Source organism: Glycine soja, chromosome 11, assembly GCF_004193775.1.
Source record: "Glycine soja cultivar W05 chromosome 11, ASM419377v2, whole genome shotgun sequence".
Classification (NCBI taxonomy): domain Eukaryota; kingdom Viridiplantae; phylum Streptophyta; class Magnoliopsida; order Fabales; family Fabaceae; genus Glycine; species Glycine soja.
Window position 1 is genome coordinate 18311433 of NC_041012.1, and position 72089 is coordinate 18383521.

At 32.2% G+C, this 72089-nt stretch overlaps 4 protein-coding genes, 1 long non-coding RNA gene, 1 other non-coding gene and 1 pseudogene across 6 annotated transcripts; 4 read left to right on the plus strand and 3 right to left on the minus strand.

Annotated features, from left to right (window-relative positions):
- The first annotated feature begins 1488 nt into the window (after positions 1–1488).
- LOC114375366 lies at positions 1489–2130 on the plus strand. Its single transcript, XR_003658758.1, has 2 exons — positions 1489–1721; positions 1799–2130. It is a non-coding gene; the product is annotated as an uncharacterized LOC114375366 (long non-coding RNA).
- Positions 2131–10421: 8291 nt separating this feature from the next.
- On the plus strand, positions 10422–14109 carry LOC114377301 (50S ribosomal protein L27, chloroplastic-like). Its single transcript, XM_028335747.1, has 3 exons — positions 10422–10814; positions 13512–13613; positions 13705–14109. The coding sequence occupies exons 1-3, from the start codon at positions 10512–10514 to the stop codon at positions 13882–13884; spliced, it is 585 nt and encodes a 194-aa protein (XP_028191548.1). The 5' UTR covers positions 10422–10511; the 3' UTR covers positions 13885–14109.
- Positions 14110–22164: 8055 nt separating this feature from the next.
- Positions 22165–25653, minus strand: LOC114376976 (xanthoxin dehydrogenase-like). Its single transcript, XM_028335323.1, has 2 exons — positions 25565–25653; positions 22165–23247 (listed from the first exon to the last, which is right to left on the minus strand). The coding sequence occupies exons 1-2, from the start codon at positions 25606–25608 to the stop codon at positions 22449–22451; spliced, it is 843 nt and encodes a 280-aa protein (XP_028191124.1). The 5' UTR covers positions 25609–25653; the 3' UTR covers positions 22165–22448.
- A 14394-nt stretch (positions 25654–40047) lies between these two features.
- TRNAW-CCA lies at positions 40048–40119 on the minus strand. Its single transcript has one exon. It is a non-coding gene; the product is annotated as a tRNA-Trp (tRNA).
- Positions 40120–51410: 11291 nt separating this feature from the next.
- LOC114373000 lies at positions 51411–52781 on the plus strand. The gene is made up of 4 exons (XM_028330560.1): positions 51411–51755; positions 51869–51956; positions 52206–52528; positions 52632–52781. The coding sequence occupies exons 1-4, from the start codon at positions 51411–51413 to the stop codon at positions 52779–52781; spliced, it is 906 nt and encodes a 301-aa protein (XP_028186361.1).
- A 2917-nt stretch (positions 52782–55698) lies between these two features.
- On the plus strand, positions 55699–59644 carry LOC114375824 (annotated as a pseudogene).
- A 2167-nt stretch (positions 59645–61811) lies between these two features.
- LOC114374582 (xanthoxin dehydrogenase-like) lies at positions 61812–65173 on the minus strand. The gene is made up of 2 exons (XM_028332243.1): positions 65022–65173; positions 61812–62764 (listed from the first exon to the last, which is right to left on the minus strand). Exons 1-2 carry the CDS (start codon positions 65063–65065, stop codon positions 61966–61968), a joined length of 843 nt encoding a protein of 280 aa, XP_028188044.1. The 5' UTR covers positions 65066–65173; the 3' UTR covers positions 61812–61965.
- Between the last annotated feature and the right edge of the window lie 6916 nt (positions 65174–72089).

The following is a 72089-nucleotide window of genomic DNA, read 5'->3' on the forward strand; positions in this document are numbered from 1 at the left end:
TTTAACCAGTCAAAAATAAATAAACTGTTGTGATGAAAATAATAAATAGAGACACATAAATATATACTTTATTTCATGAAAAATATGGTAAAAGATCCATTTAACACATTTTTTAATCAATGATATAAAATTGATTGAAAATAATTACAAGAGCAAAAATATCAATTTAGTAATGAAAATGAAGATTTAATCAAATAATCGTGTATGATTTTTGTTGCAAGTTTAAGTTCGAAACTCAGAAACAAAAAAAAAATGGGACTAAGTCGTAAAATGACAATGTAAAATTAAACTGTAAAAGTGAACAAAAAGTGAAATGAGCTACGAAATTACACTTAATTAATATTAAATTTAAGGTTAAAATATATTTTTAGTTTTCATAAATTTGAAAATATTTAAAATTTGTCTTTATAGATTATTAGTATGTTTTTGGTTCTTACAAAATTGAAATGTATTATTATTATTATTTTTACTCAAATGTAGGTTCAGATGAATTAGAACCTATAATGATAAATTTTTACATCGGTTTAACTGTTAAAAAAGACATTTATGTCTTAAAGACGAATCAAGACTCTTAATTATTTTAATTATATGTAAATAAATATAAATTAGAACAATTGTGTTTGATATGTTATCAGATCATAATTTGTATATGTATTCTGAAGTTTCAGATGATACATTCATAAGACAATTTGATATATCATTTAATTAGTGCATTTAAGACCTTCATTAAATACTTTGTGTTTGAAATTATTTCATGTATAAAACATTCTCCTAGTATCTATCAAAGTCCTATGAAGAATAAATGAAGTCTACAAGATGTTGATCCTCATCAAAAGCTACACTCTGTTGTTATAGTACCTACTATAATGAAAGAAGTGACTTCTCTGGTGAAGTATAAGACACAGTGACCTATCATCATGGACTTTGCATGAAGAAATGACATACATTTAATTTAAATGTCCCAATGGGTTCAATACTTTAGACGAATAATAGAGTGAAAAATTCATCCATTGTGAGACAACGAATACTTGGAGATGAAGATCATATATAGAAGAGACCTTAAAGAAACAAGATACGAATAATATATGTGAATTATTCTTTCATTTTTTCTTGTAAAACTTTCTGTAAGTTTTTGTAAAGATATTTAGCTTTCAAAACATCTTGTATGCCTTAACAGAAAAGACTAAAAGTGTTGAATGATATATTCGTATGTAAGAAACAAATTTTAATATTTTTATATTTATGAGGACAAAAAATATATTTTAGCCTAAACTTAATTAATTTTAACACCATGATAGGTTGGTTTTAGTCAAATATTTAACCCAAACATTTGGCGTAGTGATGTACGACTTGTTGTGTTTACGTGAATGAGAACGAACGATCTATTTAACGGAGAATTTGTATTTGATTCCCACCGTGTGTAAAATTTTCTTAGACAACAACAATTATGAATTACAGGTGAGATTAGTCTCTCACCTAGTAGGTTGAAGGACGTCCATGATTTCTGACCTAACACAAAAAAAAAGACCATTATAGGGTGTAATTTGGCAAAACTAGGGATGAAAATAACAAAGCCCACATTACTAATATCAGTTTTCTGGTTTTTCATCTGAAAAATTTGCACTTCGTGCATTTTGCTGAACTGAACTTCATCATGCCGCGGGAACCGAAGAGCCTCGGCGTGAAGATCCTATGGATTTGGACCTTTGGAACCGCTGCTAGTAAGTACCCTCTCTTCCTATCCTTTGTCCCTCAGTTAATTAATTATATTCATTATACTCATTTTCTTTTGTGACAGTTCTTGTTACGAACGTGATGCGCACAAGAATAAGGGAAATGGAAACACTCATGAACGCCGAACAACAACAGCACGATGTCGCAACCACTGACTCGTCTTTTATTTCAGACAATAAAGATTGATTTGCATTTAGTTTTTTTTTTATTTCCGTTTCGGTCCTGGAGTTTGTGATGCTTTGTAAACTCGTGGAATGCAAAGGGCACGCAACGTGTTTGTTGAATGTCCTGACTGAAAAATAAGGCTGGGACAACCAGCGGAATATGGAAACCCATTTGCGATTATGAGATTTTTAATATTTTATCTCATCATTTTGGTGTGTTATAATTCGGATTGATTTGATTCTTGTTGTGGAATGTAGATGTCATGCGTGTATGGTACGAGGCAAAGGCAATTGTTATTTCAGAAATTAGGAGGGAATTTTTAAGATCGTTGTAATTATTATTTACTTTACAAGTTGATTGATATTCAGTACTTGAGCCTCGTTAATGTTGTGAGCTGAGCATAAGTTTGTTACTTTCCTTTGACATTTTAATGAAAAGAACACCACCTAGGTACACGTAGAAGATATCAACGAAACATGTTAGGTAAAGGTGCTCTACAGAATAATAACTCGATGTTCTGGAGGATAAATCTGACGACAAGTAAACCAGATTACTCCCCTAACTCGGTCTGCCCAGAACCAATGTCTTGTTTCCCCTTATGAGCCTACACCGAAAACATTGGTAACCGGTTTAGGGCAACAACCTTCTCAATGATTACAGGGAGTATGATAACTAACTCCATTTCATTTTCCTCACTCCACCTTGAGCTATTATTGACTTGAGCATCAGAGTATATGTAAGCACGCCAAAGCCACCGTGGAATCCATCCATCGTGCTTCGCCATTGCGGTTCGACTCTAGATCAAGAGCTCTCTTGAGCGGGATCTCCATCTCTTGAATCCAAGAGTTGAAGATGCAAATTTCTATGTTAAGGGTAAAGTCGGAGACAACTTTCATTAGAACCAATTAGTATTGGGTGCTTGGGTTTATGATCTTGTTTGGATATTTTTATTATAAGCATGTATAGATGCACAACACCTTCAAGACTATAGAGAAGAGATTGGTTTTAGTTCCATGAATATGTGATGAGTCAACATTTTATGAATGGTAAGATTAGTCCATGTCAGTTGATAACAAAAATCAATAAAAAAAAAGATATATATTTGATAGTATAAAGTAATTTACATCATAAATTGAAATTATGTATGATATGTTTATTAATTTTTATAATAAAATATATTAAAAATCATATAAGTGAATTTCTCTTTTAAGTTTTAACCACAAAAAAGAAGTTATTATAAAAAAAAAGTACGATTCACTCTTGCACCCTAAAGCCCACTAACTGTGTCTTAAACTCATTTACCGGGTAGTACATAATCATACAGAAGATGAATAAAATGTGAACATGTACTTTTCTTTTTCTTTTGTTATGTATGGGTGTAAAAAAGATAGTACATATTAACTCTTTTTAGTTCAATATATAAAATATGAATTTTAAAAATTCCAATTCGATTATATCTTTAATTAATTAATTATCAAATAAGTTCAATTAATTATCTAAAACTATCACATAAAACTGACATAATAGTATAAAATCCATTACATTCACATGTAGAGAAACGATATAAAAAATATTTGAGTATTCCAGACCTTTCAAAATACATTCTGAAAAGCATCACCTAGATATCTTTTGGGTTATCCGTTAGATGTGTCTGGAAACATATGTCTCTACAATTCAAATATAAACCCAAACATTTAGTGAAATAATTCATGTTTGATTTCTTCTATATATAAAATTTCATTAGACCAATAATAATTACGTATGAAAGATTAATTTTTAATCCAATAAGTTAAAAAATACTCAATGATGTTTCTGCATGAGGAAAAAAAATCCGTTATCTAAAAGTATGAACTAAACTATTCTGCTAATTAAACTACAAATTCCTATCACATCACGTCTGGGAATTGTTTTTGTAGTGATATGCTAGAATCCCTGTAAATTTAATGTTCAAATAAAAATATTGACGGGACATCGGGAAAAGAGTTCGCTCTCAAAATCACAATTTAGCGTATGAAATATAAGTTGAGTTGAATATACAAATACGGTTGACTTTTTATGTAAAACTTGTCATTTGAACCATTATATATTAGTGGCATATAAAATATAAATTGAGTAGAATATACAAATGCGATATAAAAAAATTATTCACTTTTCTAAACAATAAACACTCCTCCTGTGTCTATTACTGAGTTTGGATGTCAGGTGGCTAAGGAAAGTTAATATATTAAGAGAATATGTTTTTTATGTTTGATAGCTTAAGGGCAGAAATCAGCTTAATATCACTTTATGTTTACCAAAATGATCTTCACCCACCCCCAAAATTGGGATGAAACGGGGAAAAAACTTCAGAGGTTGTATTCGGGTATTTTTCTTTCATTTTGCTGCTTTATGATTTATCAAACAAGATAAAAATAAATAAATAGTTCTGTGAGGTTACTAGTCCTACAAAGTGAAAACACAGCTTTAGTCCTTCCTCTCTTTATCACACACACCAGGAATGCATAAAAAACTTAAATAAGTTATAAATTCTCCATCGGTAATTATTTCTTCAGCTTTGGAAAGAGTAGAGAAAGATATGACAAGTATGACAAATTTTCACTGAAGATCCAAAGCCTCATTTTATAATATAGGTTTGATTATGGTGATCTACATTCAGTGGTTGTCATTGGTATAGAGTGAGCAACACTTTTTAAACTTCTAAATTCATATTTTCATTTCACACGATTTTTTTTTTTACCTAAAGTATTTTGTTTTCTAAACTTCAAAACTTTAAAGGCTTAAACGCAATATTCAATAAAATTAGCTGAAAAGTTAAAAAGTTAGCCAAAAATTAACAAATTAGAAAACTAGTTAGAAGTTGAAAAGTTAACCGTTAAAAACTAAAAAATTAGTTTATAAAATTAGTTTATTAATTTAGAAGTGTTCAGTAAAATTAACTATTGAAGTAACTGAAAAATATAAAATGACATAAAAATAATAAAATTATAATTTATTTTAAAAAGATAACAAGAAAAATAAATATATATATCAAGGATAAAAACAAAAGAAAATACAAAAAGTTAAAAGATAATGTTTTAAAAAAATTAAAAAAACACTACTTGAAGCAGTATTTTAAAAAACGCTAAAAATTATTGGTAAGTTACTAAAAAAAATTTATTTATCAGATCATCAAATAAATTTTTTAAGTAATAAAAAAATTATAAACTAACCGAAATATCTTACCAATCATAACCTTAAATTTTTTGGCTCAAAATTGAAAAAAGACAAGAAGATACGGTAAGAATCTAAAGAGCATACTGTTAGAATTTATGTCTCATGTGAAAGGCATGTAACTTATGTAAGGACTAATAAGTAAATAATTAACGATTAAGGACTAAATTGTAATTGAGCTTAATAGGAGAAGTTTCTAGGGTTGACTGCTACTTGATGGGAGTAGTGGTTATAAAAGGGGCTTAATACCCACTAACGTGAAATAAGGTCCCCTTCCTGACCAGAAAAGTGCTCTCTCTCACTCATAGCCATCACGAACGGAGAGAGACAGAAAAGAAAGGTCAAAGGAAGTGAAATCTTATTTCTCTCCTCTTTCAAGGAAATCAAAGTGCACCGGAGAGAAGTTCCTATGGAGAAAGGTACAAGTCTTCCAAAGGAGAAAGGTACACATCATTATCTATTGTTGTTTACTGATTGTTTGTGAGAACCATAGGTTTCAAGATCCTGTTGTTTCCTATCATTGATAGTCTAGGAAACCCCTTAAGAAATTTTTTACACATACGTGCTAAAAAAATTTAGATGATACTATCGTGACAATTATGCATACCTTATTATTGCTTCATAACCTAAAATATTTAGAAACAACACAGGAAAAAGACCAATTTATATAACAATTCAAAATTTTCAGAACAAATTCAAAGGAACCATGAAGAAGTAGATGAGATTTATGTGATGGTTGTCTGCAAACTTATTGATATCACATTAATGCATGGATTTGAGTTTGGATAAATCACCCCAGTTCTTACCTTATTAAATTATCAAGGCATGAATTGTCTATTATCCAAATTTTTGGCAGATTTCGTTATGACTCCATAAGGGTTTGATCATAGATTTTCTCATTATTTTTGCATAATATTATATTTTCAGCTGTTCACTTCTCCATTGTAGTTTAAAATGACTGGCAATGAAAACCAGTTATTAGCGACGGTTTTAGGTGCTAGCAAAGTTGTATATATTTGCCTCCCTCCCATCATCTAAATTCAGCTTTTAATTACTTTAGTTTATAAATTTTGAATTAGTTCATACATCTCTTATATATATAAGTTCACTATCACCATTATATAAAATAAACAAATCTATCACTTTTTTTATTATGTTAAACTATTTTCAAATAAAAAATAAATCCTATAATTTAATAAACATGAAATTGTACAAATATAAAAAGTTGTAAAAATATTTTCATTTACCAAATAAGTATTGTTAATTTTAAAAGTTATTAAAAATTGATCTATCCCTACATCATAAATTTAAATATTCACTTTAAATAAAGAGTCTCTTTACTCTTTCCATTCTTCTAATATCCAGTCTTATATTTTTCTCATTCTATTGTTACAAAGTGATTTTAACTTACAAATTATCAGAATGAGATAAATTTAATTTTTTTTTTGTAATTTTATTTAAATTTAAAGTATTGTTATTATAAATATATTTGTTGCTGCTGAAGTCAAAATTCACGGACACAGTTGAACTTTTTGTGTGGCAGTCACTGACCTACAAAGATTTATCCGCGGTGTCTCACACGCAAACCTCTATGGATACAACAAAAATATTTTAGAGAATTTAAGGTTACAAAATTCTTGCAAAGATAAAACCCACCCATGAATAAGGAGGGAGAGAGATTAATAGGAGAAAAAGGATGAAAAAAAAAAAACAATTTGCACATATTTGTTGATTGCATTAGCCAACCTTTTCATAATTGCCATGGTCTCCCCCTTGATTTCTTGACATTAATAAGAGATGTAACTTATTGTAGGAGATTTGAATTTCAAATTCTTAAAAATAAATGTCATAACTTTTCTTGTCTACCTCATGATTTCCCTTTAATTAAATATTTTTAAAAAGTTCTTTTGAAATGAAAATGAAAATTTACAACAATATTTTTATCTTTTAAATTTTTTTACAAATTATAATAATTTCTATGATTTTTTAATTTAATTAGGTTATATTAATTTTTTATAAGTATGATATCATCTTTAAATTTAAATTAAATTATATTTTATTCTAAATTTTATTAAATTCCATTGTGTTGGGTAGGAGTAGTGTTATACACATTTTTTTAACACTCATTTCATTATCTGTTGGAATTTATTGAAAACTATAAAAGTCGGAGAAATAATAATTAAATGAGTTGTGGGATCTATGCAAATTTGTAATTTTTAACTGACTTAAATATATTTTTGGTTTTTAGTATTTTTTATTTTTAGTTCCTGTAAGTTTATTTTTCTAATTTTAGTCCTTATAAGTTGATGTTTTTTCAATTTTGGTTTCCGTAAAATATTTTGTTCATTTTTAATACTTGTGAGCTTGTGTTTTTTAATACTTATAGAGACCAAAATTGAAAAAGCATAAACTCACAAGGACTAAAAATGAGCATAATATGGTGCAGTGAGCAAAATTGGAAAGACACAAACTTACAAAGGCTAAAATTAGAAATGCTTAATTATGTTTTTGGTTCCTATAAGGTTGTATTTTTTTTGTCCTTGTAATCCAATTTTAGTTCATGTAAGTTGATACTTTTTCAATTTTGGTTGCTATAAGTTTTTTTTTGTTCATTTTTAGTCCTTGAAAGTTTATATTTTTTTCAATTTTAGTCTCTTTAAGATTTTAATATTTTCACTTATAGTTCCCATAAGTTGGAGCTTGATCAAAAATGAGAAAATACAAAATTACAGGAACTAGAAATAAACAAAATATCTTACAATGACTAAAAAGATGCAGATTATAGAGATTAAAATTAGAAAATGGATTTACTGGATCAAAAATGAAAAAAAAGAGCGTTAACTTACAAGGACCATAAACATATTTAAGTCAATTAAAAAAGAACTTATAAGGACAAAAAATGAAAAAAAAAAGCACCAACTTACCTAAAACCAAAAACATATTTAAATATTTTTAATCAATTTCATCCAATAGGGAGTGAGTTAGAAAGTATATTGCGAGTATTTTTAAATTCATTAAAGAAAATAATAAAATAACCTATTGCAAGATCTATTCCTTTATTTCACTAAATCAGTCCCCATATTTTAATTGTTGACTAAATTAAAAAGTTGACCAACATTTTCTTAAATGTAAGAAATTTAAAAATGCTTGAAGAAAGACTACAAACAAATTTAAGTCAATTAAATAAATGAACTTATAAGGACAAAAAATGAAAAAAAAAAAACACCAACTTACGTGAACCAAAAATATATTTAAACATTTTTAATCAATTTCATCCAATAGGGAGTGAGTTAGAAAGTATATTGCTAGTATTTTTAAATTCATTAAAGAAAACAATAAAATAACTTATTGCAAGGTATGTTCCCCTATTTCACCAAATCAATTTTGGTTGCTATAAGTTTTTTTTGTTCATTTTTAGTCCTTGCAAGTTTATATTTTTTCAATTTTAGTCTCCTTAAGATTCTAATATTTTTATTTATAGTTCTCATAAGTTTGAGCTTGATCAAAATTGAGAAAATACAAACTTACAGAACTAGAAATGAACAAAATATCTTACAACGACCAAAAAGATGCATATTATAGAGATTAAAATTAGAAAATGAATTTACTGGATCAAAAATGAAAAAAAAAATGTTAACTTACAAGGATCATAAACATATTTAAGTCAATTAAAAAAGAACTTATAAGGACAAAAAATGAAAAAAAAACCTACTTACCTAAAATCAAAAACATATTTAAACATTTTTAATCAATTTCATCCAACACGGAGTGAGTTAGAAAGTATATTGCGAGTATTTTTGAATTCATTAAAGAAAATAATAAAATAACCTATTGCAAGATATGTTCCTCTATTTCACTAAATCAGTCCCCATATTTTAACTGTTGACTAAATTAAAAAGTTGACCAACATTTTCTTAAAAATAAGAAATTTAAAAATGCTTGAAGAAAGACTAGAAACATATTTAAGTCAATTAAAAAAAATAAACTTATAAGGACAAAAAATGAAAAAAAAAACACCAACTTACGTGAATCAAAAACATATTTAAACATTTTTAATCAATTTCATCGAATAGGGAGTGAGTTAGAAAGTATATTGCTAGTATTTTTAAATTCATTAAAGAAAACAATAAAATAACTTATTGTAAGGCATGTTCCCCTATTTCATCAAATTAGTCCCCCTATTTTAACCATTGACTAAATTAAAAAGTTGACTAACATTTTCTTAAAAAATAAAAAATGTTTAAAGAAATATTAGAATCATGGTCCTTAGAGCAAGAAGGACACTCATTTACCAATAGACACAAATGCTCATTTAAATATTTTGTGTAAAATATATTATTAATATAAGTTTTATGTAAAAGTAGTTCAAAATTCATTTTTTAAATTTATTATATTTTTATAATCTTACATATTATCTTTTAAAATATAATATATAAGATTAAGTTTTATATTTACATAAATTAGAATATATATATATATATATATATATTGATATATTTATGTTATCTATTGTAATATAGATAAAAAATAGTGTCAGTAAATCACGTACATAAATATTTTAAAAAATAGAAAATATTATTATTTTATTTAATTATGTATCTTTATTAGATAATTTAATTTTTTTTAAAAAAATACATACCTGATTAAATAAAGTTAAAAATAAATAAAAAATATTATTATAATAAATAACACAAATATCTTAATTCAGATAAAAAAATATTATCATTAAATCACATATATAAATATTTTAAAAGATAATAAAATATTATCATTTTATGAAATTATAATTTATATATAAAAAGTAAAAAATTAAAGATAAAAATTATATTATATCTTTATTGTATAAAATAAGTTTTGAATAATATAAGAAAAACACATAAAAATGTAAAAATATAATATATAAAATAAAAATAAAGTTTATATAAATTAATATATTCTAATTTATGTGAAAATAAAATTTAATCTTATATACTATATTTAAAAGATAATATATAAAATTATAAAAATATAATAAATTAAAAAAAGAATAAATTTGAATTTTAAACTATTTTTTATAAAAAATTATATTAATATTATATTTTATACCAAACATCTAAATGGATGGATAGGTGAGTGTAACTCAAAAAGAGTGTGTTACTTAATTCAAAGAATAAATTAAAAAAAATAAACAGATCCATTTGATTAAATTTGCAATTAAGTCAAATAACTTTTATTTACAGAATTAAATTTTTACTCAGAGATTAAAGTATAGTGTTTTTTTTTTATATTTTATTTTATCCAAATTGAAATATTCCAAAAAATTTCCCCTCACCCTTCTGATTTCTTATCCATCCACCTCCTTCTTATATTTCCCAGGGAACCAAACCTGTGGCTTCCATCTCTCAAAAGCTCAACCACTTGCCATGGCAGCAGCAGCGTCAATGTGTATGAGCTTCAACCTGGCAACAGCATTCAAGGGTCTCTCTTTTTCTTCTTCTTCCTCATCGTTCTTCGCTGGAAGTGGTAGTTATTCTCTCCGCGCGGGTCCCACCTCGGTGGTGTCGCTGCCCCGGCGCTGCCCGCTGACCATAGAGAACGCCCACAAGAAGGGGGCGGGCAGCACCAAGAACGGCCGCGACTCGCAGGGCAAGCGTCTCGGAGTCAAGATATACGGCGACCAGGTCGCCAAGCCCGGCTCCATCATCGTCCGCCAGCGCGGAACCAAGGTGCCTCCCTCCCTCCCTTACTCCATTTTCTTAAATGTGTTGTTTTAATTCTCGTTTTTTTTTTCTTTATCGGCAAATGTTAGTTCTTAATTTTTGTTAAGAGATTTAAACTCGCGACAAGAGACGAAACAAGAGGGGGCAGGCAATGGCCCCTTCCCACCTCCCTTGAAACTTTTCATGTGTATATATATTTTTGAAAATTAATTTTGTATGTCCTTATTATAATAAGGATTAAAATTAACCAATAAGGTGTGACATGTCTGTGGTAGATAATCTTATCCTTTAAACATCTGGTCATAGGTTTTAATTCTTGGCCCGTACTTCTGGAGAAAAACATATGTTGGGAGAGGTGAACTTCTTACATGATCTCAGCACGTGAGAGATTAGTAAAATTAGTGCAAAATTATGTAAAATTATTTTTTTTACTTGAATGTAAAATTAGTTGTATTTATTGTTTTGTAATGTTTAAAGTGATAATTAGTATAAAAGTAGTTGTGTTTGTTGTTATTATTATTTAATATAAAAATTAGTTTCAATTTTGTTAAATTTTTTTAAAAAATTATTTATTAAAAGTTAGACATTTAAATAATTACAAAGGAAGAAAAAAAAATTCAGCCCCCTTTATAAGGTTTCTGGATTTGTCACTGGATTAGTCACTGCTCGCAACTTCTCTCTCCTTTCCTTCTCCCTTCGCAACTAAGTTAACTTTATATCTCCGTGTTATAATTCACATTAGTTGATGGTGGGTTTTTTCTTTACTAAATGAAATGCTTGTAGTCGTAGTAGGCCTCCTCTTTGATTGTAATTCTCGGTAAGCACTTGTAAGAATTGAAATTAAAAAGGTAAAATCAACTTGTGCACTTAACTATGCTAGAAATGAAATGTGTGTGGTCTTACTTACCCCTTCCAAAGCACTTATAAGAGATGATAAGAAAGTAAAATGAATTGAACAGGTAAGCTAAAATCAACTTATGCCATTTACTTTGAATGAAGCTCTTGGTAAGAGTAGTTAGTTTGTTAAGAGTGTTATCAGTTTGATAGAGTTTGTTGTCTCTAATGAGCTCTATAAATAGAACTCATACTCACTGTCACTTTATGGTTCTCCTCTTCTCTACTTTGAACTCTATGATATTTGGCCTTATCAAGTTTGAGTAACTTGCATCCAATCTCAATTTTCTGATAGCTCTCTTACCTATTTTCTCTAAAACTTTAGATACATAAGTTGATTTTATCTTACCATAGAAGTTCAATTCATTTTTACTTGTGTTTTTTTTCTTCCCTCCTATAAGTGTTTATGTATAAGTTTATTCAAACAACACCTGATTGGTCTCTGTCAATTAAGTTTGATGATTTGCTATATGAATTGCCCTGTTGTGTGTAAAAGGTAAGCTTGTTTTAAGGTATATGATGATATTATCGCTTTTATTATGGCTAGGAATGAATGTCATTTTTGAAAAAGATGAAACTTAGATGCACTTAATTAGGTGTTTGTGGTGTTATCCTCTAGTCTTCTCAGAATTGAAATTTCACCTTAGAAACCTATTTAATCTTTGATGTAAACTTTTATTATTGTTGAGTTGAAATTCTGATTCTGATTAGAGAACAAAATCAAAAGTACTTAAGAAAATACATTTGAGTTTTTAGGTTACAAAGGTGAAATTCCAATTCTGATTGGAGAACAAACTCAAAAGTACTAAAGAAACTGCATCTAAGTTCTGTCCTTTTCAAAAAAACAAAACTTAGGTTCCGATTGTTAGATGCTTTTAGTGCAAATATGTGATCAAAATTGGAATTTTACCTAGGTTATGCAATAAAGGTGGATGTTAGTTATAGAGGTAAAATTCTAATTTTAATTGGAGGATAATACTGATTACTGAAAGAACTTAAGGTATTGTGCTTAGGTTTTATTTGTGGTAGAAAGAATTAGTTATGGTAGTCAATCGTTGGGTTACAGATTAACAGTTTGAGTGGCCTTCTGTTTTGAATTTTTAAATGGTGAAGGGAGCTTGATATTTTGCACATGGTGATGGATTAAGGATTTAAGGATTAGCTTTTCTTGCTTTTGTGATTTGTTTATTGTATTTTTTTTTAATTGAAATTGTCAAATAAAATATCACTACTGAATTAGTGCCTGGGAATAAAAATTTGACATGAATATGCATTGGCAATGGCAAGCACATCTGATAATCAATGTTTAGTGCCCTACGCATTGGCTAGAAAATGAATAATACAAAAAGAACAAAGAATGAATAGGGTCTTCTGACTAGCAAAGTTGCACTGTGCAATCGACAATATTGCCGTAGTTTCTTTTGATGGTTGCTTAATATGGTAGAGCTATTCCATAACTTTTATAGCACACTTTCACACTGGAAGAATTTTCTAATGTCAGTTTATATTGAGTGTTATATTGCTATTGGGAAAGTAATGGTGATCTCATAGGTGCAATCAATCTATTAAGTGACAGAGCTAGAGGAGAATATTCTTTGGGGGTAGGTCATGCTTGAGAAATGAAAAACAATAAAAATTATCTTTTATTCACTTTTAAACCTTTAAAAAAGGGGCTAAACTTTTATTATCTATTAACTATTATGCCTTTTGACACACAACAGCAAGAATAAAACACTGCCTAATCCATAATCCATAGTGTCATTCTCACTGTTCTCTATGTTCTGATCATTTTTCTCTGCCAACCTGAAGTTTCATGCAGGAAAGAATGTGGGGCTTGGCAAAGATTATACCATTTTCTCCTTGATTGATGGAGTTGTAAAATTTGAGAAATATGGACCTGACAGGAAAAAGGTTAAATGAGTTTCCTTACAACTAGATGGTGTGGCCTATAACCCTAGAAAATTCAAATTAACGAGCTATGCAAGTTGTTTATTTATTACAGGTGAGTGTTTACCCTCAAGAAGTACAGCCTGAGAACCCCAACAGCTATAGAGCAAGGAAGAGAGAGTACTTCCGAGTGAGGCGTGAACGCAAAAAAGCTAGACAAGAAGGAGCAATACTTAAATCTCAACTGGTGCTGGCTTCTGCAGATGATGCAGCAATCACTAATCCAGTGTGTTGATTCTGATTCAATCGTCTAAATGTGTAAAATACCCTGGTCCCCATTTTTTACTCTTGTTTATCCGTAAAACCTTTAGCATTGTATTGAGTTTTGTTGAAGTAGCAATGCACAATCAGTCATCATGCGCCATCTGAATCAAAACATTGCTTGATGAATTCTACAGTATGAGAATTTGTTTTGTAGTATTTGGAATAACATCTATTGAATTTTTGGTCGAGATCATTCTACTTTGCATGCATGTACAAGTATATTTTTACAATTACATGCCCTGTATAACAACAATGGTAATTAGCCATTTCTAAACAACAGAAAACAGTAAATATGATGTAAGAAATAAAGGCACATGATTGGAAATGGCTATAGAACAAAGAATCTGGATGCTATAGAACAAAAAGAAACTATTGAAAATGATCATAATGATCTCTATGATCATGAAGTGTTATTCGGATCATAATGTTCATCATGGGCATCATCTACTCTTGCTCATATAGATATAATGGATAAGACCATTAAGTCACCAATCAACTTATTTATATGTTATGTATTTTTTCTTCTAATTTCACTATGAAAACTCAACTTGTATCATGTTTCACTACTTTCATCCATTTCATGCCCGTCTTCCTATAATCCACTTCACTTTTCAACCTAATTAGTTCAGTTCTATCTTTTGTTTATTTGGTTATATAGGTAGGCATATTTCTATTGAGTATGCTATAATTTCCAAACATGGTTATCAAAATCGTGATTTAACTCGTAAAATCGTACGGGTTTACAATTTCACAGTGTCTTCACAAGTTAAATCCTGAGTAGAATTGCAAATCGAATAGAATTGATAGTAAACTCGGTAGAATTGGACCAAACTCGGAGTTAAGTTATGAACTTCAATTTTTTATGTTATTTATAAGTTCATACAAAGAGAAGTTACCGCTTGCATAAAAAAGACAAATGACTTAGTTTATGTGATGTATAATTTGAAGCTGAAAAGTGGGCAAATAAGAAAAAATGTTGTTCGATCTTCCTTTTGAAGATATGAAATCTGATGATGAGTGGATTACAAAAGAGGTAGATAATATTTTTGATAAAGACAATGTCCAAGTTGAGCAACCTTTAGGTGAAAGTGGCCGTGGAAACAATATTGACTTGGCTGGAGGAAGTTTAAGTGATCCAACTTTGGATGTATTTGATATTCACAATTTGGTTTTAAATGACAATGTTAAAGATCACTTCTCAACACTGAGGAAGAGTTTGAAGATGATGATGGTGGTGGTGATATTGAAGATGATTTAATTAGAGGATTGATGGACATTTAAACTATTTCTATGTTTTTTAAATTCTTTTATTTTAAGAATTTATGTTTTGTATTGTATGAATTTATACTTGATTGAGTGTGGACTATATTAGTTTATTGAATTATTGTTAAAATTTATTATTTTAATTTATTTTAGGGTTGAAATATTTAGTTATGATTTTATATATAAGAATATTACTATATTCTTTTTATATTGAGTAAACTCTTATGAGTTTACGAGTCGATTCTAGGAGTCGAATTTACAGGATCTCTATTTGTTTGCGTAGAATCGTGAGTATGAGAACCTTGTTTCCAAAGCTTTCTATTAATAGGAATTGCACTATTTTCGTTACATTATTTACTAATGAGTGGAAGTCATGTTTGTTTATCTTTAAACTGGAGAGTAGAAAGCCATTATGTGGATCAACGTTTTAAGTCTCGATTGATGCATATTTCAAAGCAAAATTTGATATTTGTTTATTTATTGTTATCATCTGATACCAGTTATTTCTTAAGTTTTAGCATCTCCTTTTTCTTTCTTTTTTTTTCTTTTTCTGTTTGTCTATTTGATTCTTCTTTGCCTTCTTCAATTCCTCTCTTTCTATTTTTAAGTTGTTTTTTTAGTTTCATTGTCTCCTCAAGCAAAATCTTTTTTTTTTGGGTTATTTGGCTTCAATTTTTCATCTTCAACGTTTATTAAGCCCAGTTTCAAAATTATTTGAACTTGATAATCTATGGCTCACAAAATCCAATTTTTCTGTTTTTATTTCAGCACTTGAAAGGAGATGTTGTACCCGGTTGTTTTTCAGCACTTGAACAACGGTTCCTGACCAAAGAAGCAATAAGGCTTTTATCTATCAATTTTTGGTTACTTATTCTTCAATATCTCTTTGTTTTTCTTTCTCCTATTAATCAATGAATAAGAAGGAATAATGCAATTTTCTTTCATGTCAATGCTTAATCACGTGTTATCAAATAGTTTCCTTTATGTGTTAGTTTTTCTTTTAATTAGTGTTGTATATCTACTTTATTTCAGCTCGGTTATTGTTCTTGAAGCTCATAATTTTAACTAAAACAATATTTTAAAATTCAAAAAATGGGTAGTTTTTTTTATGTAAAAAAATATTCTATAAAGACAAAATATTAGTTACTAGACCAGAAAAATATTTAAAACGAAATATAGATTTAAACTACAATGTATATTCATAACCTATCTATAACAATATATAAATGGCTATTTTTCAGTGGTGTACATAATTATTTTGTCTCATTTAGTATTTTACTAACAGATCTTTTTTTAATCTAACTGAAATTCATGTTTAATATTTTCCTAGCCAGGTAATCATTTTTTCTTAAACTTCCCATTTTTTTAACTTTTAAAATGTACCAATTAACAATAGACTATTTAAAAAAAACATTTGTTGAAACTCATGACCATTTTTAAAAAATATTAAAAATCTGAATTTTTTAATTAGGCTCCTATCTTTCCTAACAACCAAACTACCCCTTTTTCTATTCTATCTAACTCCATATTCTTGTATCATTTCATTTTTTTAACAGGTTCTTATCTCATTGTTAGGAACAATTTTAACTTATAATTTCAAATCTTTATGTTGGATAAGTGGTCTCAGAATAATTAAGAAGGGGGTTGAATTAATTATTCATAATTCTTTACTAATTAAAAAATTACTCTTCTAAGACTTTTATCAAATTGTTAAGAGAATGAGGAGTAGAAGAAGAACTTAACATAAAGTAACAGCGGAAATTAAATGCACAGCGAAAAGTAAAAGAGTAAGGAAGAATGAGACAAACACACAAGAGTTTTTATACTGGTTCGACAACAACTCGTGCCTACATCCAGTCCCCAAATGACTTGCGCTCCTTGATATTTCTTTCAACCTTGTAAAATTCCTTTACAAGCAAAGATCCACAAGGGATGTACCCTCCCTTGTTCTCTTTGAACCTAGTGGATGTACCCTCCACACTAATCCACAAGAAATGTATCATCTCTTGTTCTCAGTCAACAACCCAAGTAGATGTACCCTCTACTTGTACCACAAAGGATGTATCCTCCAATGTGTTAAGACAAAGATCTTAGGCGGTTAAACCTTTGATACTTTGTGAATGGGGATACAAAAGAATTCTCAGGCGGTTAGATGAATAACACAAGTTTTCAAGGTTTAGAAAATCAGAAAACTTTGGAAAGCTTTTGACACGAAGGAAAAGAAGAAGTTCAAAAAGATTTAGGGCTTGTAAAAGATTGATTGAATAAGTAATCAAGATGATTGAAATGCAAAACAAAACTTTGCTTTTATAGACTCTTCATGTCTGGTCAAGACAACCATTAGAAGAGTTATGACTTTTAGAAAAACTTAAAAACCAATTTGAAAATGTCAAAAACTATTTGAAGAGTTACATCTTTTTGATTGATTCAGAAACAATCACTGGTAATCGATTACCGAATCAGTGTAATCGATTACACAAAGCTTTTATGTGAAAGGATGCGACTCTTCACTTTTGAATTTGAATTTCAACGTTCAAGGCACTGGTAATCGATTACCAAAACATTGTAATCGATTGCAGCTTTTTGAAATTAATTGGAACGCTGTAAATTCAATTTGAAAACTTTTTCAAATTCATTTTGCTATTGGTAATCGATTACAACAATCTGGTAATCGATTACCAGAGAGTAAAAACTCTTTGGTAAACATGTTTTGTAAAAAATCATTTTCATACTTATCTTGATTAAGTCTTCTCTTGATTCTTGAATCTTGATCTTGATTCTTGAAGCTTGATCCTTAAATCTTGATTCTTGAATTTAACCTTCTTCTTGAATCTTGAAGTGTTCTTCAACTTTTCCTCTTGAGTCTTGAATTGTTCTTGATTCCTTCTTGAACATCTTGAACTTATCCTTTGATTGACCTTTGAGCTTTTTGTCATCACCTTTGTCATCATCTATTGTTGTCATCATTGTTATCATCAAAACATCTTTGAATCTTTTGATTCATCTTTGAAGCTTTGCTTCTACATTTATCATACTCTTTAGATTTAGATTTAGAAGATATTATTTTATCTTTAGGATTTGTTTAAATTTTAAAGATATCATTTGATTTATAAAGCATGAATTTATTTTCTTATCTACAATTAGGATGTTAGGTCTATACGCAGGAGGTCTAAGATGAGAAAAAATTATTCAGCCTAAAAATTATCCGGAAGGATCACCATTCAATACTATTTAGATTTATAAATATTATTTTATCTTTGTGATTTGATTAGATTTTAAAGATATTATTTGATTTGTAAAGTAGAAATGTTGGGTCAAGTTTTGAAGATGAAAAGAATTATTTAAAAGGGGATCATCACCTAAGTGAGAGAGGGAGTCATGTGGAAGAAAAAATTATAAATTTGTCTAGTTTGTTCCAACAAAAATTTGGAAGTTTCTTTATTTGTGGTGTTGCTCCTCTTTATTTTATGTTGTATTTTCTCATTATTATAAATAAAGAGGAGTGTTTTTTTTTTCAAAACATTTGTTCCTTTTTAAGTTAACTTACCCAAAAATATTTTCCATCCAATAAATTCAAATTATATATAATCCAATTATTTTAATTTTCAGTTTTTAATGATAAAAGGTGATGATAATATCGAATATTTTAAACAACCTATGGCAACGCAATTGTTATAGCTAATTGAGTTTTAAAAAGATTTCTGCAAGCAAATGTTCCAAATTAGACGACCCAGATCTCATCATTGCATACAAGAACAAAATAGAATTTAATTTAATTTTCCATCTATGAATATAATAAATTGATATGTTAATTGGGTTTTAAGTAGAAAGACTAATATTTTACTATAAATCAATCATTCTTTTATAAGTTTTACCCTATTTGTTTAAGTTTTTATGTACAACATTAAATCCAACAAGTACACAACAAAAAAAAGATTTATGGGGTTTTGTGTAAGATTTATAAGTTTTATGTATATGACTTATGTCCTTTAAAAAAAAGTATGACTTATGTCTTATCTCATAAAAAATGTTAAAAAATTTATCATCATAAAAATAAGTTAATGCAATAGAAAATAAGACACACATGTACAATAGTAAACTAAATTAAATATACACATCAACGGATAATAATATCACTGTTGTGTTTGTGTCAAAATATTATTGGTGTTTAGTGTGTAAGCGCATTTTTATTGTGCTGAAAATAATTAGTGTAATATATCAATCATATTGTTTATTTCTTTGTACTACTACGGTAGGATTGCATACAATGTAAAAAAAAAAAACATTGAATTACGAAAAAAGGCATAACAAGTACAAAAATCTAAATATATAACATGCATTAAGAAAGCATACTAAACTAAAATTAAGATAGATGTGACTGCATAATAAAATAAATCATGTGATATATCAATTTTAACGCAATAGAAATACATGCATACAAGCACGATAGTTGTCCCGCCTTTCCGCTAATAAAAAAAGGATAACCTTAATACATATTATTTGTTTATTATAATAGTATAGACGGTCTTTCAAATTAATATGTAAGTCATATGAATATAATATCTAATATTAATTACAACTCTGTTGGTAGATATGAGATTGGTAATTTTTTTTAAAATAAAAACTAAAAAATATTCTAGGAGGGACTCAAACCATGATACTTAAAATAAAAAAATACACTCTTTTATCACTATACCCAAATGCTCATTTGAATATTTAGTGAAAAATATAGTATTAATATATGTTTTATATGAAAATAGTTTAAAATTCAAATTTTTTTAATTTATTATATTTTGATAACCTTATATATTATATTTTAAAATATAATATATAAGATTAAATTCTATTTTTACATAAATTAAAATATGTATACTTATATAAGCTTTATTTTTTTTTTATATATTATATTTTTATAATCTTATGTATTTTTATCACACTATTTAAAACTTATTTTATAAAGTAAATATATAATATAAATTTTATCTTTAATATATATTTTTTGACATGAATTATAATTTCATAAAATGAAAATATTTTATTATCTTTTTAATATTTATATATATGATTTAATGATAATATTTTTTTTACCTATATTATGATATTATTGTTATTTATTATAATAATATTTTTATTTATCTTTAAATTTATTTAATCAGGTATGGATTTTTTTAAAGAATTAAATTATATAGAAAAGATACATTATTAAATAAAATGACAGCATTTTCTATTTTTTAAAATATTTATGTATGTATTTTATTGACATTATTTTTTATCTATATTAAAATAAATAACATGAATATCTTAATATATGTAAAAAAATATTATCCCTAAATCACAAGTATTATTTAGAAAAGATAAATATAATATATAAAATAAAAAACTTATATATATATATATATATATATATATATATATTCTAATTTATGTGAAAATAAAATTTAATAATATCTTATATTAAAATAAAATGACAGTATTTTCTATTTTTTAAATATTTATGTACGTATTTTATTGACATTATTTTTTTTTATCTATATTAAAATAAATAACATGAATATTTTAATATAAATAAAAAATATTATCACTAAATCACAAGTATTATTTGAAAAGATAAATATAATATATAAAACAAAAAAAACTTATATAAATATATATATATATATATATATATATATATATTCTAATTTATTAAAAATAGGATTTAATCATATATGTTATATTTTAAAAGATAATATATAAGATTAAAAAATATAATAAATTAAAAAATAATAAATTTTGAATTTTAAATTATTTTTACATAAAATTTATATTTTTACTATATTTTGCACTAAATATTTAAATAAACATTTGGATATAGTGATAAAAGATTGTTTTCTTTATTTCAAGGACTATGGTTCTAATCCTTTATAAAGTAATTTTTTAAATTCTTATTTTTTAAGAAAATTTTGATTAACTACTTTTAAAATTTAAGGGTCAACAATATTAGTATGTGAGAAGAAGAAATTGATTGGTTGGAACAGAAAAATGTGAAATGGGCCTAGATGTAGCTAAAAATGCTTAATTATTCATATTTAATATACTTGTTTGTAAGGTTGAAGTAGGGTAATCACATGTTAAAGTTGAGTAAATCCACTAGATCAATTGAGGAACGCAATGAAGTCATTTTTGACATTCGACCTTGCCTCACCAATCGATTTTACAAACACTATTTTGTTTATAGAAAATTAAATAAGGTTATATTTTGCTTGCGATGATTTGTATTTGATAGTGCTACTAGCCCAAGAGACAAACAAATATGTACTATGAAATTTAATATGAATAAATAGTGTAAGCAATGATACTGGGAAGGATTTTTATTATATCATTTAAAATTTATTTACTTTTTTAATAATAATTACCTTAAATTTTTTTTTATAATGATTATTTTAAAAGTTATATCAACAATTTATTAATTTTTTATTAACTGATAGTATAATTATTTTCACATAAGAGGTAAACTCACTTAGACCTTGTTGGATTAAATTTCTCCATAAACACTTATAGAAAAAGAAAATAAGAAAAAAAAAAGAAATAAACTTTTTACCTAAGCTAAAATTAGTTTATATATAAGTTAATTTGCAGCCTTCTCATATTAGCCCATCGAAAAGCTAATATGCATAATTTAATTTTAACTTATAAAAAATTGTTAAAAATACTTATAAAAAGTTTATCCATACAACCCTTCAATATTCAATAAAATTGTTGAGTTAGTTTGGATTAAATTGGGTTACTAACCAAAACTTGGTAATAATCAATTCAACCCAACACATGCTCTTGAAATCAATCTCTTACATTTCCTATAACTTGCCCCGACCTGAACCATGTTAAGCCCTAGGCTGAAGGATGAAATGTTGGCTCTTCAAATCAATTCAACCCAACATATGCTCTTCAAATCAATTTGGAATATCCCATGCACAAGCTCTTTCACATCAAAACAGTTAATTCACACAAGTTTGGACAAGACAACTATAAATTTGCATTAGCCAAGCTGAGAGTTGACCGGGTGAGAAGAATAAGACAGTTTGTTCCCTTGGTTGAAAGGAGATAAGTTTCACACGAATTTAATTTAAAGTGTAATATGATCTAACCATCTAAAATTTAAGGATAAATTAAAAAAGACTAGTTTAGAGGAGCATTTTCATTTTGTTTTGTATGTTAACTGAAAACCCTTGTACTAGACATCAGGATTGCAATGCCTCAAATTATGTAAACTAACAAACAATGAAATACCATTAATCATCTAAAAACTTGGAGTGAGTGATTTGCACTTGTGAAGCCTCCATCAACCATGAGATTCTCTCCACTTATATATTTAGCATCATCACTTGCAAGGAAGAGCACAGCATTAGCCACATCGTGAGTAGTTAATTCTACCCCCTGCAAGTTGGCCATTCTCCCAGTAAAATCACGAAAACCGACCAAGGCATCATCAGTTCTCTCATCCTCAGGCAAATGAGCCAAGGCCAAACCTGTTGCAACACCATAAGGTGACACACAGTTCACTCTTATAGCATGTTTCCCCAATTCAGCTGCAACATTCTTTGTGAGCCCCAATACAGCATACTTGGACCCTGTGTATGCATGCGGTCCTAAGCCACCTATGGCACTTGCTACACTGCATAAAGAAATGATTGAGCCCTTCTTCTTCGGGATCATAATTCGAGCAGCGTGTTTCATCCCGTGGAACACTCCCTTCGTATTTACACTAAACACCTTATCGAATTCTGATAAGTCTGCATTGCGGATATCGGAACAAGGTGATCCAGAAATTCCGGCATTGTTGACTATGATGTGAAGGGTGCCAAATTTACCCACAGTGAAGTCCACTGCATGGGAAACATCATCCTCTACTGTAACATCACAATGGACAAAAACAACATTTGCTTCATCACCAAGAGACTGACAGACCTGCTTTCCAAGGTTGTCTTGCACATCAGCTATACATATTTTAGCACCATGGATATGGAAGAGGCGCACAATGCTTTCTCCAATTCCAGACGCTCCACCAGTAACCAATGCCACTTTGCCTAATAGCCTGAAAGAAAGACAATAGAGAACTTGGAAGTCACATAATTGGAACTTGGGAGCACCGAAGATAGGGTGCGAATCACTCCTAACACTGAAAAGTACTTAAAACAGAAGCAGACAATATTTCTTGGATACTTTCTCTTGTAAAAAAGATAGTTCTTTCCCCCACAAAATTGTGCTATATGTAACATTGAAATCACTGGACCATTAGAAAACTCATGATACCATTAATGGTAGTAGTCTAAATGTAGATTTCTAAACCATTATTAAAGCAACATTGCTCGAAAATGGATAACTCCATTGCCCAAATTAAAAAATTGTAAGTTATAGGGCAAGTAATAAAATGATGCATACAACTCGTTTAATGGAACTAGCTTAAACTTCCCATAAAAAATGAACTTGGCATACAACAACAACGACAAAATCTCACCCCACTAGGTGGATAAAAATGAACAGGGCATAAAAGAATAAAAGAATGATTAATCTCTTTAAGATTCCAATATCATTGACCATTGAAATACTACACATCATATGCAGAAAAGAGAAGGATCAATTTACAAACATAACAGTTTTTATACCATGGTGTATAGAGTGACAATGACATATAGATCCTAAACATAACAATAACATTGTACCATATAAGATTATTAGAAAAATATAAACAAGGATACCATCAATTTATTTTACTATTCACTTTTGTTAACCTGTCATAATATACTTAGGCTCAGAATTAGTGGAAGAATGGTAAAACACGTGTTAATAACTTAATATACTATATCTATGGAAGATTATTTAATCAAGTTGTTCCCCTGTACAAATCATGAGGCTGAAATTGGCTTCTAGTTGTGTTTAGTCTAAATTATTTTGGAGACTAGCTGTGTATAAATAGCAAGCTGCCTCACTATACTGAAAATCAGTTTGCAAGATTAGCCTTGACAAGCCCAAACCAGATTTGACTTGAAGAATCCCCTGGGGAAACTTGCAATATTCTACAAGAAATGTTTTATCCTTTGTTGACCAAAAAGATGTTGAATGCAATTTATTTATTTATTTTTAGTTTTTTACAGGAAAATGAAACTTCATTAGACTGACCCAGACCAAAAAGTGTCTGATGAAAGTTTCATTTGGCTTTAAAATAAATTACATTTAACATCGTAATGCTTGTCTCTAAATTGAGGGGTTTGTATATCATAATCATCTGAAAAGCAGACAAGGAAACTAAATCATGGTTAATTAGTTACAAGGATTTAACCAACTCGCATAGAAGCACATAACATAACAAATCATTTAGAGCTTCCAACTCTTCTTGTTTGAAAAATGCATTAGGTAATCTTCTTCACTCTTATCCATCCTATTATGAAAGCTCAACTTATGCTTATTACTATCGATTTACTTTTACCCTCATACATAAGGTACTGTAGTTTTTCATCCTTATTAACCTCATATTTTAGGTGCTATCATTTTTCGTCCTAATTAACCCTGCACTACATGGCCACATAAGCAAAGTAACCAGAAATTAGTAAAAAAAAAGTCCTCCAGTAATAGAAAACAAAATCCAAACTCAATTAGAAATGAGTTTGAAGATTGGCTCAGAAACAGTAGATCTGAGCATCAGAGGTGTCAAACAACACTTTAAGAAAAATGGGAGAACTAACAGCATACATGAAAACAAACCTAAATCCATTTTGAACCAAATACAGATTGATATTTGATATGGATCTGATAGTTAACTAGCAGTGAAGAAAGAGGAAATTTCTTACAAAGAAAATCTCTCAAAGATTGGAAATAATCCCAAATTCAATCATTTGAATAATTGTAAGAGTAATAAAAGCAGATAACTGCAGAAAATAAGCCAAATAGGTGAAAACAATATCAATTAAATTTGTAAACAGACAGCAATAACCAGGAAGTCAACAACTTGAAAATTTGAAAAAACCTGAGCACATATCTTATTTCATTTGTTAAAATCACAAGACTCTCCCTAGTAATTTTACTAAAACAAGAGAGAGAGAGAGAGAGAGAGAGAGAGAGAGAGAGAGAGAGAGAGAGAGAGAAGTAAAGCTTGCTGCAACATAAGGGTATGATGCTCCAATAATCAAACTTATTTCCAAGCCACTATGTGACACAAAATCTGATGACATAGCAAAAGAAAAATGAAAAAAAAAAAGGACAAGTTGCATGAACTACTAGATCCAAAACTAAAAACAGAAGTTGGTCATCACAAATCAGTTCAAGACTGAGCATGCAAAGTTACACCATGAGAAACCGAATATGCTTCAATAGATTCCAAAAGGGTATTGGAGCTGACAGAAAGATTCTACTACCTTTGTGTTGGAGTGGAAGCCAGAACAGTACCAGTAGTGGACATGGCTGTGTCTACTTTCTCGTCCTACACTTTGAACTTCGAAGATAAGGAAAGAAACACACACACTATATATATATATTGTTTAAATACATTTTGACTTCTATAGTTTAGTATTTTTTATTTTTCGTTTCAATATATATTTTATTTTAATTCTTGTAAAATATAATAATAATTATTTTTATTTTTAAAGTGTTTTAGTTGATTTTTATTATTGTTTTAAGTATTTTTTTACTATTAAAACATTATTTAAAACATCTTAAAGTCAAAAAATAAAATAAAATAAAAATATAGAAAAAATGAAAAAAATATATTTAAGTTTTTTATTTTAATTTTTGCGGGCAAATACAGGGACTTGCTGATGAGAATCCTAAAACTGCCCAAATACAGGGACCTATGATCAGGAGTAGGACCAAACAGTCAGTGGATATCCTCCAACAAATGATAGTAGACATACTTAACAAGGTCCAAGTGGAGAAGGATGAAGGCCCAGAGGCAGAGGCACTACCAAGAATATTAAATTGTTGCTGAAGGCTCAGACTAATTTGAAGGTCCATGCCAAATATGTTATATTTTTTTATTTATAATTTTTTCATTGTAGTTTTGGCCCAAACTAATTTGAAGACCCATGTCTATTTCTATCTTTTTGTTCAAATACACTATATGTACTGGTTTTCGTTTTCAATAAAAGGACTTTTGGCATTTGATAAAATTTTGTGAGAGCTTCTCTCTGGGTTCCTTGTTGAACCAATCTTAGACTTATCAAGGTAATCCTTGTGGCGTCTACCCTGACTTATCTTCCCTCTCTGGAAGTGGCATCATCCAAAAATTTGTAAGGATCACATCACTTGCCGATGTAGAAGCAAGCTTCATTGCTTCTTGATGATGAATCAAGATTGATTCAAGGTGTTTTGATGATAACAAAGATGATGACAAAAAGTCCAAGAGAATGATTTTAAGATTGAGTCAAGAACAATTCAAAAATCAAGAGAAAGATTCAAGAATCAAGTTTCAAGTCAAGAATCAAGAATCAAGAATAATCAAGATCAAGATTCAAGAATCAAGAAAAGACTCATTAAAGATAAGTACTAAAAAGTTTTTCAAAAACATTGAGTAGCACATGAAGTTTTCACAAAATATTTTACCAAAGAGTTTTTACTCTCTGGTAATCGATTACCAGTGGCAATTTTTTTTATAAAAAAAAGCTTTCAACTGAATTTACAACGTTCCAATCAATTTCAAAATGGTGTAATCGATTACAAGATATTGGTAATTGATTACCAGTGTGTTTGAACGTTGAAATTCAAATTCAATTGTGAAGAGTCACATCCTTTCACAAAAATGCTTTGTGCAATCGATTACAATGATTTGGTAATCGATTACCAGTGATAAGTTTTGAATAAAAATCAAAAGATGTAACTCTTCCAATGGTTTTCAAGTTTTTCTAAAGGTTATAACTCTTCTAATGGTTTTCTTGACCAGGCATGAAAAGTCTATAAAAGCAAGACCTTGACTTGCATTTTAAGAATTCATTCATAACAATTATTACAATTCTTTACAATCTTTGAATCTCTTTGAACATCTTCTTCTTCTTCTTCTTCCTTTGCCAAAAGCTTTCTAAAGTTTTCTGGTTTTCTAAACCTTGAAAACAAAAGTGTGCTATTCATCTTTTTCATTCCCTTCTCCCTTTGCCAAAAAGAATTTGCCAAGGACTAACCGCCTGAATTCTTTTTGTGTCTCTCTTCTCCCTTTTCCAAAAGAACGAAGGACTAACCGCCTAAATTCTTTTGTCTCCCTCCTCCCTTGTCAAAGAATTCAAAACGACACAGTCTGAGAATTCTTTTGATTCTTCCATTTCGCATAAACAAAAGATTTCAAAGGAATAACCGCCTGAGAATTCTTTTGTTTCCCCATTCACAAAGTTTCAAAGGACTAATCGCCTGAGAACTTTGTCTTAACACATTGGAGGGTACATCCTCTGTGGTACAAGTAGAGGGTACATTTACTTGGGTTGTTGTAATTGAGAACAAGAGAGGGTACATCTCTTGTGGATCAATTCTAGTGGAGGGTACATCCACTAGGTTGTTCAAAGAGAACAAGGGAGGGTACATCCCTTGTGGATCTTTGCTTGTAAAGGAATTTACAAGGTTGAAAAGAAATCTCAAGGACCGCAGGTCGCTTGAGGACTGGATGTAGGCACAGGTTGTTGCCGAACCAGTATAAAACTCTTGTGTTTGTCTTCTTCTTCCTTACACTCTTTAATTTCTGTTGTACACTTTAATTATCGCTTTTACTTTTGGTTAAGTTTCTATCTCTGTTCTTTATTTTCTTAGCATTATAGTAAAAGCCTAAGAAGGGTAATTTTTAATTAGTAAAGGTCTAGTAATAATTAATTCAACCCCCCTTCTTAATTATTTCGAGGCCACTTGATCCAACAGCCGCGCATAGAAATTAAATGTCACAGTGAGCTTGCACATTGTTATCTGATAGAGGAAAAAAAGGATGTCAAAGCTTGTTATTTTGATTTCAAGAGATATATCAAAGACAGGGAGTACCCACCCGGGGTCTCTAAGAATGGTATGAGGACACTACAGAGATTGACAACTAGCTTCCTTTTGAATGGGGATGTACTATACAAAAGAAACCATGATATAGTGTTGCTTTGGTGCGTGGATGCAAGCGAAACTGAGCAGATACTAAGGGAGGAGGTGCATGAAGGCTCCTTTGGCACCCATGCCAATGGGCAAGCCATGGCCCGAAAGATTCTAAGGGCTGGATATTATTGTCTCACAATGGAGAATGATTGTTGTATTCATGTAAGGAAATGTTATAAGTGCCAAGCTTTTGCGGATAATGTTAACGCTCTGCCAGTGTTGTTGAATATGTTGTCGGCACCATGGTTGTTTTCAATGTGGGACATAGATGTGATTGGGGCTATTAAGCCCAAAGCTCTGAATGGGCATCGTTTCATCCTAGTCACCATTAATTACTTCACCAAATGGGTTGAAGCTGCTTCATATGCTAATGTGACTAGGAATGTGGTGGTTAGATTCATAAAAAATGAGATAATTTGTAGATATAGGTTGCCCAACAAAATCATTACTGACAATGCCACCAACCTGAATATCAAGATGATGAAGGAGTTGTGTGAGGATTTCAAGATCCAACACCATAATTCGACACCTTATCTACCCAAGATGAACAGTGTAGTTGAGGCCGCCAATAAGAATATCAAGAAGATAATTCAAAAGATGATAGTGACATACAAAGACTGGCACTAGATATTGTTGTTCGCATTGCATGGTTATCGAACTTCTATGTGCATTTCCACTGGGGCAACCCTATTTTTGTTGGTATATGGGATGGAAGTTATCCTCCCTTTTGAAGTAGATATTCCTTCTTTGAGGGTTATGTCAGAAGTATAGTTGGAGGAATCGGAATGTGTCCAGGCACATTTTGACTAGTTGAATCTTATTGAGGGGAAGAAATTGGCTACTATGAGTCATGGACAGTTGTATCAGAGAAGGATGAAGAATGCTTTCGACAAAAGGGTATGGCTGCGTAAATTCAATGAGGGAGACCTTGTTTTGAAGAAGGTTTCACATGTTCAGAAAGATCTTCGAGGGAAATGGGCCTCGAACTACAAAGGACCTTTTGTGGTGAAGAAGACTTTCTCGGGTGGAATACCAATACTCACAAACATGGATGGTGAAGAGTTACCTTCGCCTGTGAATTCTAATGTCGTCAAACAATACTATGCGTGATGCTTGGGGTAATTTGAAGGTTTTCCCATAAGGGTGACTTATTATTTATATATATGACCTCATATTGTGTTCACGTCCCTCAACATTTGCAATTTCTCTAGTTCGGTCATATCAGTAGAATACAGACTACTCCTGAAAAGGTATTTGTTCATGTCTCTCCAACCTTTTTTTCATAGCTTATTGTTCTTGTTAACATTATTTTAAAAAAATGCAACACGCGTGAACTCTTGTGATGGCTATAACAATGGTATACTCTTATTTTTTGTATTATTATTATTAATATTTTATTGATAAATTATTAATCTTATAAAGAATTTGTTGTATCCATGTTTGTTATAAATACCCTTCTATATGTCAATGAATTTGAGTCACATGCAAAGAAAACAAAAGTCATTCATAAGTTACCATCATAAATGGCTTTTGTAGGCAAAACCTCCTATGAAAACATAAGAAATTTGTCACCTACATTTGTTTACCACGATGATGAAATGGGAACTAACCACTTACTCCACCTATATCCAGCCCACCCCTTTTAGTGTTCTTCAAAATTCAAATTATGTTCAATTGAAGACAAAGATTAAAGAGGTATTAATGCTAACAAATGACAAAAACGTGACTGAGGTGGTCTATTAATGTCCTTTTGAATTTCAACATGTTGTTGTTCATTATGATTCACATGAGTTAAAATATGCCAACTATGTGGAATACATGTTATCAAAATACAACCAGTATCAAAGCAAGGGACCAATAGAGAGTTATATGCTAAATTGTCACGCCCTCCAAAGACCATTAAAGAATTAATAAAAGATTTGTGTAGCTCGAGTCCACCACCAAGGCATTATATATGACAAGACAATCATTGGTTAGTTCTTGGAGGTTGACATAGAAATACCAAAATTAGTTTTTATTCTATTTGCGTAACTCCAGTTTATTTCAAATGTTTTTATAATTTTTAGTATTAAAAAGGTGTCATATGTTTCATATCAACTTCAAATGTAGGAAAGTTTAAGAAAAGTGTTTGTTTTTTTAATTGAAAATGACACAATATCATGAAATTAACAATTTTTTAATTTCATTTCTTAGAATTGAATTAAATAAAGTTTACTAGAATTATATTGTTTAAAATCATATTTAGCATTTAAATACTTTATAAATTATATGATTCAATAAATAATTGTAAAGTTGTTATGATTCAAAGAGTTAATAACCTTAAATAATGATGCAGTGATGACAATTTACTGTCATGTGGGTGTAATAATGTTAAATTAGATAAGATGATTTTTCTAGACAAAAAAAAAAAACAAGACAAAAGGGTTTTTAAATTAAATAAATGGGTTATGCAAAATTTCAAATAAAATAGTAAAGATAAAATTGAAAATAAAAAGCTATTAGCTTATGAGTCAATTTTTTTAAACTTATTTGTTAAAAAAATAATTGAAAAAAGGTTTATTTTTAAATTACTTATTATAAGTTAAAAAAAGGCTAGAAATTACTTATTATAAGTTTAAAATTACTTATTTTAAAGGTTTATTTTCTTATTATTAAAGTTTAGGTTCTTTTCTATTTCACAACCCAAGAAAATAAAAGGTTATTATACGAGTAAGCAAGAAAATAAAAGGTTGTTCATAAGCTATGCTTCCCACGAGCCCTTAAGAATATTTTCAGGGGGTAACAAGGGATTGGGTGGCGCCACCATGGTAGCAACTAGCTGGTTGGTGCCACCAATACAAGTATGTAGGCTTACTTCTTATGAGACCCCTTAAAATAATATTTTAAGGGGTAACAAATCTTTGGGTGGCACCACCTGGGTAGTATATCTCTGAGTGGTGTCACTTGTGTTATCTTTTTCAGCGTTTATCGTTTATAAATAGGTGAATAACGTAAATGAAGAAGACAAAAATTTCAAAATGGTTAGTTGTATTCATTGCTATGATCAAATGTTACAAATTTTTGGGGTTCCTATATACAGTCGGATCCCTTACAATTTATCATTATAATTAGTATGTATTTAATTGTATTATCTCAGGTTAAGTTTGAATATAATTGTACTATGTTAGGTTACATAGAACAATTAAATTTAAGTATGATTTAACTAATTCTCCTCCCACTCACCTCTAAATTGATGGTTCTTTCTTTGTACACATTATACATTGAAAACAATAACAACGAAAGGTTTTTTCAACAAGATGTAAAAATTGATCCCAAGGAGGGGTGTACCATGGAATTGTGGAAATTGTATTTATGTCAATGTCTCCAAAAGGTTGTTGTGTTATATCAATGGAGGGGACAAAGTTGAAATAAGTGCATTTAGAAGAAAATCAAATCTATTGTATCAAGTGATCGTCAAAATCAGTATAAAATGAGCCCAAAAAAATTCTTACTTTAGAAAAAAATAGTTTCAAGTAGGTGTGTTGTGGGTAATTTATTTATGTTAAAATGCGTTGTTTTTCCATAAAATGATGATGATTCCCTTCGTTTTTACATTGGTCTATCCAATGGTACCATCCGTGCTAGAAACGGTCTCAAAATCAATATAAAATGAGCCCAAAAAAATTGTTTAAGCAATTATTATAAATACGTAATATGAGTTAGCTGATAGAAACAAAGTTCGTTCATCATAATTACATGTGCAAATAATCATAGTTGACAAACACAAATAAACATTGTTTGATAAACAAAGACAGAAATAAAAATGACTATTCATCATCAACGGAATACACACGGTTCAAGTCAATAGCATAGCCAAATCTTGTGCCCTTTCTTGATATGGTTGTGAGGGACCAACTGTGGGAAACATCAAGATTGGGGAGAAAATGTTGGGTGACTGATCCTAGTTTGTATGGAAGGGTGGTGGGGCATTAGGAGTCATCATGTTAAGATCATAAGCTAGAGGGTGAAATCCAAGAAGGGATATGTCATAGAAGCTTAAGGAACAAATGGTTGTGAAACATAAAATTCATCATGTGATTACGAACTTGACAACTGATGCTGGAAGTTGTACGTGAAATGAGTGAAATTTCAGAAGGGCTGAGATGGAGTCACAATAAAGTCCCATCAATGGGTTGAGCCAGTGGCGGAGGGAACTCCTAAGTGTGGTGCTCAACGACTCTTCCCGGACAATGTAGTCTACATCCTTCCTGTTGAAATTGCTACAAATTTCTAGAATATTCTTAAATATAATATGTATGAAAATGGTAGAATATCCTAGAACTATAGTGTGTATGAATATGGTAGAACAATCTAGAACTATAATGTGTATGAATATGGTAGAACAATCTAGAACTATAAGTGTATGTATAAGATAGAAGAATCTAGAACTATCATGATACTAATCTATCATGAAAACTCTAGAAAGACCTAAAGTAATGTAGAAACATTCACCACCATTGAGAGGTTGGTGACTTGAGCCTATAAATAGGTAATTGGTATGTTGTAGTTAATCATCCAAGAAATCAATGACATAACCTTCTTTCTAAAATAATTCTCTAAAACTATCAACTATCATCTAATTAACTACCAACAGTGGTATCAGAGCTACGTTTGGTCATACATTGGGCGTAGTTATATTACCTATCTACCATTCCAAAATCCTCCCAACTACTTCAAAAATTTCCTTTGTACTATTAACCTACTCCAATAATATTTTTTTCTAAGCTATGGATAACACTACTCAATCGTCAACTATTTCTGTCCCTATCTTTAATGGTGAAAATTATGATTTCTAGCGTGTTAAAATGGAAACATATTTTCCATCTCAAGATTTATGGGACATAGTTGAAGAAGGCTTCACCGTTCCCGCGGATACTTCAGCTCTTAATGCATCTCAAGAAAAAGAGTTGAAGAAAAATAAACAGAAAAATTCAAAGGCGTTGTTCACCTTGCAACAAGCGGTGACTGATCCAATTTTCCCAAGAATTATGAGAGCTAAGACTGCCAAAGAAGCGTGGAACACATTGCAGGAGGAGTTTCAAGGAAGTGTTAAGGTACGTGCCGTTAAAATTCAATCTCTAAGAAGAGATTTTGAACTATTGAAGATGAAGGAGTCTGAGACAGTTAAAGATTACTATTCTAAAGTTAAAGAAATAGTTAATCAAATGAGAGCTTTTGGGGAAGATATTCTTGACAAGAAAATTGTTGAGAAAATTCTAATTACTATGCCCCAAAATTTTGACCCAATCGTGACAATGATTGAGGAAACCAAAGATCTATCCACTCTATCAGAGACAGAACTTGTGGGCTCTCTTGAACCATATGAGCAAAGACTGTATAGGCATAAAGAAGATACACTTGAAAATGCCTTCCAATCAAAGTTTAAATTTCAGCCCCAAAACAAAGAAAATGGAGGAAAGAAAAATTATGGAGAAACTTCCAGAAGAAAAGAAGGTTTTAGGAATTTCCTTAAGAACAAAACACATAAAAATCCTCCATGCAATATATGCAAAAGGCAAGGCCACGCAGAGAAAAATTGTTGGTTCCGTAATATGCCACAATGCAACCATTGCAAGAAGTTCAGGCACGTAGAGAAAAATTGTCGCAACAAAAATAGGCATCAAGCTAATATCGCAGAGGAGCATGATCAAGAACAATGTATGTTCTATGCCACTCAAGACTCAATAAAAAAAAAGGAGGAAGCTGGTACTTGGATAGTGGATGTAGCAATCACATGGCCAAGGATGAGACTATTTTCAAAAGCATTGACGAGTCTGTCAAAGTCAAAGTTCGACTGGGAAATAGAAGTGTGGTTGAATCAAAAGGCAAAGGCACTGTCATGGTGGAGACAGATAAAGGTACGCGACTCATCCATGATGTCTTACTAGTTCCCAGCCTAAAAGAAAATCTTCTAAGCATTGGCCAAATGATGGAGAGAGGCTACACACTTCACTTTGAAAGAGGTGTATGCAAAATTTTAGACAACAAAAATAAAATGTCTGAGATAGCCCAAGTAAAGATGAATAAGAGCAATAGAAGCTTCCCTCTAAATTTAAAATATGCAACAAACATTGCCATGAGGGTACAAGTTGATGATTCATGGTTATGGCATCGAAGATTTGGTCACTTCAACACACATGCCTTGAAGTTGTTACATAAGAAGAACATGATAAGAGATCTTCCAAGCATAAAGGAGAACAATGAAGTGTGTGAAGGATGTCTCCTTGGTAAGCAAAACCGATTTCCTTTCTCAATAAGCGAAGCATGGAGAGTGAAAGATCTATTGGAGCTGATACATACGGACGTCTGTGGACCAATGAGGATGCCATCACATGAGAACAATATGTACTTCATACTCTTCATTGATGACTTCTCTAGAATGACATGGGTATATTTTCTAAAAGAAAAATCAGAAGTCTTTGGAGTATTCAAAAAGTTCAAGGCCCTTGCTGAAAATCAAAGTGGAAAATGGATAAAGGTACTAAGAAGTGATCGCGGCAAAGAGTACACCTCTCGCGAGTTTGAAAGATTTTATGAGGATGAAGGCATTGAGCGACAACTTACAGTCACATATTTTCCTCAACAAAATGAAGTGTCCGAGAGAAAGAATCGCATAATTATGGAAATGGCTAGATCGATGCTCAAGGAGAAGGGACTACCTAACACATTCTGGACTGAAGCAGTCTACACTGTTGTTTACATACTCGACAGATGTCCAACTAAGTCTGTAAAAGACAAGACTCCAATTGAAGCTTGGAACGGGAACAAGCCATCAGCAAGGCACCTAAGGGTTTTTGGATCTATATGCTACATTCATATTCCAGACGTGAAGAGGCACAAGCTTGAAGACAAGACTATACGAGATATCTTCCTTGGGCATAGCAATATCTCTAAGGGCTACCGTGTCTACAACTTGCAAACTAAGAAACTCATCATCAGTCGAGATGTTGAAGTTGTGAGTACGCTTCTTGGAATTGGGATGAAGAAAAAGTGGAGAAGAATGTTCTTATACCCGCTCAACTACCTCAAGAAGCTGAGGAAGAAGACCCAGGTGAACCACCTTCACCTCCACCACAACAACAAGATCAAGAACTATCATCACCAGAGTCTACTCCAAGACGAGTAAGATCTTTGGTGGACATATATGAAACCTGTAACTTGGCCATACTTGAACCTGGAAGCATTGAAGAAGCGTCAAAGCAGGAAGTATGGGTCAATGCAATGGAAGAAGAGATACAAATGATCAAGAAAAACAACACATAGGAGTTAGTAAATTGTCCCCATGGAAAAGATATCATTGGGGTTAAGTGGGTCTATAAGACAAACCTCAACCCTGATGGCACCATACAGAAACACAAGGCGAGGCTAGTAGCTAAGGGTTACTCACAGCAACCCAGAATTGACTACAATGAGACATTTGCACCAGTAGCTCGTCTTGATACCATAAGAGCTCTAATAGCTTTTGCGTCACAAAAAGGATGGAGTATCCATTAACTAGATGTCAAATCTGCCTTCCTTAATGGCATACTTGAAGAAGAAATCTATGTGGAGCAACCACAAGGATTCGTGTCTGAAGGCAAAGAAAGCAAAGTGTTAAGACTAAGAAAAGCACTCTACGGTTTGAAGCAAACACCTCGAGCATGGTATAGCATAATCGATCAGTATTTCATGGATCAAGGATTCAAGAGGAGCAAGAGTGAGCCTACACTTTGCATCAAATCTCAAGCTACACGACCTGACATAATGTATGCTACAAGTCTTCTATCAAGATTCATGCAAAGCCCAAGTCAAATACACTTTGGAGCCGGAAAAAGAATTTTGAGGTATCTACAAGGAACAAAAGAGTTCGATATATGGTATACTACCGAAACCAACTCAGAATTACTTGGCTACACCGACAATGATTGGGCAGGTTCGGCAGATGACATGAAGAGTACCTTTGGCTATGCTTTCTCACTAGGATCGGGAATGTTCTCTTGGGCATTGAAGAAGCAATCTACAGTAGCACAATCAACAGCAGAAGCAGAGTATGTGGCAGCCGCTGAAGCAACGAGTCAAGCTATATGGCTTCGTAGGATACTTGAAGACATGGGAGAAAAACAAGATGAGCCTACTAAAATCAACTGCGACAACAAATCAGCAATTGCAATGGCGAAGAATCCAATTCAGCACAACAGAACAAAACACATAGCAATCAAGTATCACTTTATCAGAGAAGCTGAAGCAACTAAAGAGATCAAACTCGACTACTGCAGAACAGAAGATCAAATTGCAGACATATTCACGAAGGCGTTGCCGAGACCAAGATTTGAAGAATTACGAGCTATGCTCGGAGTCACAGAAATTTGCATCAATGAGGAGTGTTGAAATTGCTACAAATTTCTAGAATATTCTTAAATATAATATATATGAAAATGGTAGAATATCCTAGAACTATAGTGTGTATGAATATGGTAGAACAATCTAGAACTATAATGTGTATGAATATGGTAGAACAATCTAGAACTATAAGTATATGTATAAGATAGAAGAATCTAGAACTATCATGATACTAATCTATCATGAAAACTCTAGAAAGACCTAAAGTAATGTAGAAACATTCACCACCATTGAGAGGTTGGTGACTTGAGCCTATAAATAGGCAATTGGTATGTTGTAATTAATCATTCAAGAAATCAATGACATAACCTTCTTTCTAAAACAATTCTCTAAAACTATCAACTATCATCTAATTAACTACCAACACTTCCTTATGACCGATTTATGGAAAATGTTGGGTAGATGGAGGAGCTTGTTGTGTTGGCATAGTTATGTGATCCATTTCATTTAGGCCCTCGAAGACACTTGCGGCACCACTTCTTATTTCATAAGTTGCTTTTGGTTGCCAGTGTTGTAGTGTCGCCATATGATACACTCTCTTTGCCGCATCAGCCTAAAAAAACCCAAAAAATGGAAGGCTTAAACTTTAAGAAAATAACTAGTCAAAATAGTTCAAAAAATAATAGAAATAATTAACTAATTAGTATGTTACTTACTGCAAAACCTGATCTTGCTCATTCCTTTCTAATTTGTCGAGTTCTGGTCTGGTGCCATACCATGTATTCTGCATTACTTGACAAGTGTAGTGTAACACCATCAACCTCATCAGCAGAATACACTTGTTTGGTGTCTTGCATTCCAAATATCTAGCCAGACTCAGTGGACATGCGCCCAATCTTTTGTGTTCTTTCCTTTTGGAGTGACACCATGAAGGTTCTCCTGGTGAAGTGGTGGAGCCAGAATATGTTGTTGCATTTTAAATTGGCAAAGGACACGGTTTGATTGATGCCATGCACTCCACAAAAGTGCCATAAAAGGAAATCTTTCTCAAGCCCACAGTTGCACCAACAAACACGCCTCACCCATCTCCATAACTTCATAATGAGTCGCCTTACACAACTCGTGATAAAGATAACTTAGCACAACAAATCCCCAACTATACCCCCACAACGTTGAAAATCTTCAAGCAATGGGAGATACCTTAGCGATGCGTATATCCCTGAATGGTCAGAAAAAAGCCATCCTCCAAACAAATGTAATATGTAAGCACGTGTAAAGTGCTCCAATTGCAATTGGCTGTGGGCATGTTCCTTGACGTTGTTAAAATGTTTTTTGAGCCAACTCAACTTCACCCTACTCCCCTTTATGTCAGGATAAGTTGGTCTAACTTCCAAGAACTGTTCGCATAATTGCCCCCAGTTAGGACAACCACGGCCAATAACAGCTTCACCGTCTACAGGTAACCTTAACAAAATTCTCTCATCCTGCAATGTGATGGAGCACTCACCAATTGGCATGTGAAAAGTGTGTCTCTGGTCGCCAATGCTCAACCAATGCCGACATGAAGTGGTTATCATAAAGAAAAAGGGATTTGTGCAACAGAAATTAATCTAGCTTGTGACAACAAATCCCTTATTTGAACTAATAAAACCACTACATCTTCAAATTGTTGTTCAACCTGCTGCCCTTGACGACCTTGACCCTATTGGCATTGGGCTCGCTTAGATCAGAAGACTCAATCTTCTTTCTCATTCTAGACAGCCTTCGACACATGCATCTATTGGAAACGTAATAGCGACTCATCTCGTGGACCAGGATGCATTATTGGAACTTCTGCCATAATTCCCAAATATAACAAATCCTACATTTAAACATAGATAAATTCAAAAATATAAATCGTAAAGGTGCAAAAAACTAAAAATAATAATTCCTTGCATTCTACTATAATTTTTTAATTTCTAGAACATACTTAAGAAATAAAATGTAACAGAAAAAAATAAAAAAAGGCGCTAGCAAAACATAAAAAAAAAACAAATTGAAAAAATACTGAAATATAATATCAACTATATTTTTTGCTACTGGTAAATGGTTTTAAAACAAAAAAAAAATAGTTCTAAAACATAACTAAGAAATAATTTTTTTATTAAAACATAAAAAAGAGCAAATGTCCTAATAAATTAAAAAAATCAGAAATAAAAAACAAAGAAATATTTTCCTACTACATTTTTCTAATGAAATGTAAAAGACAGAAAAAATGAAAAAAGAGATTCCATAAAAAAACATAAAAAATCAACTAAATTTGTAGCTACAACATTCCATAAAAATTAACAAATAAAAACTAAACATAAAACACAATAACAATAAAAAAAAATTAACAATAAAGGTACAAATAACTAAAAAAAATCACTACATCATACTATTTTTTATTTATTTCTAAAACGTACTTCAGAACTAAAATGTAACAGAAAAAATAAAAAAAGGGTCTAGCATAACATAAAAGAAAAAACATTGAAAAAAAAATACTGAAATGTAAAATCAACTATTTTTGCTACTAGTTCATTGTTTTAAAACAAAAAAAAAAGTTCCCCAAATCTTTCTATATATAATTTTTTATTTCTAAAACATACCTAAGAACTAAAAAAAGAACAAATCTCCTAATAAATTAAAAAAGAATCTGAAATAAAAAAACAAAGAAATATATTCCTAATAAAATATCAACAAAAAACAGAAAAAAAAATAAAAGAGAGAGAGAGAGAGAGAGAGAGAGATATTTAAAAAAACATAAATAATATAAAATCAACTAAATTTGTAGCTACAACATTTTGATAAAAAAAATTAACAAATAAAAATTAAATATAAAACGAAAAACAATATAAAAAATAAATAGTAAAGATAAAAAAAGGAAAAAACATTAAATTTTACTAAGAGTTTAATGATTATGTACTCATAATGTAAAATAATTTTACACTCTCCTCTAATTACAAATCCTTGATTATATGAATTTTATAATAATTATTATAAAAATTAATAAATTTATCATACATGACATGACAAATTATAACAGGATAGAAGTATTTTAAATTATTTTATATTAGAAAAAAAATGAGAAATAAGTGTGTGGATTTTGAATCCCTTTCATTAACAAATTAACAATTAATATTAGGTACATTAATAAATTATACCTATATGTATTTTAAGAAAATTATAATTATAGTTTACTAATGTAAATAAACGTGACTATATATAATTGATTACATAATAAATTAAAAAATATATAAATTTTATATAAAAATCTCACCAAATAGTTGATATATAATTTTCGTTAAATTCGGTTTGTGTTATTTAGAATTCCTCCTAATTATTGACAACGAAAATGTTAGATAATGACAATTTAATTTCTAGAGCAAATTTTAAAAAAAGTTAAGTTGGACATTGAACCTGACGTGAATCGAACACGCAACCTTCTGATCTGGAGTCAGACGCGCTACCATTGCGCCACAGATCCAATTTTGTTAATTCTATTTTAGTTTTTGATTAGTTATAAATTAATAAATAAAAATTGGCAAAAATCACACAAAATAGTTTATATAATTTTCGTAAATTTCGTAACATGATCAGATCCTTTCGCTTCCTCGGTTCCTCCCATTGCGTAGGCAAAAGAAAGAAACATTAAGACACTGAATTTAATTCTTATATTTTTTTTGGTGAAAAACTTAATTCTTATATGATTTAGTATATTTTTTACTGTAAGAATCACGAGATAAAGAAAGAGTTTGAGCATTTTTTTATTTAGATTATATTTTTTTATTTAAATGTAAAAATGGGCTTAGATGTTTCTAAAAAAATATGATAATTTTTATTTGATTTTTTTTATGTAACTGATGTCATAATTTTATCTTAAATATATTTACTTTTATTTAATGGAATTGAATAATTGAATAATATTTATTAACAAAATATTTGAAATATACAAAAGAATTAATACAACAAGTATAATATTTAATTTATGCATAAACATACATGACAAAATTAAAGGGTTTATTTAGCTTGTGTTATTCTTAATGTGATTACTCCAACAAAATGTTTGATAGCTGGAAATTTTTTACATACCTGAAATCATGGTTCCTGAAAAACTCGATTACTCCAACAAAATGACTGCTATTTTGAAAATTTAGATATAGTGCTATAAGTTGCATCAACTATTACACCGTCATAACTTTATATAAATGTGATTTTGATCAATTTAACTGTTGAATTATAACTATAAAATACCTTGATTGTTTGTATAAATTATTTTATTAAAATTGAACAGCTATAAGTATGTCATTAAAGAGTTCCTGCTTTTATATATTTTAATAGTGTATATAATGTCAATTTTGATGCATATCAATGGAATATTAAAAAGTTTTAGATTATTAGAAGTTGAGAGAGAAGAGATAATTGAGAAATGAGAAAAGCTTTTAGTATTGAATTCTGAATTAGAGATACAAAAAAGTCCCTTTGTATAGGGTGCAAGAGATGGTTAAGTCTAACCAAATGTACAATGGAAAAGACAGATATAACCGGCATACTAACTAACTCAAAGAGACACCTAACTATACATGAACAACACACATTCTAATACATTATGTTACACTGTAACAATATAAAATTTGTAGGTATGATCTATATGATAAGATTTCAATCTAATGATAGATTTTCTGATAAAACTATCTAATAAAAAATTATTTAATGGTGTAATAGTTTGTTTAACTTATAGTGGTGTGATTTGATTCCTCTCTAATAGAGATGAAATCATAGAGCTGTGTAAGAGAAGATTACTGCAACAAAATACAAGGCAGAACAGTCTCCGAGAGAGAGCAAAGAACAGAGAGAGAGTGAACTGGCCAGAAACAGCAGCACAGAACAAGGGACACAGTGCCAGAGAACATAGCATGGCTGGAAACATCAGGAAGGTGCTGGGAAATATCAGAAATGGCTGGAGATGGTACTAGAGAATAATGGGTAAACAAAATAAACCTTAAGCGATACAGTATTGTGGGGGTAAACAAGAGGTTTTCAACCATTGATCAAAGTTGCACCCACTAGTTCTCTGAAATCACACAATTTACAGTGCTATAGTAGAGGTCATGATAGCCACAACATGAAAATGTGACACAATATGAAATTGGTTACGGCCTAGCTAGGGCTGCTATGCAATAGCAGCGTTGTAGTGTGTGATTAACAACTATGATTATAATGAATACAAATTTCATTATTTATCCATCTAGTTATTTCTGAACTATTTTCAGGAACAACTTGAACCTTTTTGTTTTTGACTAGTACTGATAGATTTAGGGCTATTCGTTTCCTATTCTTAAAAACATTAAAACTTGTTTGGTAACGGTAGTTTTTTAAAACTGTTTTCAAAAGTATTATCTCTTATTTACTTTTTAAAATTAAAAAAACCAAAACATGTTTTAGTTGTTTTGGTTCTCTATTTTTAGTTTTCTATTACTCTTAATGTGTGTTTGTGTTAGGATATAAGGATAAGAAAAAATTAGTTAACATAGTTAGACTATTGATAAGTTAGTTACTCTAGTTAGGATATTGATTAGTTAGTTAAGAGGTTACTTAGTTAGAGAGATTTACTAGATATAAATAGGGGAAGAAGGATAGAAGAAAGGGAGATCTTATCATTCGTAAATTGAGCATTAGTTTTTGTGAAGGAGAAATTCTAGGACGAGAGTTTTTCTATTCTATTTTTTGTTCTTTTTTTACTAGTCAATAAAATCATTTTTTTCTTTCTCATTTCAATTCTTGATTCCTAACAGTTTGTTTTCCCATAAAAAGTGCACATAATCAAATATTTTTTATAGAAACCGAACAAGAAACAAAGAAGAAAGAGCTCAACTGATTTATCATAGATGATAAAGAAATAAGTGAAACAATACAACCCAGGTAATTCGAGTAAAGAAATAAGAGAAACAATAATAGAAAAGATAAATTTAAGAATGGCCTAGTAACAGAAAAGATAATGATCTCCTAAAAAGGTAAAGATAATAATCTCCTAATAAGATAAAGATAATGATTGTCTAACTCTTGTTTGCCTTCCTTCTCACGTAGACTTCCTTAATAGGGAGGCACACCCTATCAAATTTTCGTGCAAATACGATTAAAAATGCAGAAGCTACGAAGGGAAGCATCAGTTTAGACATGGATTATTTTGTTTGGGCGTGTATCCAGACATGTTATTATTTTTACCTACTTTCACGTCTTCCTCTATTCCTATTCTCTACAAATTAGTTTTTGAAAACTGTTTTATGAAATAACTTTTAAAAACTGAAAAAGATAAACACAATCAAACACATCCATAATAAAGTAAAAGATTTCATTGAAGACTCTTGTATGCATTTTTCAGTTATTTATCTATGCCTAATTCTCCATTATGCTGTATGTATTGTTCTCAGGATGAACATGATCCATTTTCACCGGTTGCTGATGAACTGTCACTTCTTAGCTATGAAGCACAGATACCCCATCCCCTTGTCGTGTTCGGATGTCCAACATGTGTCCGTGTCCGTGTCCGACATGACACCGACATTGACAAGTAAATCAGCATCCCATTAACTTTTTCAAGAGGTGAGGTGTCTCCGTTCCGTGTCGTGTCCGGTGTCCGTGTCAGTGTCGGTACTTCATAACTTCTTAGTAACAAGCTGTGAGCAATGGTAGCTGTTGAGGTATCAGATTGTTCTTCATTTACTTTCTATTCTATGCATTGAATCGCTCAGTCCTGAGTCATTTGCTGCTTAAAAATCAGTTCTAATTCATGGTGAGAATAGGATATTATGTAACAGGTTCCTAAGCTTGCCTCAGCTGCAGAATACTTCTTCAAAATGGGGGTGGAAGGAAAAATATTTCGCCCTATAGTAAGTATATTCTCAATGCCATGCATGCAGATGTTCTTGTATGCTTTTGCAGCAATGTTTGCTGCAGATCTTTCATGCTCCTGTAGCAATGCTTTTCTTTGGATTGATATTTGCACATCTTATATGATCATTTGCAATTGACACATGCTTTAAGGATGTGTTTGGGTAAATCGCTTAATTAAGTGCTTATTGAATAATTGCTTATGTTATAAAAGATTATGTATAAGTTGTTTTTATAATCAAAGATAAAATAGGGTTAGGCTGTTTTCATTTAAGTTGTAAGTTGTTTTATTAAGTTATTTTATTAGAGAGTTGTTGAAATAAGCTCAAAATAGCTTATGGGCATATCATTAGAAATTCTCATAGGTTCTTATGCGTTTGAGACAGAAATGATAAAAAGCAATACTAGAACCAAGGTAAAGGAGAAATTGCCAAATATCTGCTTACTTTATTCCTTTCACTAAGGGGTACATATATAGTGCAATTGTAACAAACTCAACCAATTCGAAGATATCCCACAAACAGAATAACAAACTTGTATTACCCCACTACAGCAAGCACTAACATAATACTCTATTACTGACAGACAAGCCAACATATTGCCCTGCTAATCAAACGTAATCTCTTAAGTGCCTTAGGGTGGTGATTACTCTTTTGGGCCTTGTACTCACCTGATCATTGAACTTGGGCCCATCATTTCCTACCCCATCAAGCAACACCTTGTCCTCAAGGTGGTAAGCTTCCTTTAAATTGGCCTAGTCTTCCCAAGAAGTTTCATCTGGATGAAGACCCTCCTATTGGACAATGACCATTAAACGAGTTTCATCCCTGATAACATCCTAGCGAGTACTCAGAATTGCAAAAGGTGAAATGACAGGTTGCTGGTCTCTGGTCTGAGAAGGTAATGTATGTTGGTGGCTGAGGGAGATTGGTGAAATGGTTTAAGTACTGAGCAATGAAAAACTGGGTGGATGCGAGAGCCTTTAGGAAGTTGTAATTTGTAAGCCACTTTGCCAATATGAGAAAGGATTTGAAATGGGCCATAAAATCTTTTGGCCAATTTGGAGTACGAAGCTTGCGTCGTAGAAAGTTGACGGTGGGGTTGAAGTTGGACCATGACCCACTGTCCAACTTCAAAGTGGACCTCCCTTCTGTGGGTATCTGCTAGACTCTTCATGCGTGCTTGAGATTTCAAAAGCTTCTTCTGCAAACTAGCGAAGACTATCTCTCTGTTAATCAATAACTCATCCACCGCAATTACCTGAGCCGATCCTGTGATGTATTGAGGAATGTTGGGTGGTTTTCGGCCAAATGTTATTTCGAATGGAGAGACACCAGTTGCGGAGTGAATTGAAGTGTTGTAGGACCATTCGGCCCACATCAGGAATTTTCCCCAAGTGGTTGGTCTCGAATGAACAAAAGCGCGTAAGTACTGCTCCACTACTCTGTTGATGACCTCCATCTGGACATCCATTTGAGGATGGTAAGCTGAACTCATGCACAGTCACGTACCACTCAGATGAAAGAGCTCCTGCCAGAAGCAATTGACGAACAGTGGGTCTCTATCGGACACCAAACTGCGAGGCATGCCGTGGAGTTTCCCCACCATTTCCAGAAACAACAAGGCAACAATGTGCGCTGTATAATTGGGAGGTAACATACCCAGGTGAACCCCCTTTGAAAATTTGTCAACGACCATGAGAATGGTAGTGTGCCCCCGATAAGGTGGGAGACCCACAATGAATCTAATGATAGGTCTTCCCACTGTCGTAAGGGCACTGGCAATGGGCAAAGTAGGCACACCGGCTTCCTTACTTTATACTTTGTATGTTGACAGTCATGACATGACTCAATGAATTTTTGAACATCTTCACGCATACTCGACCAAGTAAAATTCTTCCCCAAAACGCTAGTGTCTTTTTGATACCCATGTGTCCTCCCATGGGTGTGGTGTGAAATTCCAATAATAGAGTATGGATAAAGTCGAGTCTAGAGGGAAGCCAGATACGATTGTTGTACAAAATTAAATTCTAACGACAACATAATCAGGCTTACTTGTCGGATTATCTTGCAAGGCCTGTTTGAGAGCAATGAACTCAGGATGGACCAATAAGGAAGCGTGTGTCTCCTCTGGAATTCATGATAGCGCATCGGCGACTGTACTAGTCTTGCATGTTCGGTAGTGTATAGTATAATCATACCCCATAAGTCGAGTGAGGTATGTCTGCTGCTCTGGAGTCTAAATGGTTTGGCTCATTAGTTCCTTCAAACTACAGTGGTCCGTGAGGATTACGAAAGCGTGGCCCAACAAATACTGCCTCCATTTCTTGATGGCAGTCGTGATGGCAGCTAACTCACGGACATAAGCTGAAGCTAGATGAGGCTTAGGGCAAAATTGTTTGCTAAAAAATGCGAGAGGGTGACCCAACTGAGATAGCACCGCGCCCATTCCAACGCCTGACGCATTAGTTTCCATCGTGAATGGAATAAGAAAATTAAGAAGTTGCAATACTAGCGTTGTACTCACGACACATTTGAGCTTTTGAAAGGCGGTTTCTGCTTCTGGGAACCAAACCAAGTGAGGTTGTGTCAAAGCATTAGTCAGGGGAGCCGCTAGAGTGGCATAACCTTTGATAAAGTGGCAATAAAATCCAACGAGACCAAGGAACCCGTGAAGAGTTCTAAAGCTTCGAGGTGTTGGCCATTGGTGGATTGCTCTGACCTTGTCGGGTACAGGTTCCACTCCTCGATTCGAGACCAAATGACCCAGGTACTCAATCTAGGATTGGGAAAACGAACACTTGGACCTTTTGAGGAAAAATTGACCCTCCTCCAGAGGAAAGGCCGTAAGGTTTCATTCATCATTGCTTGGAAGGAGGACAGAGCATTGCACAGTCCAAAGGGCATTACGCGAAATTCATAATGCCCATGATGAGTGTGGAATGTCGTTTTACTGATGTTAGCTTCGTTCATCAAAATTTGGTGATAGTCCTGAAGCAAGTCGAGCTTCGAGAACCATTGAGCCCCACCCAATTCGTCCAACAACTCATCCACTTTTGGAATCGGAAACATGTCCCTGATGGTGATGGCATTTAATGCACGATAGTCTACACAAAAACGCCAGGACCTGTCGCGTTTCTTCACAAGCAACACCGGAGAGGAGAAGGGGTTCATACTTGGACGGATCACTCCGTTCTTCAACATTAATTCCACCTGTGACTCAATCTCTTGTTTCTGGAAGTAAGGATAGCGATAGGGCATCACGTTAACTGGTTCAACATTGGGATGAAGGTTAATGGCATGATTTGTGGTGCACGAGGGAGGCAAGGATGTTGGGGTTTGGAATAAATGGTTAAATTTCTGAATGAAGATCTAAATTTCTGGGTTTTGGTGTGGTGTGTAAGACATTTGGGTTGAAGGAGGCTCAATACGTAAATGAAAAAATTGACTCGCCCCATCAGTTCTTATGAGACGTTGTAACTGGTGCGCTGTAATGGAATGGACTGCACCTTCCTGTTCCCCTCTTAGCTCAACAACTCTTCCATCATGCAGAAACTTCATGGTGAGGTCATTGTAGTCCGTGAGGATTGGACCTAATAACTTCAGCCATTCAACGTTGAGGATGAGGTCAACGCCACACAATGAAAGTACATGGAAATTGATGATGAAGCTTTGGTCTTGCACTTGAAGGGAAATGTCTCTGCACCACTTACTGCATTTGAGCTCATGGCTATTCCCCACCATGACCATTAGAGGTTGCGTGAACTGTGCGTTTAAGCCCAAGATAGACACTAAACATTCCTGGATAAAATTGTGGGTACTACCCACATCAATTAATATCCACACCTTGTGCCTGTTAATATGACCCAATAGACGTAATGTTTCTGGGGCCATGTGGCCCGAAAGTGCATGTAAGCTGATTTGGGCTGGTGATGGCCCATTAGCCTCGTCGTTATCGTCACTCAGATCAAAGGAAAAATCACTCGAAAGGTTATCCTCTTTGTCTGCAATCAGAAGGAACAATTTGGGAGCACACATATGACCTTGACTAAATTTTTCGTCACAATTGAAACACAAACCCTTCTCTCGGCGCGAGGCAAGCTCTTATGGTGACAATCGCTTGAAAGGGATGGCTGGGGACTTTGGAGGTGTGGGCAACAGAGCAGGTGCCGGTAACAAAGGGGTAGTGCGAGAGGAAAGAGGTCCTGGGGAAAGGGTTGGGCCAGGAGGACGTCTACGAAAAAGGTGTCGAGAGTCTTCTAATTTCTCCTCATGGAGACGCGCTAGGGTCGCGACTTGAACCATGGTCAAAGGCTGTGAAGCCTGGACTTCTCGACAAATTTTCGAAGTCAAGCCGGAGACGAAGCAATTGATCAAGAAAGTAGGAGGAAGGCCAATAATGTGATTGGCTAGTGATTCAAATTCAGCAAGGTACTCGCTGACTGTTCCACGCTGTGTAAGCTTAAAAAGTGTGTCGAAAGGGTCGTCATATTGAGACAGGGCAAAACGGGCTTCTAACGCATGCAAAAGGCCTGGCCAAGAGGAGAGTTGTCCGTTCCGGGACATCCACTAGAACCACGCCAACGCTGGCCTTTCCATATAAAAAGAAGTGATGGTAAGTTTGTCTGCTTCTAGTGTCTCATGATAAGCAAAAAATTGGTTGATCTGGAAGATCCAACCAAAGGGGTCTGAACCATCAAAGCGGGGAATGTCTAGTTTCATGCGGTGCGACGAAGAGAGGGGGTGAAGGGTGGAAGGGCTGGCCATGGACGACGTCGGCGAATGAGAGCCAGTTTCAAGGTGAGAGACTTTCTGACAAAGGTCTTCCAATTTGGTGGACAAATGGGCAATGGCATCCTCGATGCGGTCGATGTTGGTTTTAGATCGGGTGGAGTCAGCCATCTTAATGAAAACACCAAGATGATGTGTTTGAGACAGAAATGATAAAAAGCAATACCAGAACCAAGGTAAAGGAGAAATTGCCAAATATCTACTTGCTTTATTCCTTTCACTAAGGGGTACATATATAGTGCAATTGTAACAAACTCAACCAATTCAAAGATACCCCACAACTAACACAATAACAAACTTATATTACCCCACTACAGCAAAACACTAACATAATACCCTTTTGTTGACAAACAAGCCAAAATACTGCCCTGCTAATCAAATGTAATCTCTTTAGTGCCTTGGGGTGGTGATTACTCTTTTGGGCCTTGTACTCACCTGATCACTGAACTTGGGCTCATCAGGTTCTCTCAAACATTTACACAAGTGCTTGCACCCTTAGTGGACACATTGCTGCTAGGTGCACCCAGCGGTTTTGCTGGTGCACCCAGCAATTTGTGTGAAAAGACCTTTTAGCCCCTCAGTATTTTTTTAAAAAAAATAGCTCTCGCCTCTCTCTCTCTCTCCCGCGCCGCGATTCTGCTTCTTCTTCCTTCCTCGGACCGTTCTACTTCTGCTTCTTCTTCTGCTGCTTCATTCTTCTGCTTCTTCTTCGAGATTTTGCATCTTCTTCGTTCTTCTTCTTCTTCTTCTTCGCCTCCCAAGTGAAGCTCCCAAGCCGTTGCCGCCATTGTTGTCGTGATTAGGAGGAAGGTGGGGGTCTGCTTCTTCTTCGCGTTTCTTCTTCTTCTTCGAGGTAAGTTTCTCCTTCGCGTTTCTGCTTCTTCCACCATTGTTGCCGGCGATGGCGGAAATCGCTATCGGGAAGTTGCTGGGTTGTTTACGGATCACTTGATCCGTAAGCATTTTCTGGATCAAGTTGATCCGGAAGATGCTTACGGATCAAGTGATCTGTAAACTATTTGTTAGTAGTTTACGGATCAAGTGATCCATAAGCATTTTGCGGATCAACTTGATCCGGAAAATGCTTACAGATCACTTGATCTGTAAACTACTCACAGCTTCATTTTATTTGAAAAATTGCCAAATATTTGATACATTGTGAGCTTTTTTTGAAATTAGGAATTTTGGTTATTAGGATCACCTCTGAATGTATGCTAAATATTTGATAAATAGTGTCATTTTGGAGAATATCTATTGTTTCAATTTGATTTAATGCGAATATGTAATTGCCTTTGATGTAATTGCCACTTAGAACTGAATGTGGTATCGGAAAACTGATTCAAACGCCTAGACAACCTCAGCAAATTAAGTTCAAAAGTAACATGATTAGGACAAATCCCTAAAACTTGATTAAATGTTGATCCTTGAGAGAAAAAGGAAAATGGGAAATCATTGCTTCACCTAACTCACCTGCCTAATGCCTATGAATTTCTTTTGCTCCCTCTAAAGCTCAAAGGCCTGCAATCATTTCATTCTTCAAAAAGCAGCCCAACCTTCTTTGCTTTGAACAAAGACATTGAATTTTATTCATGTCTTAAAAGGAGAAAACATTCATTATCTGGTGGTCACACTACTAACTTCAATTTCAACGTTCACAACATATTTAGGACTAGCATTATTAGCTTTTTATAGAACTGGTCAACAAAAACATATTGGTCAATGCGGATTATTTCTAGATAGAATGCTATAAGGACAATCAATTAGTGTATATAGAAAACATTTAGAGAGAAAGTTTTATGAGGGTTAGGAGAACAATTAATCCAAATCCTATAATGATTGCAACTTTTACTAGTTGTTCTTATTTCTATTTCAGACTGAACATCAATATTTTTCTATATATTAATATATATTGTTCTTGGATGGAATTGTCAGAAGCAGTATAACAAGGAATGATCCTAGTTGTGGTAGCCAACAAGGGAGGGAATTGACATTGATATCATAATGAAGTGAACATGTTATGGCAATTGAATTAGTTTAAAGTAGTATCCCCCTCTCTACGTCTTTAGTGATGAGGTTGCAGTGGGTTACTTCTACTAGAGTCATCCAAATTTGTACATTTTACTAAGAATTTAAGTCTTTTTCTGCACTTGTTCAAGTTAGCTATTTTATTCCTTCACTCAATCCTCTAATTCTCTCGGATTCGTAGTTGTTTTTGTCTTTTTCTGCACTTGTTCAAGTTCTTTCCCAGAATGGATTAGTAAGAATGGACCTAAAGTCTGAATATTTTACACTAGAGACCAGTACTAATTCTCAAATAACTAAATTTCAGCATAGGACAAGGAATCATAATTGAGAATGATTTTGTTTATCATGATGTGAGAGTTCACAAAGATTTGGTGTCTATCATGATGTGGCTCTGTCTTTAGTTTTAGTTCATGGATTGAAAATGACTCAGCTTTGTTGACCCATCTTGCTAACATTTTCTTTCAAGTCTTTGTTGTTAATTTGGCAAGCCAAGAAAGTGTATGAGCTCGGGATGCACACACAACAACAAAACTAATCCTTGTACTTTGGAATAAACTCAACTTTGATGCCTCCTATGATGACATCTCCTTTTCCAACCTTAGGCACCAAAGTAACTAGCACAACATCGTCTTCTTCAGCTTCTAAAGAATCGAGCACTTTTGATATCCCTACCTTAAAACTAGTTACTTTGATATTATGGCCTTGTCCATGGAACAAATTAACAAAAGTTCCCACAAACTCTGTCTGATCTGGTTCACTCAAATTATCTTCATCATCATTAATATGAACATTAAACTTTACATATTTATCACTCCCATGTCTAGAACAATTCTTTGGTACTTGCTTATTCATGAAGGCTTCTCATGAACAATTCTTTGGTACTTGCTAGCTTATACGAAACTTGTCATGAACCACAAGTGTACATGAAGGCTAGATTATACGAAACTTGTTGATGAGAAGGCCTATCATCATTAGGGTCAAGTTTATTGTAGTTCAGATCAACCACGTGAAATTTGCGTTACTTTGAGTGAATGAAATCGGTGATTGAATTTGCGGTACTCATTTCCAGATCATGGTTAGGACTACAGGATTAGGTCGTGCCTTAGGTCAGGTTACTGGCAGAGGTATGGGCAGAGGAGATCGTGATGATTCCGATGATGCTCCGCAGCGTCGACGGCCTACTACATCCGCACAGAGGCAGCGAGTCGCTGTGACTACGGTGCACGATGAGCCAGATGTTCAGGATGACCCGATGGAGGCACCAGCTGCTATAGAGGACATTGTGGCAGACATTCCTGCGGACACAGGCGCAGAGGCTGCTGAGGATGAGCATGAGGGATTTCTGGGTGGTCCGAGCGACCCATCCGTGTTGACCCAGTATGTGGAGCACGTTGCTTGCAGCGTATGGACGGGAGAGGTATTTATACTATTTATTTTTAGTTACTTGTAAATTATACTTTATAATTGAAATTAGTTTTCCTTTAAATGATGATTTTAACGAATTTTGCGTTCCTTTATACTTCAATTCAGGAGTGTCCTAAATTGAAGCTATCCTCTCATGGGAGGAAGGTTCACAGTTTAGGCAAGTTTGTCCCTGCCATTGAGGGACTTGTTGCTGGTACAGGACTAAGTCCTCTGATCGCATGTTCGGTAGATACCGGCGATTGAGGACTTTTGTCCGCGTTTGTCGAGCGGTGGCATCGGGAGACGTTTAGTTTCCATCTCCCGGTGGGAGAGCTCACCATTACGCTGGATGACGTCTCCTCGCTTCTTCATCTTCCCGTGATTGGCGACTTACACGCTTTTGAGCCCTTGCACGTGGATGATGCAGTTCAGATGTTGCTGGACTTATTGATGGTCTCTGCAGAGTCTGCTAGGGCTGAGACAGCCCAATGTCGTGGACCGTACGTACACCTGCAATGGGTACGTGATATATATGAGCGCCAATGCCAGGCAAGTCATTGGACAGTTACGGCTCGCGTATATCTACTTCATCTTCTGGGTTGCACTCTGCTTGCTAACAAGAGTGCAACCAATGTCCATGTTGTCTACTTGGAGGCCCTTCGTGACCTCAGTATGACGGAGAGGTACGCCTGGGGAGTGGCTGCTTTGGTGCATATGTATGACCAGCTGAACAATGCATCTATGAGCCACAGCCGACAGCTTGGCAGTTACATCACACTGCTGCAGGTAACAAATATGTTTTTTATTCGTTCAGCCTCAACAATGTTCAACTTTAAATTTTGTTACACTTTCATTATTAATGTTTATAATTTTGATGTTACATATGTAGTGCTGGATTTACGAGCACTTTCTGTCAGTCGAGGACTCCACTGCTGATCAGGAGTACAACGAGGATTCTTTGTGTGCGTGTAGGTTGATTGCGACCAAGAAGACCGTGAAGAGCATTCGTACGCCGGCGTACAGGGAGCTCCTGGACTGAATCCGGATTCCGGATGTCTGTTGGATCCCTTATGGGGAGCACCGAGAGGTTCGGGACTTCCACGTCAGATCGTGCTATTCCGGTCTCTTGCATTGGGGGCCTGTTGCTGTTTATTACCGACCGAAGAGGGTCGTGCGGCAGTTTGGCTACACGCAAACCATTCCTACTCCTCCTATCGATTCATGGGTCTCGTATGATGATATACATGACAAGTGGATGCACTACGAGGATCATATCGTTCCAGCAGGTGAGGTGTGCGTTGTGCCAAGCCAGTGTTCCAGTGACTACATGGACTGGTTCTTTCACATCTCCCATCCTTTCATGACACCAGGTCATGCATTAGATCCTCTACCTCATGGTCTGTTAAACCTTGTGGCCTCAGTTATCTTAAGAGGGATAGGCTTAGAATGCAGAAGAAGCAGCAACAATCAATTTAATAATGTTCTTTAAACATGCAAGGCAAAATTGATTGCATTAACATAAATGAGATAAGGGAAGAGAGAATGCAAACACAGTTTTATACTGGTTCGGCCACAACCCGTGCCTACGTCCAGTACTCAAGCAACCCACTTGAGATTTCCACTATCTTTGTAAAATCCATTACAAAGTCTGAACCACACAGAGACAACCCATCCCTTGTGTTCAGGAATCTTTTACAACAAGAGACTCACAGTCTCTTAACCAATCTCATTGAATAAGAAGAATGGAAGAAGAATTCTCTCTTCAAGAGAAGAATATTACAATGAAGATCATGTAAAAATCCTTATAGATTTTGCAAGTGTTTGATCAAGGATTTCTTGAGAGAGCATTTGACAATGAAGTTCTTTTGGAATCTCTCTCATTGTCTTTTGAGAGGATAAGACATTTTTGCCAAGCAAAACTCTCTGCATAAAATTCGTGCCCAAGTCACCTATTTATAGGCCTTTGATGGCCATTCACAAATCTAATGAAAAGATGTGACTGTTGGCGATATTCCTTGAAAATCCTCTCTGGTAATCGATTACAGAATTAGTGTAATCGATTACACAGTTGTTTTTCTTGAACAGTTGTGACCCTTCATTTAAAATTTGAATTCCCAACGTTCAAAGTCTCTGGTAATCGATTACATATGATGTGTAATCGATTACACACTTTCAAACCATTGGTAATCGATTACATGTATTGGTAATCGATTACATGTGCCTTGAATGACTTGAAACCTTTCATTGTGAGGCAAAGCTTGATCTTGAAGAAATCTTGAATCAAGGCTTTGTTTGTTGAAACAATCTTGTATTAATCTTGAAGCAAAATGAGCCTTGTTTAATTCTTCTTTTGACATCATCAAAATCATGTATACATACATTCACATGGTCACGGCCCGCAGCCCCGAGTCGTCCCTCAGGCCCCGCAGATGGATATCCCTCACGTGACGGAGCCAAGAGCATCGTTGACATCTGCGGAGGAGCCTAGACATGCAGTGGTAAGTAATACTAATAATTTACGTCATTTACCTCAATATTTGCATAATAATTTGTGTAATCAGTTTGTTTTGTATGTAACAGAAAGTTTGTGACGACATTGCTGAGAGGTTGGAGTGCCATCTAAGTCTCTGGGTGGTCACGCCTAGCTCATCGACACATGAGGCGATCGAAGAATGCCTCAGGTTGGCCAGGAGTGTGACAAAGGACCATCTAGTATATGTTAGGTCTAGACGCAGGCGGCGCACAGATCAGGCGTAGTTTATGTACATATTTTATATTGATATTCCATGTATATACAGATATTGTACATGAACCCATTTAATGAGTATTGTTGGTTTTATTTATTTTCATTAGTAATGTTAGTTTTATTTATTTCCATTGATTGTGTATTCCATTTGTATCTATATACACGCGTGTTATTAAAATGATCTAGTTAACTTAGTTTACCAACTAATAAAAAATAATTTGAAATATAACTTTAAATATAATTGAAATAAAGAAGTTGAAAAGGGTGTAGAAAAAAATAAATTAAACAAAAAATGGACATCATGAGTAGAGGTCATACAAAAAAATAAATTAATATTTTCGTAGAAAAAAAAATTAAACAAAAAATGGACATCATTTGTTATCTAAGATCCTTATTTTATATAATGTACTAATATTTTTAAATTCTCTTATAATTACTATTTTCCCGCTTATACTAATGATCATGTAAAAAAATGTATTATAAAGTAGTTAGTATTTTAATTTTTAATATAATACTAATTATTTTTTATATTCTTTATAATATTAATGATATGATTAATTATAAAAATAAAAAATAAATTAATGATGATAATATTAATTTTATAAAATTATTATCATCTTTTATGTATTTATTGATTTTTATTAATATGTATAAAATAACCTTAAACAATAATTATAATGGGACTAAGTAAGTATTTTAATATCATCTTCTAAATAAATTTAATCTAAAAAAATATATTAAAAAATTAATTATTTATAATAAATCAATATTTATAAATATATTATAATTAATAAAATAAATAAATATATTTAATTATATTATAATTAATGAAATAAATATCTTTATAAATTATATTATAAAATAAATATCTTTTAAATATATTGTATGTTTAAATATCTTTAAATTATATTATAATTATTTTTCCTCTTATGGATCAAGTTGATCCGTAACTTCCGGATCAAGTTGATCCGGAAGTCTCTTACTGATCAAGTTGATCCGGAAGTCTCTAACGGATCAACTTGATAAACAAGGACAATTTTGTTATTTTCTTAGAATGTTGAGTGCACCAGCAATAATGCTAGGTGCACCTAGCAACACTCAAATACAAGGCATCCATAATTGTTTGTTCTATGTCAGGGACAAGGATATTTTTAACAATAGCTACTATTCAAACTTATTTTTTACTTGTTCTGATATTTCTGGGATCAGGAGGCCTTCCTAGTATTCTTAATTCTTTCATGGTGCTAATTAACTCTGATAGGTTTGACTATTTCTCCATGTTTCTTTCTATGTGAGCGTATAAGGTGATAAAATGTACTTCATAATTTATTATTCTATGTCTTTGTTTTCCTGCAAAATTCATTGTTAATCTTGTTTGATTCTTTCGCTTACAGGATTCATGTTAATGACCGGATGTTTCTGCAGGTTTTATTCTTAATGTCAACAGCATTAAATCTATCAATACACGAAGCGCCTCCTCCTATCGAGCTAGGAGGTGCTTTGACAGTTGATGTACGTTCAAGACAACAACGCATAGCTGAAATAACAGAGATGATTCATGTAAGTCCTCGAGAATTTTTCATTTATTAAATAATGTTTTCATGATTCCGCTTATAATATTAGCTTTAGAATACATGTAAATATGGCCCTCATTTAGGTGATATCTAATGTTTATACTTTGTTTCATAATATGACTGCCATTAACTTCACACAATAAAGTTCATATATGGATGTGTAAAGAGATTGTTGCAATATTGCTTTACATTTTACTTATTTCTATCTTTCGTTCGCTGCCTATTCTGCTGTCTATTAGTTTAATTTTGTTTATTCTTTTCAAGCAATATTGAAAATAGCTAAAAGATGTGCTGTTTTTCATAATTTTTTTAAAAATCAGATTGGTAGTTGAACCGGTGAAAGCCCTAGTTGATAGTATATTGGTTTAACTGTGATCGAATTGGTATATAAATTAATAAATTATAAGAAATAAATATATAAAAAATAATAAATTAATATAAATGATAAAATTATATGTAAGATACAAAACTAATAATAATTGGCAAAATAATGTATACCTATGAGTAATCCTTAAATATGTGTTTTAGATTAAATTAAAAAAATGATTTTTTTTGTAAAATACCAATTCAAATTGGTTTTGCACTGTTTTTACCGGTTCTGTATCGGTTCTAAGATGAGTCGATTTTTTGGAGTCAGCATATCAGTCATCAGATTGATTTCCAGTCAGACCAGCTAGCTCGATCTTATAACTACGGTTTTTTGTTTACTTTTCGCTATAGAATATTGCAATTGATTGTATTGGTTTCTTTCTATCTCTCGTTATACCAATACAGTTGGATTACAACCATCATTATTTACTGGTAGACTTGCTGTTAATTTTTTATGTGATTCTTTGGCTCTTGTATGATGACAATTCATAAGGGGGGTTAAAATAAACCTGAACTGTTTATTAACTGGTAGTAAAAGTTTGAAGAAAGAATTCTTTTTTTTAACACTGAAGAAAGGACTTCAGCTTGTCATAAATCTGAAGAAAGCTCTGCATTGAGTTTGTTGTCTCTATCTATTAGCTTAGAGTGGCTTGGCCATGTGAGGAGAAGACAATCAGGGGCTCCAATGAGAAGACCAACAAAATCTAGTGGCATTGTTTGACTTTGATCAATGTAGCTTACTCACCTTGTGGGATAAGGCTTAGTTGTTGTTGTTTCTCTAGAAAGGTAATATTCATTTCAGACATGCAAAACAACTAAACAAATTTGTTGCAAATATTAGCCTTTGTCTCTGTTTCCTTTTTTCTGTTTGGTCAAATATCATGTGTCTCCTAGTTTTATTTTCCTTTTATTCATTTAAAAAATATCATTTTGATAAACCCTTGTAGTCACTGTATCTGATCTTTCAGATTTTTGGAAAATGGTTTTATGACCAGATTTGTGTTTCTCTGCTTCTGCTGCCTATGAGAAAGATCCTTCTGAATCAGAGACTGATCTATAGATATCTTACTCTTACCACTTGAGTTTAGTGATATTAATATCTTCTAACTTACATTTATGTATAAATTTGTAGTTGATCACTGAAGAGACAGTTTTTTATTATTTTTGTTTGGTCATATTAACAAACTGAAATATACTGTATATGATAAATGAGAATCGTGCTGGTGTGATCTTAAATTTACTGTTCCATTTGTTCTGTCAATTAAGATTATAATTATTGTTATTATTTTTAAGACCCCAAATCAATTTAGCATATGGGAAAAATACCTGTTATAATATCTTCCTCTCTTGAGTTAGTTTTTGGAGTTGAATTAGGTCAAGTTTATTCTCAATTCCAATATTGTGATAGAGCCTATCTCCGTCCTTATTTTGGGTCACCTGCAATTATTCAATCCTGAAAACTTCACACCTCAAATTTTTAGTCCCAGGCATGAGTTGCGTGTATTAGTATCCTAATTGGGGTAGGTATATGGTCAAAATGCCACTTTATACACTTGTAAGAATATTTTTTCATTATCACTAGTACAAAATAATGTTCACATAATGTTGTCACAGGTGGCAAGCCTTCTTCACGATGATGTATTGGATGATGCAGATACCAGACGTGGTATTGGTTCGTTGAATTTTGTAATGGGCAATAAGGTATATATAAAGTTGTGAATCCTTTTGCCTGCATACTACATGCCATTTGTTCATTATTTTTAAGGTTATATTTTCTACATACATACTGTCACATGGTGGGTGTAGCTTGCTTAAGTTGTCGAGCATCTTGTAACTGGGGAGACCATGCAGATGACTACAACATCTTATCAACAGTGTAGGTATGCATGGGTCTGTTTCTGTCATTTATGTACATGTGTTTTCGTTGCTAGGAAGTTAACTTTTGTTTTATAAAATGTGTATCCTATCAGTAATTCATGTTTTCTTTATAAAAATTCATTTATTTTCCCTTGCACAAACACATAATTATAGACCACTCTTAATTCTTAAGAATGTGGAGATATATCCTATCTATGGATAGATTGACTTCTCATAATTGTTTATATTTTCAGCATGGAATATTATATGCAAAAGACTACAACTAGGCTGCGTCTTTAATGTCAAATAGTTGCAAGGCAATAGCCATCCTTGCAGGCCAAACAACAGAAGTTGCAATGCTTGCTTTTGAGTATGGAAAAAATCTGGTTTGTATTATTCAATTAGTCATGGATTTACACTATTAAGTTTTAAGTATGATGTTTTCTATTGTAAACAGTGTGTTTAATGATTAACAGTTTAATGCTTTGCATAAAGAGAATTAATGGAACCTAGTATTACTGTTAAGGATGTATCCACCATTTCATTTGGCAACATTTAGTTGATATCTATCTCCCTGTCTGTACATATTATATTCTCTGTTTTGCAGGGTTTGGCATCTCAGTTCATAGATGATGTGCTTGATTTCATAGGACATCAGCTTCCCTTGGAAAGGGTTCATTGTCAGACATTCGTCATGTAATTTCACAATTCATTATTACTTTAAATTTTATCCACTCTTGATTGTGATTTTGAGTGACGATTTAAAATATTTTGATGAAAGCCTATGAAACATGAGATGGTGAAATTTGTAAAAAAATTATACACTGGGTATGTATAGAACCATAATCCCTCATTTTTTTCATCTACTTTAGGTTTTGTCCACATTTACATGATGCATATATGATCTTATATGGACATTGTCTATGGCTAGGGGTTGAATGAAATAACAATCTTTCTTGTAATTTATAAGTTTGTAATTCAGTTATAAAAAAATATTTATCAACCTAGAAATTAGTTAAATTCTATTACAAATGAGAATCCTCCAAAAAATCCTACCAAATGAGAGAAGATTGAAAAAGTTATAAAAGACCAGTATAATACAGCCAGTCCTATGGCATGAAACGTATCATTTAATGTCTTTAAATAAATGTGTTATATATTGTGCTTCTTTCTTGATCCTGTTTTTGACATCATTTAGAAATTTATTTTTACGCTGTTATAAATTTCTATGCTAACAACCCTTTTTTGGATAGGTAATTCTTTTTTTTTTACTATTATTTTATGATTTGCTTTCCCTTTTATTATTCATCAGATCTGTTGTGTTTTGTTTTATCTACTGTCCGATTTGGTTTTGGTCCAAAAAATTATTGCAGGGAATTGTCGATGAGGGCTTTGAAAAGCGTGAACTACGCTTAGATCTCTGCCTTTGGTGAATCTGTCATTTAAGAAGTTGCAATTGGTTTTGGTTTGGTACAATTTCAACTTGAGATTTCAGTTTAATTAGATTTCAGAAGACCATCCCTGATGTCTCCTACTTCTGTATTTCAGTAGGAGGACATAAAGTGAGGTTAATTTTTCCCTCTGCTTTTTTGAAGGTTCATCTTTGATAATAGATTTTAAGGTTTATTTCACATGAATGCTGCTCTTCATGTTTTACTCCACAAATATGTTGCTTGCTTGAGCAGCTCAACTTCTAATTAGGCAATTAAGCTGCATAACGTGAATGCTGCAGTTGATTTTATGTGTTGGCACGTAAAGAGACTTATATTTATTTCATTCATATTTTGAAGTCATATATATAGTTTTAGTTCGTACCATAATCAGTTCTAAGTTTAGGAATGCAAATAATCTTTCACGAGGACCTACACTACTATGATTGAATTAAACCCTTTTGATCTGTCCATCGAATTAAACATCTGATGCAGAAAAGCCACACCAGACTAGCTTATTACACAGATCACATATATTTTTTTATTTGTAATTTTGCTTGTGTAGGCTCTGGAGTATATCTAGGAAAGAGCAGGTAGCAGCAATCGATTCCTTACCCGAGAGCAACGACGAATAAGTAAGAAAATCAAGGAAAGCCCTAATAGATCTAACTCACAGAATCATTACACGAACAAAGTAAAATGAAGGTTCTCCCCTCCCTTTTCTTTTTTGTTTTTGTGAGGTAGCTAAAGGAAAGGATCTTAGTAACATCAAGATTAACAATTGTTTTGTTGCCATCAATTTTTCTATAGTTGTTCCAAGCTGTTTCTAGGATTAATGTCTTTATTCGTTTTTCTTAATTATTTAGATTAAATCTCTTTCCCTCTGTCTGTGTGTCTCCTTGATTTTCTTACCACTTTACCTTGCAGCTTGTATTCAGAGCAATTAACAAGTGTAATAAATTTATTAAAATCGTCCTGTAAATTGTATGGTTTTCTCGTTTTTATCAATTAAACAATGAAAGTTAAAAGATTTCTCAATTTAATTGTAGAAAATAAATGGAAGATATTATCTATAAATAAATGGAAGAAAAGAAAAATAATTTAATTCATTTTGTCATATTAAATCATTTTCTCTAACGTACAAATATGTAACATGGAAATAACAATGTTTTTTTTCTTGTCCGTCGAAATTTATTGGAGGTCTTATATCTTATTTAATGAATATCTCTAAGTCTAATTTTTTTTCTTAGAAAATTTTACAAAACCTTATTGCTTAGTTTCAGAAAAACATTAACTAACCAATTAATAGTTATTGTTTGTTGTTTCTTTAGTATCTTCAGTATTTCTTATGCATGCCATGCTCTTTGGATTACAAGCAAACAGTATAAAGAATTCAAATCATGTTTTTTTAGACTAAAATGTAATTTTTATCTCCTATTTTTTTAAAATATGTTATTTTAATCTCTCTATTTTTAAATTGATACATTTTGTCTCCCATTTTTAAAAAAATCATAATTTTAGTCTTTTTATTTTTTAATTTAGACATCTTGTGTCTCACTTTTTAAGAAATATACAATTTTAGTCTTATTTTTCAATTTTAGAGTTGACTATGTACTTTTTAAATTTTTTATTTTAATAAATTAAACTTATTAGCAATTAAATAATTTTAAACAAATATATTTGTCATGTGAATAATAAATATACATGTGCCGGTCAACATTTCTAATTGACAACAAAGACTAAAATTGTAAATTTTCTTAAAAGCGTGGAATGAAATGTCTGGATTAAAAATAAGACTAAAATCACAATTTTTTAAAAGCCAGTGATGAAATATCGCAGTTAAAAAAATAAAAGAACTAAAATTACATATTTAAGAAAATAAGAATACAAAAATTATATTTTAACCCTTTTTTTATCCGCAAATGTTGGTAAAGAATATGAGAACACTAAATTTGGAATATTTGATGAATATTCCCTTTCACATCAAAATAGTTAAATCACACAAGACAATGAACATGTCCTTTCTAGGTTTCATGGAATTAAATTTCACATGAATTTAGTTTGAAGTGTTATGTGATCTTAACATACTAGAATTTAAGGATAAAAAAGCATACTTTGGACGATAATTTTCATATTATTAGTGTTTTTTTGTGAATTCATATTATTTGTATGTCTACAGAAAATCCTTGTAGTAGACTTGTTGATTGTAATGTCTCAAACTGCAAACAAACTTTGAAATACCATTAATCATTTAAAAACTTGGAGTGAGTGATTTACACTCGTGAAGCCACCATCAACCATGAGATTCTCTCCACTTATATATCTTGCTTCATCACTAGCAAGGAAGAGCACAGCATTAGCTATATCATGAGTAGTTAACTCTACCCCCTGCAAGTTGGCCATTCTCCCGGTAAAATCGCGAAAACCGGCCAAAGCATCCTCAGTTCTCTGATCCTCAGGCAAATGGGCTAAAGCCAAACCTGTTGCAACAGCATAAGGTGACACACAATTCACTCTTATACTGTGCTTCCCCAATTCAGCTGCAACACTCTTTGTGAGCCCTAAAACAGCATGTTTGGATCCTGTGTATGCATGTATTCCTATGCCACCTAAGGCACTTGCTACACTGCTTAAAGAAATGATTGAGCCCTTCTTGTTTGGGATCATAACTCGAGCGCTGTGCTTCATCCCATGAAACACTCCCTTTGCGTTTATACTAAACACCTTATCGAATTCTGATAAGTCTGCATCGCGGATATCAGGACAAGGCGATCCGGAGATTCCAGCATTGTTGACTATGATGTCAAGGGTGCCAAATTTACCCACAGTGAAGTTCACTGCATGGGAAACATCATCCTCTACTGTAACATCACAATGGACAAAAACAACATTTGCTTCGTCGCCAAGGGATTCACAGATCTGCTTTCCAAGATTGTCTTGCACATCAGCTATACAAATTTTAGCACCATGGATATGGAAGAGACGCACAATGCTTTCTCCAATTCCAGATGCTCCACCTGTGACCAATGCCACTTTGCCTAATAGCCTGAGAAGAAAAAGAGGCAATAGAGAACTTGGAAGTCACATAATTGGAACTTGGGAGCGCAGGAGAAAGGGTGTGAATCATGCATGCACTAGTTCCAAGACTATGAAAAGCAGAAAAATTGAGAAGTACTTAAAACAGTGTATGAAAAGATGGTACTAGTGCCCCACAAAACTGTGCTGAATGTAACTTTGAAATCACTGAACCATTTGAAACCTCGGATATTACCATTAATGGTAGCTGCCTAAATGCAATTCTAAAGCATTATTAGAGTAGCATTGCTTGGAAATAAATAACTCCATTGCCCAAATTAAAAAAATTAAATTATCTCCATCATTAGATTGTTTAATCTCTTTTTGCTTCCAAATTCCAATATCACAGACAATTCAAAATACTGCATCATATGCAGGAAAGGCAGAAAATGTTCCAATCACAAGCATGACAGTTTTTGTACCATGGCAGGTAACAATTTACTATATATGATTATTAGAAAAATATAAACAAGGATACCAATTTATTTCACTATTTTTCCCCTGGGCCAATTTGTAATACTCTAAAAGGAATGTTTTAGCCAGAGTTGACCAAAAAAATGTTAAAAAGATGTTAAATTCAATTTCATTTTTTTTACAGGAAATGCAACGTCATTAAACTAGACCGAACCAAAAAAATGTCTACAGAAAGTTTCATTTTACTGTAAAAGAAAATAGATTTAACATCATAATGGTTGTCTTTAAATTGAGGGGTTTGTCGTAGTTATCTTAAAAGCAGAGAAAGGGACTATATCATGGTTAATTAGTTATTAAGATTTAACCAACCAATATAGAAGCACATAACAAATAATTTGAAGTGAGCTGCCAACTCTTGGTTGAAAAATGAATCAGGAAACTCTTCTCCATTCTTACCCATCCTATTATGAAAGTTTAACACAAGTTATTATTATCTATTTACTTTTACCCCCATACGTTAGGTACTATCACTTTCCATCCTTATTAACCCTGCACAACAAGGTCACATAAGCAAAGTTACCAGAAATTAGAAAAAAATCCTCCAATAATTAGACATAATCCAAACTCAATTAGGTATGACTTTGAACATTGGCTCAGAAATAGTAGATATGGGCATTAGCGGAGTCAAACACTTACAAAAATGGGAGAACCAAGAGCATAAATGAAATAAGCCTAAATCCATTTGAACCAAATACGGATCGAAATTTGATAAATTGATTGAGATTAGATAGTTAACTAGCATAGAAGAAAGAGTAAATATCTGAAAAACTCTCTGAAAGATTGGAATCCCAAACTCAATTAGGTGAATAATAAAAACAGTAATGAAAGCAGATCACTACAGAAAATAAGCCAAATAGGTGAAAATAAGATCGATACAATTTGAAGCATGGTTTTTCACAATCACAATTGTGGTGGTAACATAAAGGTTTTTACAGTCACCACAAGTGCATCACAACCGCAATGTAAAGGATTGTAACAAAACAGGAACTGCAACCACGACCACGATATAGAATCATTCAATTTGTAAACAAACAGCTTTAACCGTGAAGTTAACAACTTGAAATTTTCAAATAACCTGAGCAGATATAATATGTTTTAGTCTCCCAAATTTTGGGAGTAAAAAACCGACACAAATTATGCATCAAAACTGCCCAAAATTAGCCACGAGGAATTAAAAAAACACATTTTGCAAATTTGAGGAACTAAAAATATAAATTTTAATTTAGGAAACTAAAAAGGACAGACCCTAAAATTGAGGAACTAAAATCATATTTAACCTAGTGTTAAAATCACAAAACTTCCCCTAGTAATTTTGCATAAACAAGAGAGATAAGTAAAGCTTGTTGCAAGAACAGGGTATGATGCTCCAACAGTCAAACTTATTTCTAATATGTGACGAAAAATCCGATGACATGGCAAAAACATAAAAAAAATGACAAGTTGCATAGACTTGATCAAAGCCAAAAACAGATGTTGGTCATCACAAATCAGTTCAAGACTGAGAATGCAAGGTTACACCATGATTGAGAAATTGGAGATATAAGATTGATTGGATGGTTAAGAAGGAAGGAAAGGAGATAAAGGTCACGGATTTGATCCTTCTGCTAACAAAAACTAACAATTTTCTTTTATCCATAGGAATTGAACACGGTTGAGAATTTTCAACACTCACAAAGACTCTGCTCAACAAACTGAATATGCTTCAATATATTCTAAACAAAGGGTGTGTTCGAATGTCTGAAAGAATATAATACCTTGGCGTTGGAGTGGAAGCCAGAACATTACCGGTAGTAGACATGGCCGAGTGTACTTTCTATCTGAAAGTAAGGAAAAACAAAGAAAAGATTAATTACGATACGATGCTAAGCACAAAGTAAGGACATACATATACTCAGCAAGACAGAAATTACACCCTTTAAAAAACTGAAGTGATGCTAAAAGCTGATGCACTGCGTTTGGTATAGGAAAAATAAAGTAAAAATAAAAAAGAAAGAATAAAAATTGAGGAAAGTAATCACATTGTATCCTTATTAGGGGATATAAATTAAATCCAATAAATAATAGACATTCATGAAATAATTATATTCATAATATTTCTTCTTTCTATATTCATTAAGAATGTCATATGTATCATACTAATATATATGCATTGAATATAGGATATAAATTTCATTTATTGTTATATATAGATTTTTTTTACTGAATATATACAATTATTATAAAATTGTATATTATGATCTTTTTTATCAGACTCAATTAGTTAATACACAAGTTTAAAAGAAATTAGTTAATTTATTTAATATTTTTAAATACACACACACACATATATATATATATATATATATATATATATATATATATATATTTCAAAATTACTCCCATTATACTCTTTTTTTAAGATAATTGTATTGACTATAATTATTTTAATCTCTCGTCATTAATATATTTATTAATTTAATTTTATGGGCCATAAATATATAGAAGCAAAATAAGTTATCCAAAACAAAATATCATTGATAAAAGCAAAATTAGGTTCGGTTCACTTAAGTAAAATATTAAATTTGAGTCTTAATAATTAAGAAAAAAATGTATTGAGAAGAAGACTTCATTAAACATGATTAATTAGGTTTCTCGACAAAGATACTATGCATATCATCCCATCCGAGCTGACTAGTGGATACTATGCATATATGTCATGCTTACTTAAAAAAATCTCCAAAATGCTTTGCACATAAAGAAAAAGAAAAAAAAAACTCTCAAAGAACATAAGAAATTAATGAATTTCACTCGCTATATATTGAACTTATGAAAAATTATTCATAATTAAGGTGAAAATGTTTGATGGGCACAAACTCAACATTAAATATTAAATACATTTAATACATTAAATATATATGTCTCTATGTCGGTTAAAAATATGCATGTGTATAACATTAGTTAAAAAATGATTATGCACTGAAAGTGACAACATAAAATTTTTTACGTAATTATTTAATCCTAACTTATTATGTACGATAAATTTATTAACTTTTAAAATAATTCTCTTAAAATAATTTAAATGATGATTTGTGATTGAATAACAATGTACAACTATTTTATCTTGTCAATAGATAAATATTGAACTCTTAATTTAGAATAAAAAAGCATTTAATGTTATTCATGTTTTTTTTTTGCTGAATTTAATGTTATTCATGTAATATTTATGTAAATAATAAATAATATTATTTATTGTATTTATTTAAATATAGTATAATTAAAATTAAGAAAATCATTAAATATAATATTTATGAATATAATATATTTTAAAAAAAACAATAAATGCTAATTAAACATATCACTTTTCATATAAAAAAGTATTATTAAAAAATATAATTATTACAAAATTATACACACGTATGCATTTTTATTTAATTATTAAAAAATTATTTATTATAATTATTAAATATAATATAATTTAATGTCTATGCATTGATTTTACACTATCATTCAATTATAAATCACTATTTAAATTACTTTAAGATAATTATTTTAAAAGTCAACAAATTTACTATACATTATGATTTATAATTAGACAATTGTCTAAAAAAATTTAGAATATTAGTGCATAACTTTTTTTCTGATATAATATATAATTAATGAGATTAATGCTCATACACTATCAAAGTAAAAATGTTTTACACAGCTAACCAATCCCCCTTTATTTTTCCACCTCATGTGATAATGCTTTAATTAAATATAAAAAATAAAATCCAAAACCCTAAACAGAACAACCAAGTGTATTAAAATGCTATCATATGAGGTGGCAAAATAGAAGAATTTGATTGGTTGTTTTTTAAAAACATTTTTATTTGATAGTATATGAGCATTAATTTCATAAATTAAAGGTTTAATTATTCTACAAATCTTTATACTTTTACCAAATTTTCAATTAAGTTCCTATTTTTTTTCTTTTAATTGAGTCTCTAATTTTTTTAATTGGCTCCTCCCTTCTAATTGTTGTTATGAAAAATAAATTGTAGACACCTAATTAGAGGTGCAGAAAGTGGATTGATGCTTCAAAAGTGTGTTGTAATTCTAAGTATAATTGAGTAAATTGTGAGAGATTTTTGTAGAATTTCAACCTTGCTAGGTCAATTCAACCAAAGTATTCTTTCACAAGCTCTCATAAAATGGCTATGCAGAAGATTGAAACTCTGTAGAAAACTCTCACAATTGACTCAGTTGTACTTACAACAACTCCAGAAGCAGCATTCTATTGTATGCACCTCTAATTAAGTATTTGTGGTTAATTTTCATAATGACAATTATGAAAAAAGAAGTCTAGCGATGAAAGTTCAGTTAAAAAATATCGGAACTGCAAATTAAAATTCTCTTTCTTAAAAACAATATAATTTATATATCTATCATCCTTCTCATTAGTTATGTAGCTTTTTTTATAGTATGTTTACAGAGTTAAGGAATGAAATAAATTAATGTTTCATCTTAATTAATTTAACAAGGACATGTCAACCTCTCATGTTAAAACTAGCCACAGCCATGGCTAGTTAATAGCCAAATGGCTAAAATTAGTGTTGTTAACAGTGTTGTTAAAGTACTAGATTTAAATTAAGAAAATGTAGATTGGACTTTTACAGAAAATTTTAAAGCTTATTAGTTGATTTGTAAGTCGATACCACGTAGTAAATAAAATGTAACATTTTAAATTTTTGAAAAGAAATGTGTAACGTTGTCTTACTTAAAACATTACATTCAAAAGCGAATAAACCAAACAACAAGAGAGATACATCCGGTTTGCATAACAATACCCATGGACACACACACACACATATTAAATAGGGTTGTAACATAGTTGTTTCCTTGAGCAGGGTAATGAGTACATTTCCAAAGTGTAATAGAAATATATATTTTTGTGATAGAATGAGATGACTAAATTTATATAGGTTAAGAGTTCTAAAGCCTAGGTTTGTTTTCATCAAAATAAATAAGAATTAATCGATCCTAGACTTAGAGCAGTCATCTTTAATCCCAATCCACCGTATCAACTAAATCTCAACTCAAAGTAATGAAAGTGAGAACGACAAGGGTGAAGGAGTCAATATCTCCATGATCTCCAAAGGTGTTTTTGTTTGAACCTGAAAAGAAAAAATGTGACGGGTGAGTCTTCTTGCTTCATCAATCAAACACAAAAGGACTTAAACAAGATGCATACACAATCTAACAACCACGACAGTGTGGTTATCTATCGGATCTCACTTGCATCCCAAAGCATTGCTTTTTACTATCTCAACAAATATTTCTCACTGGCCAGCTACCACTAGAACTCCCAGAACTTAGTGGCCTTACAAAATTTAGTATTGAATTATTGTTGGGAGTACACCTTTTACCATGGTACAATGAAAAACTCTCACCAATGGATGATGACTATATTTTTGTTGAGGTTGCCAAGTTGGTCATGTGAGTTACCCTCACAACTCAACACCACACCCCCGAGGTCAAATTGCCTTACACTTCATCTCCTAATGTACCCATTGTGGTTATCCATTACCTTAAGGACTAACTCCTCAACACATTCCTCACCAAGGATTTATATTCTTATTGCAGTGGGATTCGGTTACACAGGTACTAAATGTCAATGAATGGAGAACCGAGTCCGAGATCCAATCCTGGCTCGAACAACACACACACACGCACAAGTGAGGACCATGTCCCCCTATGAAAACTGCCAATGGACTGTCTCTTTGCAAGCTCTGACAAATTCATACACAACTCTCTTCAGCTTGTATCTCAGCATTCCATTGTGCATTTGTGTATGCTAATGGGTCTCTCAAGTACCCTATTCTTACTAGAATAGAATCATTGTTACATTAATACTTGTGCCTGAGTCCTTGTGAACTATCACACAATAACACACGTTTTTCGAGATGTTCAATGCCAAATAGAACAGGGTTCTAGTTAACATCAGGACTCATACCCGAGTCCTTGTAACTACTACACAACAACATCTAACACACATGTAATTACCAACTACGGTTGGAAACCAACTCTATCTCAAACAATAATCACATGTATATGTTTGGGCTCAATTTCTGAGATCAATGCAGTATGACCTTGAAGTTTGAGTGAGGATCTTGTTTGGACTTTTTCTGCTAGATCACCAATAATCTGACTTTTTGGATGGTTATTTCTCATGTTTCATCCAATGGGTTCTTTTACTTCTCCTTGAGGACCATCCAATGGTTTGATTGTACAAAAGAACTTCAATGTTGTTTTTCATTGGTGCTTTGTTGCTTATCCTATCTTATAGCCTCATTCTTGCAAAAGATTCATCTTTCTCTGATAAATCTTTATCAAACTTAGTGTCATTAAACTTCACATAAATAGCTTCTTCAACTACCAAGGTTCTAGAGTTGTATACTCTATGTGCCTTTGAAGTTTCATAATATCTAAGCAATATTCCACTCTCACTCTTTAAGTCAAATTTTTCCAAGTTTTCCTTAATGTTCAAAATGAAGCATTGACATCTAAAAGGATGGAAGTATGATATGTTGGGTTTTTGTCTCTTCTACAATTCATAGGAAGTCTTTTTCAACATAGGTCTTATATAAATTTTGTTTTGTAAGTAATAGGCAGTATTCGCTGCTTCATCCCATAAGTGCTTAGGAGTATAATTATCATTAAGCATGGTCTTAGACATATCCTGTAATGATTTGTTCTTCCTTTCAACCACACCATTGTGCTTAGGTGTTCTTGGAGTTGAAAAGTTGAGAAGAATACCATTTTCATTTTTAAGTTCTCCTCCATGATCACTCTTGATTGAAGTAATGCATACTTCTTTTTCATTTTGAACTCTTTTGCAAAATTTAAAGAAGACATTAAAGGACTCATCCTCGTGGGCTAAGAACATGACCCATGTCCATCTAGAGTAATTGTCCACTGTGAAAAGTTCATACCTTTTGCTACTTATAGAGGTTGTCCTAGTAGGTTCAAATAAATGAAGATGTAACATCTCTAACGGACTAGAGTGGAAATGATGTTTTTGGTGGAAAAAGTGTTTTTTAACTTGTTTCCTCTTTTGACAAGCCTCATAAAGCAAACCATCTTTATATGACATACTTGATAGACCTCTTACAAGGTTGTATTTTTACAACTTTGAGATAAATCTCAACCTTGCATGGGCAAGATACATTTTGATTTGATAGCTCACCAAGTCTAATTTTATAAAGGTTTCCTTTTCTCTTAGTAGAAAAGAGTAATGACCCATCACTGTTTTGGACGATGCACTCATCTTTGTTAAAAGAAACTTTATATCCATTGTCACATAATTGACTTATGCTCACCATATTGTGTTTTAAGCTTTCAACAAATAAAACATTATCGATAGGTGGATAAGGATGCATACCTATCTTACCTACTCCTATAATTAGCCCTTTTTTATTCCTTCCAAAAGTTACAGTTTCACCATGCATTAGGGTCAGGCATTTAAACATACACATTTCTCTTGTCCTATGTAGTGAGCAGCTATTGTCTAGGTACCATGATTGTAACATCCCATTTTTTTCATAAATAAATTTAAAAAGTTTTTTAGTAAAAATAAATAAATAAATAAATATAGAGCAAATAATAGGCTGAGTACCCTAGGTATAAATAGTTATGTTAAGTCAGCTACCTCCTTTTGGCCTCATTTTCGTTTTTTCCCTTCTCTTCTCAAAACCCTTTCTTTTTCCCGCATCCCACCAAACCTGTTTAAGAAAAACAATGATCTCGAACCCGTTCACCGTTGGATCATCGTGAAATTTGAGTATCATGTTCGCAACCCAATTCCGAACATTCTCACCGTTGGGAATTTCAAAATCATATCTGAGCTTAGAGGAAAACCCTTCGCATTGTAGTATTTTAATTTCCCGTAGAAACCCAAAACTGTCTCGGTAAAACTACGATCTCGGTTTCGTTAGCCGTTGGATTTTCATGAAATTTGGATATGTTGTTAGAAATTCATTTTCGCACACTTCCACCGTTGGTATTTGCGAGATAATATTCGTGGAGGGAGAAAATGGAATCGCATGAAGATAGTACAAGTGGAGGTTTCAATCTCTTCTCCGTCTCTCTGACGTTTGGGAATTCTATCGGAACAGTCGGAGGAATAACTGAAGGAATCTCAGGGAACCGCTAGAGATGCTGCTATCGCTGGCTGAAGACACGTGAGTCCACTCAGAGGTAAGGGATGAGTTATTCATGATTGGGGATTAGTGAGAACATGTGCAGGGATCCTTAGAGTATCAATTGGAATGAGTTTTGGGGTGTTTCTACAATTTTTACTTTATCCTTATAATTATAACTATGAGTTATATATAAATTATATATGTTTGATGAATCATTTGATGTCCCAATGAAAATTTTTTGTGAAATTAATGTGCTCTTGTATTGAGTGTGAACCGTAGTATGAATTGATGAAATTAAGTAAGAAGATATTGAGTTTGTATTTTCCCCTTTTCATGCTGTTTAGTTTTTTTTATAGTTTAAAATTGATATTATATTTGAAATTGAGAAAAGAATTCTAATAGACTATGTGTTGTATTCTTAGATAATATATATATATGAATTCATGTATACTTATATATATGAGAAAGTGTTTACATAATTATTTAAAATTGGTACATTGAAAACTTTCTTTAAATTCATGATCAAATATGATATACGTTGCTGGATTTATATATATAGATTTAGTTATATATTTATTTATATTAATATTTTATGTAAATAATGTTGTAGTGTTGTTATTGTGTGATTCCAAAAATTATTCAAATGTTGGAGTTCGAGAATAC

Coding starts and splice junctions, on each gene's coding strand:
- LOC114377301 (XM_028335747.1), top strand. CDS start 10,512: ATGGCAGCAGCAGCGTCAATGTGTATGAGCTTCAACCTGGCAACAGCA. Junction 10,815..13,511: donor TCCGCCAGCGCGGAACCAAG/GTGCCTCCCTCC, acceptor GCCAACCTGAAG/TTTCATGCAGGAAAGAATGT. Junction 13,614..13,704: donor ATGGACCTGACAGGAAAAAG/GTTAAATGAGTT, acceptor TATTTATTACAG/GTGAGTGTTTACCCTCAAGA.
- LOC114376976 (XM_028335323.1), bottom strand. CDS start 25,608: ATGTCCACTACTGGTACTGTTCTGGCTTCCACTCCAACACAAAG. Junction 23,248..25,564: donor GCTTCCACTCCAACACAAAG/GTAGTAGAATCT, acceptor TCTTTCTTTCAG/GCTATTAGGCAAAGTGGCAT.
- LOC114374582 (XM_028332243.1), bottom strand. CDS start 65,065: ATGTCTACTACCGGTAATGTTCTGGCTTCCACTCCAACGCCAAG. Junction 62,765..65,021: donor GCTTCCACTCCAACGCCAAG/GTATTATATTCT, acceptor TTTTCTTCTCAG/GCTATTAGGCAAAGTGGCAT.
- LOC114373000 (XM_028330560.1), top strand. CDS start 51,411: ATGGTTAGGACTACAGGATTAGGTCGTGCCTTAGGTCAGGTTACTGGC. Junction 51,756..51,868: donor GCAGCGTATGGACGGGAGAG/GTATTTATACTA, acceptor ACTTCAATTCAG/GAGTGTCCTAAATTGAAGCT. Junction 52,529..52,631: donor GTTACATCACACTGCTGCAG/GTAACAAATATG, acceptor TTACATATGTAG/TGCTGGATTTACGAGCACTT.